The following is a 72,089-nucleotide window of genomic DNA, read 5'->3' as shown; positions in this document are numbered from 1 at the left end:
CTTCCGAGTTAAAAAAACAAATCATAGATCAAACGCGCAAATTACCCTAAACCATAGGGACCCTTCGTGTAATTTACTCTAAATTTTAAAAAATGTAAAAAGCGAAACCCCGAGGGTTGAACGAGTAATTTACTCCAAATTGACAAAGGAACGTGTAAGAAGTCGTGAATAAACAACCCATTCAACCTCCTCTTTCCTCTCTCCCTCTGAAAATTCGGGATATTGAGAGAGGACACCGCTTCAATCCATCTCTCACAAGATACAATCAGAACCAATTTTCCTTCAGAAGTTAACTAAATTATGGATCAGATTATGGGCAAGTTCGGAAGCTACTGGTTCAGTAACAAAGCCAACAAAGAACTCAATTCTGTCGGCGATGACATCAACGTAAGTCTTCATCTCTTTGTTTAATTGTTAATCCTAAAGTTAAATTTCAATTTCATGATATGATCTGTGCAAAATGTGAAGTATGTTTGAAGATATCTGTCAATTGGTCAAATTTGTTGGCTTTAGGTTAAAGTTTCGTTTCGAACTTGGGTTTGCTGTTAGATGTTGACTGCGATGCATAATTGTGTATAAATATAATTATAGGTTTTGATTTTCCACGCTTAAAAGATAGATCTCTGATGATTTAAGTATCATTTTTGTAAATTTACTCACTTTAGATTTATTGAAAGCATATACTCCCTTTGGGTTAGGAAAAAGTACAGACTTTATGGCGTTTGAGGATTGTGTTTTTAGTTTAGTATCACTAACTACATTGAAGGTTATTGCAATGGCAATCGTTGTTGAAGTTATGAAGAAATCCATAGCAATTTTGGCTTTTGAGAGAAAATTAGATTCTGAAATTAAAATTCCCAAGATTTTTTCTATTAAGTCGATCTTTATACATTAAGTCATATATACCTTCTTGTCCCATTATGTCTATTAAATAAAAAAGAAAAAGATTATATTTTGATATGATTGTGGGAGTAAAGGTATGTAATTGAAAAAAATGGTTAACTACAGGTTTATTATCTTTTTTTAACCTGTTTTTGATATGATTTGTATTTTTTTTTTGGCTGTAAATTTAAATACTTGATTCTTGCTTCTCTTTCTGTTTTTAGAGCTTGCAAAGCAGTATTTCAGGGGGAGCTACCTGGTTTGTCAACAAAATGAAAGGTTTGTATCTTGACATAAAAGACATAAATGCCCTCGTCATAACAAATAGCCTTTAAAATGAATGTCCAGAATACCCTTTAAAGGAATCTTATAGACCATATTAAACTCTCTATTAAGCTTTTTTTTCATCAAGTTAAATAAGTGATCTATGGACAAATGTTTCTTTTTTTGACCGATTGAGTAAACGGCCGATTTTACCATTTTGACAGTAAATGACCATTTTACCCTTCTGGCAGTAAGTTAATCTAAAATGGTCATTGTACCCTTTTATAACCAGGGATTGGATTACCATTTTACTCTTCTAACATTAGATGACTAAAATGGCCATTTTACCCTTTTATAACCAGGGATTACCATTTTACCCTTCTAACAATAAATGACCATTTTACCCTTCGAACATTAGATGACCATTTTACCGTTCTGACAGTAATCACTATTTTACAATTCGGACATCATACGACCATTTTACAATTCTAACACTAAATGGACCATTCTCCCTTTTGAAAGTGAATGACCATTTTACCCTTCTGACAATTGATGACCATTTTGCCCTTACATTTAACGACTATCTAGTAAATGACCATTTTATCCTTTTGAAAGCAAATAACCATTTTACCCTTCTGTAACTAAATGACCGTTTTACCCTTCCAAACAATAAACAATCATTTACCATTCTCACTCTAAATGACCATTCTACCCTTCACTAACATCAAACAACCACTTTCAGGAAAAATGCAAAAACCACTAACCGACCTCCTCAAAGAACACGATCTACCCGTAGGCATCTTCCCACGCGACGCCACAAACTACGAGTTCGACGAACAAACAAAAAAACTAACCGTCTTCATCCCCGCCATCTGTGAAGTCGGCTACCGTGACTCATCCGTGTTGCGGTTCTCAACAACTGTGACCGGTTACCTTGAGAAAGGAAAGTTTACAGACATCGAAGGACTCAAAACAAAAGTCATGATTTGGGTCAAAGTCACTTGCATTGCTTCCGAAGGATCCAAGCTCCATTTCACAGCCGGGTTGAAGAAGACCCGAACTCGATCCGGTTATGAGGTTCATCGTGATGGGATTACGGTTGAGAAGTTTTGAGATGTGTTTTAGTTGGTTTTGAGTTATGGAAAATGTGGGTGGATGATGTGTATGTGTATATGGTTTTGAATTTGTTGTGGATTTGTTTAAGTTTTTGGTTGTTTGGTTTTGGTTTTATGGTGGATAGAGAATAATTTATAAAGAAAATATTGTGTTTCATTAGATTATGTAGAATGTAGATAAGTCATTTTAAAGCAACCTTATTATATATTATGTGAGAGATGTGAAATCAAGTAGACACTCCGAAGGAAGTATTGATTATGTCCAACATTAGTAACATATTTTCCAACATCTCCTATGATTTTCCTTAGTCAATTTCACACCCATCGATTAGCAAACACAACATTCTTTGTCCATTTCCAATGCATAAAGAACATATGTAATGTAAAGGTCATTTGTGATTAGCTTGTAACTCCTTTATTTAGTAATTGTTCAAATTTGAGAGGGTAATAGTGATATTTTATAAAATAAAAGGGTTGAAAGTGTCATTCTATAAAGTAAAGGGTGGACATTGCCAACATACGAAAGTATAGGAACCAAATAAGTCTATAAGAAAGTTTTGCGGCCAAAAATAAGAAAGTTTTAGCCGTATGAAACCACAAAAATATACTAAATATATACTATAGTTGTGTTTTTTTGAAAAAAAAAAAAGGGAATAACTTTCAATTTCAAAATCAAATTTAATGCATCAAAGTTCAAAGACGTGTACTTTTCAAGTACAAAATTAATTTCCAACCAATAAAAGTTGTATGACCTACTTTAACATTTTCTAAAGATCTTTTACATATATACAATATCTCCTTCTACATTCTTTTGAATAAATATTGTATTTGTTTTAAGGTTAATGAGTAATTTGTAAAAAAAAATGATTTTTTTACCAATTTATCTTAGGTAATATTTCATATTGCCACCAAAAAGTTACTAGTATATACATCAATACATGCATAATTGATAAAAGATATATTTTCAGGAGCCCTAGGGGAGTAGAAAAAGTGTGCAACGTACAGGGTTCCGAAGAAAATAAGGCCTGAAATTTAGCCAAATTATTATTTAATTGTTCATTTTTATTTAAGTATTTCATATAGTTTATCCGGTAAGGCGCCTATCATTTTTGTCTTAGATATCACCACCCATGTTCGAGTCCTTTTGTTGTATTTTTTCGAAGGCATATATCTTTTTTATTATTTGGCTTGAGTACTCCGTGTGCTTCCACTAGATTTTAATTATCTTTTTGTGTTTCCATTAAATGCTCGTTTTTTCTTTTGAAAAGTTCTTTGCATACTCTACAAAATAATATTTGAAAGAGTAAATTACAACTTTCTTCCATGTGGGATGTCAAATGTTATGGTTTTGGTCTAGATTATTGATTTATTGCACAAATGGTCCTTAAATCTTTGCTTATTGTATGTTAGGTCCGTGAATCATTAAATCTATATGCTAAATAACTATTTGCCGTTATCTTCTCCATTTTTATCTCCTTTAATCTACAACAAATAGTTAAAGTGACACACTTGTTTGTATCTTTTTCAGGTTTTCGTCAATACATGCTAGAGATTGCGTATTGTTTTATTTCTTCTGAAGACATGATTGTCGACATCTACCTTCTCTATCTTATATCGATAAAATTACATGAGTTTGCTCTTGTTGCTTTGATCTTCAACAAATAGTTAAACCAAACAAATAAACATTCATCTTCATATAAAAATGGCATTTTAATAAATATTTAAATTTATTTAATCGATTTAATATATTATAAAATTAGTGGTGTGAAAGCATACAAATTTAGGTTTGATTCCTTACGAATATGACATGGAGCTGATCTTTCCATACCTTCCACCAGATTACAGATAAGGCGTGAGGCCACCACACGCCAGTACCTACACTTTAATCTCAACCGTCCACGTGTCTCACCTTTCAACGGCTCATAAAAACCCGTATCCTATTTGTTCTCTCGTGAACCCTTGGCTCCTCCTTTTAAATTTCAACCTTCAGCTTCAGTCTCTCATCTCATCAAAAACACACACATTTTCACCTTTTGATTCGTCAACAATGTCGATGAACACAGCCATTTCATCATCATCTAGGGTTCTGCTGAAGAAACCAGATGTAGATCTGGATTCGGTACCCAAAAACACGATTGGCTCAGTGAAAATTCCGTGTTTTTCATCGTCGCCATCCTCTGTTTTGAGCTTGATGTCAAAGGTAAGAAGAGGAGCCGTTCATTGTGCTTCGATGGTGGAGGAGAAGACTCCGGTGTTGAGTAGTGGGGTGCTGTTTCAGCCGTTTGAAGAAGTGAAGAAGGAGGAGTTCCTAGTCCCGATATCTCCTCAGACCTCACTTGCACGTCAAAACTATTTCGATGATTGTGAAGCTGCCATCAACGAGCAAATCAAGTGAGCTTTATAATTATATTCGTTAATTTGTGCTTTTTTCTCGATGTTCTTCGCTGTCAGACTGTATAATCGTGTCGTGTGGTCCATATCTGCTTATATCTATGATTCTGTGCGTAAAGTGAAATTCTTCATACCTTTTGTGATGATTGTTATTGAATATTATGCTTCATTGGTGACTATAAGTCATATACATTTGATGCGTGAGGAAAAAACGAATAACTGAATGAAAATGATGATTAATTAACTAGGATCAATGTTACAAAGGTATTAATGGTCAAATAGTTGATCTAAGTTATGTTTCTGATGAGGATCTACAGATATTATGGATGAAAGGATGAAAGAAGCAGAATAATGTTTATAATCATTTAATTTTCATGACATTAAATCATAAATGGTAGGTAGTGCTTATTATTTCCATCAAAATCCAACCAAATGGATAAGAAAATGATTCACTATAACGAATTAAAAGATTTAAAAATCAAAACTTGCATAGTTGATAGTCCTTGTTGTTACAGAAGCAATCAACAATCATCTATACAGGTCACAATCATCTAACTCTTTACTTCTTAATGCTGCAGTGTTGAATACAATGTCTCCTACGTCTACCACGCTCTGTATGCATACTTTGATCGAGACAATGTAGCCATGAAAGGCTTTGCCAAGTACAAAACAAACCACATAAACTCAAATCCCCATTAATCTTTTCATACAAATCTTTACACACTTATAAACTTTGATTCATTTCTCTCTAGATTCTTCAAGGAATCAAGTGATGAAGAAAGAGAACATGCAGAAAAGTTAATGAAATATCAGGTTATTCTCCCACACGCACATTCTCATGTCATCTTTTTCACATTTTTCTTAAAATCTTTTTTTCATGTGTAGAATATGCGTGGTGGAAGAGTAAAGTTGCATACCATAGTTGGGCCCCCTTCAGAGTTTGAGCATGAAGAAAAGGGAGATGCTTTATATGGTAATTAATTAACCAAATATTAACTCAATTAATTAATTATCACTTGTTAAACTTAAATATATATTTAATCCATATTTTGATTTTATTCTTTTGATCTTGATTAGCAATGGAGTTAGCATTGTCCTTAGAGAAACTAGTCAATGAAAAACTTCTTTCTTTGCATTCGGTATGTTATTCAAAAGTCTTTTTCTTTATTATTAAATGCAAAAAAAATAATAATATAATTTCAATGATTTGTTTATTTTTATTTTTAATCTTTGAAATAAAAGGTGGCCGATACAAACAATGATCCACAACTGGCAGATTTTATTGAGAGTGAATTTCTAGCAGAACAGGTGAAGATTTTCATAAATATTTATTTGTTTATTTATTTATTTATTTATATATTTGAAAATTGTGTTAATTAGAATTGTTTTGTGATATAGGTTGAAGCAATAAAGAAGATTTCAGACTATGTGTCTCAATTAAGAAGAGTTGGAAAAGGGCATGGTAATATTTGAATATAAAATTGTGGCTTTTAATTTATGTGATGATATTAATGTTATGAAATTTAATTGAATATGCAGGGGTGTGGCATTTTAATCAGATGCTTCTTGAGGAGGGTGTTTGATTTGTACCTTTAGCATAATAAGTTGTACTTGGTGGGTATTTTACATGTGTTGTTTTGTGTGGTTTTATTTTGTTAGTAACAATGCATGTGGTTGTAGTAGTTATGGAAGTTTTTATTTTTAATATGAGTTAGAATATGTATGCACTATAAGTAAGGTTTTATGTTGAAGTTTCAACGTATTGTTTTTAGTTATTTCAAAAATAATCAAATAAATAAATAAATAAAGGCATGGTAGTCATTTCAGGTTAAAGGATCAGAACCACAATGGTAGTCAACAACTTTATTCAACTGATTATTACATATTAGTTAATTCAAACCGATGAGATCATGCAACTTACAACCAATATGGTTTAAGCTCTTTCAACCTATGAGGCTTGCAAGATTCTACTATTAACACTGTTACACCCCATAAAACAAACTTACTTCAACATATACATGTTATTCATACTACCTTTAACGAGCAATAAAGCATGTAACAAAAATTAACATATTATCGACATATTATAGCATAAGACTACCAATTCTTTAAACATCACAATCGTATGCAATTACAACTAACACATAACATGCATAACACCATATCAGCAGATTCCAAGGCATACCCATACACAAGATGCAAACACGTATTTACAAATAGTTATCACAAGCATTTAGAAATTCTAGCATAATCCTAATTTTCATTTACAATCCACTTATGAGATGTAGTTTTCGATTATACACTAAAGTTATGAAAATTATCTACTCACTCCCAAAAACTAGTTTGTCATATATATCAAATTCATCAAAGTGAAAGCATCATAGAAAATAACCCATAATATGACAATAGCACAAAGCATACGGTAGCATCAAAAATATCATATCATCATCAAGCACAAGTAATGACAAGGTCATCCTAATGTGAATCAAATCACCATTTACGAATTGCACATTTCAGTTATGCACATTAGTCACCTTTTAGCCTTGATGAGACTCTCCTTTTATTCCAAGTCTTGAACTTACTTGAAGTTCTCAATGATTCACCTAAAAACCACACATAACAAGCAATTAACAAACAAAGTATATGTTTCAAAAATACAACTTTAATACTAGACTCTATTTCCTACAACTTTGTTCTTGTGGTCATTTTGTCTAATTCGGACCAGAATGGCCTCTACAGGCCTCGCAAGACAGATGAACGAATTTGTTTTTAGTGGCATTTTTTCTATGCCACTAAATGTCATTTTATTTGTAGTGTCAAGACAATAATCACAAATAAGGCACACATAAGTGTCCACATCAACACTCCTTTTAAATAATGTAAGGGAAATATTAATTTAGCCTTACAAAATTTTCTCTTTTATTTTTAAAGTTCTATTAAAAAATTTTGTTTTTGTACTCTATGGAAATTAAGTATATGTTTACTTGTTAAGTTGTTAAGTTAGTCCTTTACCTATGATAATAAACTTGTATTGTCATGTTTTAACTGGTTGATGATGTGGACATTATAAGTTATTTATGCAAATACATAATGACACCCCACAAGAGGGACTGTCGCCCCGACAAAAGTTTAGATTCTACATGTATATTTTCTGCAACACCCTGTGGATACATTATGATATTGTACACTTGCTTCATCCTCTGAAATCCATTAATCAATTTTTATTTCTTCCACTTTTTCCACCACCATCGTCTGCCGCTTCTTTCTCTACGCCCACGTTGTTGATGGCTCAATCTTTTACACTAGTCTTCTAAAACCAACCACCATTTTCACATCTTCAACCTCCCCTTCATGCACCATCATCTTCATCCTTACCCTTTGTATTATCTCTCTTTCTACACACTCCATCACCACAGCCAACAAACACCTCCTTTGTCACCATCCATCACTGCCTACCATCTACCACTTATCTCCACTTTCCTTAACTTTGCCTCTAATTACACTATTTCTAACTATCTACACCACCTTACCCTTCACCCCCATCTTGTTGGTACCTCACCCTCATATGTCACCGCCGATTACGTCAGAAACTTTGAATCCCTGTGTCTCCAAACCCATATCACCAACTCTTAGGCATTGTTCATTGACTTCTGCTTTTCAAAACTTCGAATCAAATCAGGTTTATTTCTTTTTACCTCCAAAACCCTTAAATTATTCAATTTGGAACCTAATTTTCAAATAATTTGTTGGATTAAATGTTTAACATTGGTTGTGAAAATAGGTTCCGTGTTATGGAATCAAATTCTACCGGGGTTTTGTGATTTGGGGATGGAAACCAAGATGAGTGTTTTGAATTTGAGCTCGGGTCCTCAAATATTGACTACTCATTTGTTTCAATTGATCAAAAATTTATTTGGGACACCAACATTTCCAATGGAGCTCTATCGACTTTATTTCAAAAAAAACAAAACAAAACAAGTGCCCATAAGAGAAATTTGAGTGCTAAACACCATTGTTGACAACAGTGATGATGGAGTTGTTGGCATGGGAAGAAATTTAAGTGATGTGGAATTATAAACGTCGATAAAGAAAAACTTGGACTTTTGAAAGTCAAATGACACAACAAAGAGTTAACCGGTTTACTCCTTCAGATTCTTCAAATTGGCCTTTTAAACCTACAGAACCTACGTTGTTCCCTCATAAAACAAGAAAAATAATTAAAGGACATTAAAACAATTTGAAATACTTTCTTATACAATAGTGACATTCTCCCATAATATAACATTAGTCGGTAATCGATCTAGAAAAATCCTCCAGACCAAAATATTGAGTTTTGACGAGAACCAATCTGATTCCAACTCATATTTCCCTATGCCACTACCGTCATTTCAACATCAATGAATGTCCAAATCGAGGCCGCTATGTGACAACCTGGCACATCCAACTCGTTAGTATATATGCTCTTATTCGATCGATCAAAATACAATGATCAAGGAGAATCTTGAGTGTTGGACCTAAAGCAAAACATAAACATAGCAACTAAAGCAATTAAAAGAAAACCATCAAGATCTAACCATGGATCTATGTTTATCACATTACTACAACAATTCTAAGCTCCATGGATCTATGTTTATCACATCACTACAACAATTCTAAGCTCCAAGTGATGTTTGTGTTTTAACTTTACATCTTTTATTTATATCCTTGACAAGTGGTTCAGGATGCATCATGAAACGGCTTTAACCAACTATTGCTATCCATCAAGTACATTTGTTAATCACCGTCAGCTAACTTTTTATAGCTTGAGTTTGTAGAGATTTTTCAACAACTTTTTTCACCTGAAAAAGTCGAGAAAATAAAAAAATATTTTTTTTCAAAACCAAGTTTTTTCAGTCTTGCAGTTCTTTTCCTTGTTCAAATATGAGATGTAAAAAAAGTTTTGTTTTATGCATCAAAAGATTCAAAAAGCATACAAGTCAAAACCAAAAAACACAAAGTCTTCAACTTGTAATCAAATTAACCCAACAAACAAAACCCAAACATTCAAAATTGTACCAAAATCAAAAACATAACCACCTCTAAAATCCAACAACTACCATATAAGTCTCAACAAAACCAACAATCAACAACACAAAAATCAAGCAACTTGGGCAGCTTGGGCAGCCTGCCTCTTCCTAGCCTCCTCAATAATAGTCAACTTAATCCCCTTGCCCTTGGGCAGCGACACCCACGGCTTTGTCCCCTTTCCAAGAGTAAACACATTCCCTAAACGGGTCGCAAACTCATGACCCGTTGAATCCTGGATATGAACAGTCTCAAAACTTCCCTTATGTTTTTCCCTGTTCTTCAAAATCCCAACACGCCCTGTGTTCCTGCCACCTGTCACCATCACAACATTCCCAACATCAAATTTGATGAAATCCACAATCTTGTTGGTGTCCAAGTCAAGCTTGATGGTGTCATTTGCTTTGATGAGTGGGTCCGGGTAGCGAATTGTTCTCCCATCATATGTGTTGATGTATGGAATGCCTTTTGACCCGAATTGAACTGATCTAACCTTGCACAATTTGAACTACAACAACAAAAAATAAAACTTTAATTAATTGTTTTAAAAAAAGTATGAAAATAGTCATATATTAATATGAACTAACCTTGGCTTCCTCATCTCTCACTGAGTGGAGTCTGAATCTACCCTTGGTGTCATATAGAAGACGGAAGTTTTCATTGGTTTTGGGGATTGAGACAACATCTGATGAGAAAACAAAGGGTGAGATCGATGAATTGGAGAAGCTACAGGAGGGTAATATGGACATTTTGTGTACTTACCCATGAAACCAGCAGGGTAAGTCTTGTCAGTTCTGACTTTGTTGTCAACAAGAACATGGCGTTGCATGAGAATGGATTGGACCTCACGGTATGTCAAAGCGTATTTCAATCTGTTCCTCAGAATGAGGATCAATGGGAGACATTCCCTTGATTTGTGAGGTCCTGATGATGGCTTAGGAGCCTGGGTTGAAGAAGAATTAAAATAACATGTTATCAATCGAGAAGAGGGAAGAAAAAAAGAAAAGAATCAGATATAGAAACTGTTCATGAGTGTACTTACAAAAGCGCCACCGAGTTTATCAAGCATCCAATGCTTGGGGGCATTGAGCCTCTTCATGTGTTTCTTCAATCCTCGAGCCTTCGATGCAGAAAAAAAACACCATTAAACATGCTACATAAGTCAACATAATCACGGCTATATTGCGAAAACTATAGCCTCATTTCGATTGATGTAGGGTTTACAAAAAGTCAGGTGAACCAGAAATTCATATGTTAGAAACTAAATTTGTGTATTATACTGCTAATTTAAACAAGATCGAAACAACAGACACTGGATTTGACTGATTCTTCTAACATCCTAGATAGATATACAAATGTTTCAGGGTAAATAGTTCAATGACTAAAACAATAAAACGTGAGTGATGTAGTCTGAAGATCATCGCAAAAGCTTTAATGGCGAGAAACGTGGAAGAAAAACCGATATCAAATAAATCGAACATCGCGAGCAGCTCGCAAACTTCTATGAATTACTAATGGATAAAATTTCAATAAGAAGGAAAGAAATTGCACCATGGCTGCGGCGTGTGGTGTAGGAGATAGGAATCTCCGGTATAGATGTACGGCGAAACTGCGGCGGTGCTCTGCACTTACTGCTCCACTCTCTCCTTCAACTCTGCCGGTAAACCCTAGTTGATCGGCTTATATCACTTGTAAACCTATTTGGTTTACTGGGCTTGTAAATGGGTCGGGCCGTTTTAGAAACCCAAATATTACCAAACCACGGGCCGGATAAAAAATCCAACTCGATTTATTCGAAAGACCAATCTTTTTAGGCAAGAAGTATGTGATCCGGTAGAAAAGGTTTAAGATCGTTTTTGAATCACATTTTCAAATAATGCCCCTTTTTTAATATTTACAAAACTTCATAAATGGTTCACTCGGTTTTATAATATCTGAAATTTAGTTTTTAAATCCAAAAAACCTCATAAATGGTCTATATGGTTTCAAAACTTTTAATAAATTGTCATTTTAGCTAACACCGTCAACTTTTGGTTGTTAATAGAAAGAGATTTCCGTCATTCATAAAATAGAGACCATTTATGAAGTTTTTTGTTATTTAAAAAAATAATAAAAGAAATTATAATTATTTAATATATAAAAGGTATCTCTCTCTCTCATATGAAATCATCGCATATAAGAACAATGTTTGACAGAAAAAGTCAAAATTGGACTTCGATTGCAATAGAGAGGAGAAAGGGCAACCACCCTTTAGATCGAGAACAAGGAAGGCATTGTTTAAAACATATGATAATGTCTTTCTAGATAGACCCTATAACTTATCCATGGATTATATTACTACTTACATCCAATCATTTTTGCTACTTACGGACCCTATTAGAAGTTTTCAAAGAGGATAGTCGTCTCATAACTCCTCGGTGCTAAAAACACTCGATTCCCTCCATCCAGTCAGAAACGAAGAAATCAATCGCTTTTTAAGATTTTTATCAGAGAAAGCCAAAGTTGGGAATCGGTAGAACTTGAAGGGGGGGGGGGGGGGGGGGGCTTATAAAGATAGCGAACAATATTATATCACGAATGCTTATGAGCAAGAGGTGTTCAGGTGAAAATGACGATACAAAAGACATAAAGAACATAGTTATCGATATAGGCGAACTCATGTTTACATTTAAATTTCAGATTATATATGGTTCCTTAAGAATATAGATGTACAAGGAATTGGAAAAAGGTCAAAGGAAATTCGTGGAAGATTTGATGAAATGATAGAAAATATCATGCAGAAGCGTGAAGAGGCAAGAAATAAGAGTTACGAGAAGGCAGAAGTTAAGGACTTGCTTGACCTTTTACTCGACATGTCATTAGATGAGAGCATGGAGATAAAGTTGAGCATATACAACATTAAAGCCTTCATTCTGGTAATTAACATTAGTATATCATATTTCAACCTTTGTTATATCTATATTTGCATATACTAACATATATGTGTTTAATTTCATGATATATTTAGTGCATGAACACGCTTTTGCCATTACTACCGAGTGGGCTTTGGCATAACTCGTAAACCATCCCCACATAATGAAAAAAGTTGGTGACGAAATTGAGAAAGTTATGGGAAAAGATAGACTATTACAAACATATTCAAACATTTACATTGATGAATTACAAACATTTTCATCAAACTTATACAAACATTGACACTAAATACTTATGAACTCACCAACTTAAATGTTGATCAACTCTTTCAAAATAACTTGTATTCTCAGGTCACCGGTAGACAGGTACCGATGACCAGGTTTTGAGAAGACGGAGCATCTTCAAGACTCGTTTTTTATTTTGATTATTCATTTTTGGTGTCTTACTACTATTAAAGAACACACTTATATGAAATTATACTATTAATGCAATTAATGATGTTGTTGCTTATTTACTACTTTGCATTGTTGTGATACTGTACATGACGTCCTACACCCCATAACGTTTCCGCCGTTTGGGTGTTTTAATCATATGGCATTCAAGAATCAAGTGTTAGGAAGTATCTTCTAGTGTTTAATGTGCAACAATCAAGCCTTAAACCCCATTATGAGGTGTTTATGGCCAAACTTCATGAGTTTGGGCCGTAAACTCATCATTGGTCGTGAACTCATGCTATATGCATGAGTTTTCATCATTTCCTTCATTTCAAGTCAAAGAACTTCCATTCTCTCTCAAGTATCATCAAGTTCATCTTGATCTTCCAAAAATGTAAGAATTTTTTCCTTTGATTAGTTGTTACAACACTTTATCTAGTAAGGATAATTGATTTCATCCATGAAATCACTCTATTTTGATAGATCTTCAAGTGTTCTTCATTTCACCAAGAACACACACTAGTTTTTTGGACCTTAATCACCCTTACGTTGATAGATCTTCAAGTGTTCTTCATTTCACCAAGAACACACACTAGTGTTTTGGACCTTAATCACCCTTACAAACTTTTATATTGTAAGTAATCTTTCCTTAGCATGTTATATGATTTAATCACTTAGTTTACACCTTGAAAACAACATGAAATTAAGATCAAAAGAGAGTTTACGGCCAAGGCAATCTCCTTGGGCCGTAAACCCTAATTAAGGGTGCAAATGAGCCCTAATCTCTTACTAAGCCTTAGAACCAAGTCTAGAACACTTCATTGTGACTTGTAAGACCTTAAAACACACATAAGTACAAATTACCATGAGTTTACGACCATAACTCATTGGGTCGTAAAACCCATGGGTCGTGAACTCATGGGGATGTTTACACTTGGGCCGTAAACTCCAAAGTAAGGCCCTACACCCTTTATATGCAACCCTATGTGGTTTAACACTTCAAACACAAGTGTTTACTAGTCCCTAAGGTTGTTTCATTTCATGACTAGATGTTATAAACACTAATTAGATGCATATATGTGTCATTATATGCTAAATATGATCCGTGTGTGCTCAAGTCTTCACTTGACACTTAGCATCCTATACCGATCTTTCATTCACATCACTCATTATCATGTGAGTTCATACCCCTTAACTTATTTTTTAAATGATTTTAAATGCTTTTATGGGGGGGGGGGGGGGGGAATACAAGTAGAAAACATGTTAGTTATATAATCAATCACATGTGATTTATAACTATGTTTCAAACAAAGGATTTCATATACTTCAAACTGTGTTTTAAACAAACGATTTCTTATACTTTAAAACTGTATTATCAATCAAACTGCTTAAATCATTTTATAAACTGACATCAAGTCATTAATATTTATTGTTAAACTCTTTAAAATGTATTACAAAACCTATTTTAAACTTATATATTGTCAAAATCATGTCTATATATGTATAGTTATACATATAGTGTAAGGACTTAGGATTGCTAACTCGCTTTATTTCCTTTTCCTTGTTTGGATGTGGACTTAGGGTATCGGTTATTTGTCCGAAGGTCGTCTAAATATTAGATATATATTATGTATACATGTGTAGATATAAAAGTATTATCAGTCAGTTTAGTACCTTTGGGTAGCAAAGGTATACCTTCATTCATTTAAACTACAGAAATTACTAGTAAACTATAATAGGTATAGTTTAGGAGAATACTATCATATACGAATACTATAACAGAGAATACTAGACAGAGAATACTATACAAAGGATATTATACAAAAAATATTATACATAGAATACTATTGTTGTAAGAAGTATACTATAACAAGATTCAGAGATAACATAATGTGAGATACTACTTCATGACACATCGACCATTTCGTTATGTCACGTTTTGTAACCAGAATCTCATGGAGGGAGAGCGTGAGTTTGCGTATAGATTTATACTGGATTGACTATCCTACACCTTTGTTGTTTGCTACAGTGGTATTTGCAAGTCTACGGGTGCCAAATGTCATTTTTTCCGACGTCTTTCATCGTCGTGTTATAGTTAGTTTAGTATGGTAACAATCTTATCACATTTTGCCTTAATTAAACCATTGGTTTTAAGGTAGTTATTACTTTAGTAGTTGATACAAATAATATTGCAGTACACATACATTTCCCCATTATATTCAAATTGTGATATTCTCACATAAAGCGTAATATAAAATTATAATTTGGTAATGATAGTCATATTTAGGAAAAGCATCCACTTTTATAGAGAAACAAACACATGAAACAGTCGGGTCTTGGTAGAAGACTTCTTTTTATACTAGTAGAAAATATAGGATTTTCTAGGAGTTTTCAAACATTTACATTGATGAATTACAAACATTTTCATCAAACTTATACAAACATTGACACTAAATACTTTTGAACTCACCAACTTAAATGCTGATCAACTCTTTCAAAATAACTTGTATTCTTAGGTCACCAGTAGACAGGTACCGATGACCAGGTTTTGAGAAGACGGAGCATCTTCAAGACTCGTCTTTTATTTTGATTATTCATTTTTGGTGTCTTACTACTATTAAAGAACACACTTGTATGAAATTATACTATTAATGCAATGGATGATGTTGTTGCTTATTTACTACTTTGCATTGTTGTGATACTATACATGACATCCTCCACCCCAGAACGTTTCCGCCGTTCTTAGTTTTGGGGTGTGACATATTGGTATCAAAGCATTGTTTATAGTGAATCGGGTATATCAACCCATAAAAGATATACAAACTATAAACACAACAGGATTAAAATACTCTGACCAAGAGTTTATACTTTTAAATAATAAAATATTTAACTAAGTATACATACCTGCATTCATACTAAAACCAGAGTCACTAGAACAGAACAAAAGTATTACGATTGTTGAACATCACAGGTAGGCTTGGGGATGAATGGTCAGTTCTAGGAATGACATAGCCTGATCAACTATGTCAGTCTGAGAAGTGATTAATATATGCCCAAAAATGGTTGTGATGTGGCAACAAGTCTATAATCTTACCAACACTACTACAATGAGAACATTAGTACAAAACATAAACTTAAAATACTATAGGAGTATTTTGTGTTACTATAATTATTTATTTGAGAACTAAAAAGGTCTTTACTAGTAGGTCAATAGTTGCTAAGTGGATACACTAAGGTTATATAAGACTAAGGTGTCATAGACTTAGAATTTGTGATCTTTGCTTTACTTTTTGTTCCTTGTTTGGTTGTGGATTTGGAGTGAGGGTTACTTATTTGAAGGTATATCATGTTTTGATTTCATATAACCGGTATGCACTATGCAAGTATTGAAGTAACTTGTAAGGATCATATTATAATTATCTTAAGTAGTACGACTATTTATATAAGATTCTTATACCCCTTTTCTCGCGTATGTATCATGGTTGGATTCCATTCTCATGGCGATCCATGCTTCCTAAACCAAGGCAATGTTGCATGGCTTGAAGAAGAGCCAAAAGATGACCATCCAATCCCTTTGGATGATCACCTTGCATAATGCTTTTCAGATGGTTTTGACTCCGAACCAGAAGTCAACAACCTACCTCAAGAGGTTCAAGTCCCAAATCTCAACCCCTGACCTTCGTTTCTAGGTACCACACCCTTGTAGGCGACAAACTTAAATTGTTAGAGTGACGAACATGGTCAAACTTTGTGACATCCCCTAATTTCTCGGCCAGAAAAGACCGATTTAATTTATGCTTTTTAAAATAAAATCAAAGAAACATTTTTAAAAGATGTTGCGGAATTTGTTCCCAAAACAAAACATGATAAAAATTTATCAAAACCTTCTTTAAGAAATGTATAGTTTCATTTCATATCAAAACCTCGGGATATCATGTTCCGATACAGATAAAAAGCATAAACAAGACATTATAAGCCTTTCAATAGTTATTTACAACTACTGGCCTATAATCCAAAAATCCCTCATCGTCCTCCGACTATGCTCGGGGTCCACTACCTGTAACATAAAAAGCTGAGTGGGTCAGGCTTGGGAGCCTGGTGAGCATATAGGGTTTTCAACCCACAATAATAATAAACTCACTAAGTTCATCATTTAATAATAACCTTGATTACCCGTTCCTGTTATCATCACTTTACGTCCCTAAACACTTATCACAAGGGACCTAACCTAAAGAATATCATCGGGATGGACACTACTGCTAAGGGGTTTCCTCAGCCATACATGTCCTAAAGGCAACCATGAGGGGGATGGAGTACAGCGAATGAACACTCTTAGTTCATTAACACCTACAGGTTGCGGGCCTGCTAATGTTTCCCATTTGACTGTCTAGAAAGTTCGTGGTCGTCATCCAAACTCCGCTAGATGACTGGATCTCAAAACACATCGAGGCCTCTCATTACTTTTATTTTATCACACATCACTATCTACCCATGTTTTACCCAACATATTTGTAGATAAAAATACATATACAGTTTAAAACTTGTATAAAACACCAATTCAACAGTCACCTCAGTTAAACAATTAATATAATTACACGTAGCACATATTTCATATAAAATACTTCACATATAGGTGTAAGATGAATGTGACTATACACTCACTTGATTTGATGATAACCGGACAGCAATTCGTTGCTTAAAACGATCGTTTCTAATAAAACCGGAAGTTTTATTGAGAAACCGGGCTCTGCAAAGGTCGGGCTTCGAAACCGAAAAGATAAATTTTTCGGGCTTCTCGGGCACTTCGTGGAGTATTCCGGGGCTTATAATTGATATCGGGGCTTTGGGGGATGTTAAGATGAAAGAAATATGAGATTTAGGGTGAAAAGTGGCAAATTTCCAAAGTTACCCGGGAGGTCTCGCACCCTTCTATTTATAGGGGCGAGGCTTCTGATCGGACGGTCAGGAGGGAAGACACGCATCGCAGATCCGGAGGCTCATAAGGGGGTGGCTCGCACATGGTCTGCGCATGCGAAGGGCTCGCTGTCAGTCTGTGGTTGGACCGAGGTCTAGGTCTGAAGTAGGGTGGGTACGTGGCAGCTTACGAGGGCTCGGTCTCGTGCAAGAAGGTACATGTCGCACCGCCATTGGACCACTTCAGATAAGGTCAGGTGCTCGGATGACTCAGCAGCTCGAATGACTCAACAACATTTTTGGACACGTGGCACGTTTTGAGCGAGGGTGACGTAGCCGAAGTCCACGTATGCGAGATTTCTCGGTTTTTGTGCAAAAACTTCTAAAATCCATAACTTTCGCATACGAGCTCCGTTTTTGACGTTCTTTATATGCACGCGTAGGTAAAATTACGCACTACAACTTTCGTTTAGACTTCGTCGGCTAATTTTGATTTTAATTTTTATATTATTATTTTTAACAAACCGGGACAGGAAATCCGTTAAAAATTCATAATTTCTTCATCCGACGTCCGTTTTCGTCAGACTTTTTACCGTTGTGCTACTAATGATGAAACCTTCGATTCTCGTTTAGGTTGTGTCGGTTAAAAATCACTCAATCTAAAATTCGAGTTTTTAGCCGTCTACTACTAAGCTGAAACTTCGAAAAATCATAACTTTCTCATACAAAGTCAGATTTGGGCGTTCTTTTTATCGAACTTCTCGGTTTAACGAATAATACGACTTTCGTTTAGATCACTAAGGATAAAAAGTAGTTTATCGAAAACTCACTTTTTATGACATTCAGCACCGTGTCGGTTTTGTCGCGAAACTTCGACAAGTCATAACTTCTTCGTTATAACTCGGATTTTGGTATTCTTTATATCCCCGAAATCCTTGTTTCGATCACTACAACTTTATGTAAAGATATAGGGCTTATCTCACACTTTAATTTTGGCGCTTATTTTTATTCTTAATTAATTAAACCCTAATAATTAAGCATAAAACACATAATTCACATAATATTCACATAATTCCTTTTCATTTCTTCAAAATGATTTACAAGAGTTAACCTAAACTATCACCTCAATATAAATGCCTAGGCTAGAAACACGAGTGTTACAATTCTCTCCCCTTAGGATGATTCCATCCCCGGAATCATATATCACCAAACAAATGCGGGTAGCAACTCATCATGTCACTCTCCGTTCCCCAAGTGAGATTTGGCCCATTCGTATGTTTCCAACGCACAAGAACTAAATCGACCATCTTGCGTCGCAACTTCTTAGTCTTATGGTCAAGGATTGCCTCAGGTTCTTCAATCAGAGTCTTGTTTTCATCCAACCTTAACTCAGAAATCAAAATTATGTCGGGCACATCTCCCATGAACTTTCTCAAATAACACACATGAAAGGTGTATGAATACCCTCCAGTTCTTCCGGTAATTCTTGCTTGTAAGCTTGATTCCCGATCTTCTGAAGAACTTTGAAAAGTCCAATAAACCTTGGACTCAACTTTCCCCTTTTTCCAAATCTTATAAGTCACTTCCACGGCGAGGCTTTAAGTAAAACCGAATCTCCAACTTCAAAGGTTATCGGTTGTCTTTTCTTGTCAGCATAAGTCTTTTGTCGATCTTGAGCAACTAACATTCTTTCCCTTATCACTTTTAACTATTTAGCAGTCTGATGGACTATTTCAGGTCCCATAAATTGCTTTTCCCCAGCTTCCAACCAACATGATGGCGTTCGACACTTTTCTCCATACAAAGTGTGATAATGTGTCATCTTAATGCTTGAGTGGAAACTATTATTATAGGAAAATTCTACTAGAGGTAAGTGTTCATCCCAGTTACCTTGGAATTCTAGGGTACATGCTCTCAGCATATCCTCTAATGTTTGAATCGTTCATTCGCTCTGACCATCGGTTTGCGGATGGTAAGATATACTCAAACACAACTTGGTACCCAATTCCTCTTGTAAACTCCTCCAAAATCTTGAGGTAAAACGGTTGTCACGATCGGATACAATTGTTAACGGAACACCGTGAAGCCTCACAATTTCCTTCACGTAAGAATTCGCAAGTTTATTCATAGACCATTTCTCGTTGGCAGCTATGAAATGCGCACTCTTAGTGAAGCGATCAACGACCACCCAAATCATGTCGTGACCGTTCCTTGTTTTGGGCAGTTTAGTCACAAAATCCATGGCGATGTCTTCCCATTTACCCATGGGTACGGGTAAAGGTTCTAAACTCCCATACGGTTTCTGATATTGTGTCTTAACCCTAGCACAGGTTACACACTCGGCCACATACTTAGCAACATCGAGCTTCATTGTCGGCCACCAATAATAGGGCTTTAGATCCCTATACATTTTTGTACTGCCGGGATGAATCAAGTACATGGTCTTGTGAGCTTCTTCCATCAGAAGATCTCTTACTCCGCCCATCTTAGGTACCCAAATCCTATCTTGGAATACCTTCAACCCTTGGTTGTTTGTACCGAATACTAACATTTTGCCCAAACGTTCTTCCTTTCGGTCATTTTTCTCTAAAGCTTCCTCTTGAGCTTTCTTTATACTTTCCACAATTGTCGAGACGACTTCAATTCTCAACGCTCTTGGCCTTTTCTTTTCAAGGTTTACCTTCCGACTGAGAGCATCAGCAACAACATTTGCTTTACCAGGGTGGTAAAGTATCTCACAGTCGTAGTCCTTGAGTAACACTAGCCAACGTTGTTGCATCATGTTCAATTCCTTCTAATTAAAGAGATATTGGAGACTCTTATGATCAGTGAAAATTTTACACTTTGTGCCATAAAGATAATGCCTCCATATCTTTAGGGCGAATACTACCGCTGCCAACTCCAAATCGTGAGTGGGGTAGTTCTTTTCATGTTCCTTCAATTGCCTCGATGCATACGTGATCACTTTATCCCTTTGGGTCAGAACACAACCTAACCCAACTCCAGATGCATTGCTATAAACCGTGAAGTCATCAACTCCTTCAGGCAACGAAAGAATCAGTGCTTCACACAATCTCTTCTTCAACTTCTCAAAGGCTTCCTTATGCTTCTCATTCCAAGCATAAGTATCTCCTTTGTGGGTCAAAGCTGTTAATGGAGTAGCAATCGAAGAAAAGGCTTGGATAAACCTTCGGTAATATCCAGCTAATCCTAAAAAGCTTCGAATCTCCGTAGGGCTTTTTGGTTGTTCCCACTTCATCATAACTTCAATCTTTGCTGGGTCAACCATTATTCCTTCTTGGTTAACCACGTGACCTAAAAACTGGACTTCTTGAATCCAAAATTCACATTTGGAGAACTTTGCATACAACTTCTCCTTTTTCAGGACTTCTAGCACTTCACGCAGATGCTTTTCATGCTCCTGTTTGCTTTTCGAATAAATCAATATGTCGTCTATGAACACTATCATGGATTTATCTAGGAATGGTTTACAAACCCATTCATCAAATCCATGAAAGCTGTTGGGGCATTGGTTAGTCCGAACGACATAACCAAAAATTCATAGTGTCCATATCTTGTTCTAAACGCAGTCTTTTCGATATCCTGCTCTCTCACCTTTAGTTGATGGTATCCAGACCTAAGATCGATCTTCGAGAAATAGCTCGAACCATGTAACTGGTCGAACAGGTCATCGATCCTTGGCAACGGGTACTTGTTCTTTATCGTCACTTTGTTCAACTCTCTGTAATCGATGCACATTCTCATGCTCCCGTCTTTCTTCTTTACAAATAACACAGGGGCTCCCCAGGGCGATGAACTAGGTCGAATGAAACCTTTGTCCAATAACTCTTGAAGTTGTGTCATAAGTTCTTTCATCTCTATTGGTGCTAATCGATACAGTGCTTTTGCTATCGGTGTCGTTCCTGGTAACAAGTCGATACGAAATTCTACTTATCGATCACGGGGCAATCCGGGAAGATCTTTGGGAAAGACTTCCGGATAATCACACACCACCGGAATATTCTGCACCTCCTCCTTTTCCATCTTAGCATCGATCACGAACTCTATATATGATGTACATCCCTTGGCCAAACACTTTCTGGCTTTCATTAGGGAAATGATTCCAAAATTTACTCTGCGTTTGTCTCCATACACCATAAACGACTCTTTCCCTGGCGGGTTTACTTTTACTATCTTCTTTCCACACAATATTCCGGCATCATTGGCACTAAGCCAATCTATTCCTAAAACTATGTCGAATCCATTTAACTCGATAGGCAATAATTCCTCGTGGAACTTATTCTCATCCAAGTCAATGAGGATGTTTTTCATACGATGGCTAACAGGTACAAACTTGCCACTAGCAATCTCGACTATTATAGCAGTAACTAGTCTATCTATAGGCAAAGCTAGTTTTCTACCAAATTCATGCGAAATAAAGGAGTAATTGGCTCCAGAATCAAACAAAATTTGGGCAGCCAATTCGTTTACGAGAAAGGTACCTGAAGCGACATTGACTTCTTCTTTTGCAGCTTCAAGTGTCATCTGAAAGGCTCTCGCCTTCGGCTTTTGTGGTAGATTGGGCTTTGCTGCATCCTTCCTCTTTGGACAGTCTTTAAGAACATGCCCTACTTCATGGCACTCAAAACATACCCTCTTGTCGGACGGACACACGTTGACATAATGCCCAGTCTTTCCATATTTGAAGCAAGTCACCTCCTCACTACATTTCCCAGAGTGCTTTTTCTTGCACTTCTCACACCATTTCACTTCACCTCCTCCTCCTCCAAACTTCTTGGACTTAGAAAATTTGCTTTTCTTGTTGGAACCTGAAGTTCCTTCAAATTTTCTCTTTTCACCAACTTCTGCCCTCTCCAGACCTTTCTCTCTGATCTGAACCTCAACATTCTTAGCAGCCCAGATGGCGGCTTTCAAAGTGGTTGCTTGCTTAACCATCGGACCAAAGTCGGCTGGTAATCCGAGGGCAAACTTGTTGACCTTAGAGAGTTCAGTTGGAACTAGATGAGGAACAAGCTTCATATTTTCCATAAAACTAGCAACGTATTCAGTAACACTCATCTTTCCCTTCTTTAAATTCTGGAACTCATTGTTGATTTCCAGAAGATCCTGCTCAGAGTAGTACTGCAATTTCAGTTGTACCACAAAATCTTCCCAAGACATCTTACTAGCTTCTCCTATAACACCCAAGGTTTTGAAAGCCAAGAAAGTAAAGGAAACCCTAAATTTAGGAGGGAATCGGCGAGTCCAAGGAGGAACTCGACGAGTCCGAACAGGATCCGAGTCGAGGAGTAAGTAACCAACTCGGCGAGTCGGCCAAGGCGACTCGACGAGTAGGGTCTGTGCGAGGAAAACCCTAAATCCGGGGCTTGGAGCCTATTTAATCGCCTCATTCTTATTCCTAGTGCTCCTTTACTGTCTCTCACACCCAGAACGCCGCACCCTAAGCCTCCATTGTGATCATTCATGCTTTTGGCCATTTTTTAGTGATTTAAAGGAAGAAGAAGAAGTGGGAATCTTTGAAGCATCAAGGAGTGACCTTGGATCCAAAGTTTGGGGATCATTTCATAGCATTTGAAGGTATTAAGTCGTTTCTCTCCTCCAGATCTTCCTTGGTTATGAGTTTTGGGGCTTTTAAGCCATGTTTCAGATCAATCTCGAGCTTGAGGTCCAGATCTGAGGTTGCTACATCAGATCCATGCTTGTTTTGGTTTAGAATCCCGTAAAGTATCAGTCATTGAGTGGATTATGGAGCCTCTTGGTCTTAAACCTTAGTTTATGGTGCATTTTTCCTAGATCTCCTTCTCTACACGTAAAGTTTGCAACTTTACGTGAGGAGTAGGCTTGGGAAGGGTAGATCTACGGTTTGGAGTCCCTGCATGACTCGAAAGTCCTCTGCATGTATGTGGAACCGAATGGACTCGGCGAGTCCTTCGAGTGGACTCGGCGAGTAGCTTGAAGATGAGGAAGAACTCGACGAGTGGGATGAACAGCTCGTCGAGTCGGATGAAGATGGGCATGAACTCGGCGAGTTGGATGAACAACTCGGCGAGTTGGTTGGAGATTGCCTTGTGCTCGGCGAGTCTGTTCTTGGACTCGACGAGTCAGGTCGCGTGGTCCCAAACCCTTCGAGTTAAGACTCGAGTCAGCGAGTCGAGCCAGGACTCAGTGAGTTGGTCAGGTCAGGATTCGGGAATCAGTGGACTCGGCGAGTCAGGGGCTGACTCGGCGAGTCAAGTCGCGATTGGAAGGACTTTGAGCATAAGAACTCGGCGAGTCAGTAAGTGGACTCGGCGAGTAGGGTTGACCTGGAAGGTTGACTTTGACCAGGACTTTGTCTTGGACCAGAGTTGACTTGGTTGACTGCCGGGGGTCAGTTAGACTAAGTGTTTCATTGATATTGATAGCTCAGGAAGCAAGTAGAGCAGGAGTTCAGTGAGTGGTCGGGCAGCAGCTAGTGGGATCATCAGCAAGATCAGCCAGTGCAGGTGAGTTTCCCTTTGTATGAATGGGTCTACGGCCACAATGCCGGCCCATGTGGATATGAGTAGAAGACCGGGGGGTTAGCCCTAGACACAGTATGCTAGTATGATATTCGGGACGAGGTCCAGTGATAGCGGGCGGGTGCCCAAGAAATGGTTTATGTGATAGTTTATACTTGTTGTCTGTGTGATACTTATATATGCCTGGTAGGGAGGTGAGTGTGGGCGAGGTCCCGTACCTCACGAATAGCAGAGTGTGGATGGTGTTCCACATCTCATTAGCAGCTGATCAGGGGCGAGGCCCAAGTTAGGAAAGGGTGAGGGTGGGCTAGGCCCGTATCTCATTATCGGTAAGAGTATGGACAGGGTTCCATGACTCATCAGTAGCAGGATAAGGGCGAGGCCCAGGATAGGCGAGGCCTTTGAATAGGATCCGTTAGCAGGAGTTTACCTTATGTGTCGTGATATGATTATGTGCTATTATGTGTTAGTGGGCGAGGCCCTGTGGCGGGCGGGGCCTAAGTAAAACAGATCTGTATCCGAGCGGGGCTCGAAGCCAGGTGGGGCCTGGAGCGGCGGGGCCGTTGTGGCAGGCGAGGCCCGAGGTAGGGGGCGAGGCCCAAGATAGCGGGCGTGGCCCAGTATGTGCAGTATGTGGTTGCGCATGGTATGTGGTAGGGTGGGGAACTCACTAAGCTTCATGCTTACCGTTTTCAGTTTTGGTTTCAGGTACTTCCGGTAGCGGATGATGGAGCTCGGGATGATCGCATGGCACACACCATAGTTAGGCAGCCTGGGAACGTTTAATCTGATAACGAACATGTATTTTGGAAACTAATACTTTGTTTATATTTTGGAAATGATGAATTTGCTTAAAGTAATATTTATTTAAAAGAAATTTTTAGTCTTGAATTTTGGTATGTTACAAGTTGGTATCAGAGCCTTGGTTTGAGGGATTCAGGCATACTCTCGGGTGTGCCTGAACTCAAACCGAGGGGTCGGATAAAAGTTTTCAAAAATGAAAAGACAGTTTTGTAAAAAGGAATTTTGAGAACGAAAAACAATTTTAGAAAAGCAAAAATGATTCAGAAAGAAAAGAACTTTGAAAAGAAAAAAGGGGGTGTGGTGCATGCAATCAGCCAAGCTCAAGTAAGTACCCCAAAATACCCATACAAGTCTATGTTATGATTATCAGTTAGTAGAACAGTATGCTAGAATAGGACTAAGGATCTAGGGATGATGCCTTATGTGCCTGTTATTTGTGCTTTTGAGCTGCATGATAGTGTTGATTAGACAGTAGTAGGATAACCTGTTTAGGTTATGCCTGAGTTTATGAGTTTGTGTTGCATGCTAGTTCAGATTCTTGCTATGTGGATACGATTGTTTGAGTATGTTATGGTTAGATTTTCCCTTGTCCGAATGTTGCTTGCTTTGTGCATTGTGGGATTCTGAGTGATGGGAGTTAGCCATTAGGTGGATACGACACGCCACATGTGATCAGGGTTGAATAATCTCAGAGTGTTGGACTTGGTCCTATTGCGCAGCTCTTGTTTGAGTCCAACCGTTGTAGGAACGAGTCTTTTACTTGAAGGATTATCTGAGCCTCATCGCATGTGATGGTATCCAGGTGATGGCTAATTGGCATCACAAGGGGACCTTCAGTAGCTGAGGACTGGTTTGAGTTAAGTCAAAGGTTTTCCTAGGGTAAGCCTAGGATGAGATAGTGTTGGGAGCAGTAGTAGTGGTTAAGGGACCTGGTGGAGTCAAAGCAATTCCTGAAGAAAGTACGGATAGATGTGGAAGGTAGTATGGGCCCGTACTACTGAAAGCAGAGGATCCGTACTCGATTCGGGAAAGGCCGAGACAAGACCGGGGACCTGGTAGGGTGTGTTTGGTCTCGCATCAGTGATGAGTATTCTGATAGTGGTTGTATTATATGTTTCAGCATGGTGACATTGCGAGAGAGACCAGCGGGCGGATCAGGCGCCGGAGAGGGATCAGGCTCGGGTTCAGGGGCCGAGCAGCTCGAGGAGCGGATGAGAGAGTTGATATCAGCTGAGGTTACGCGCAGTATTCTAGCTCAGACTCCTGTGATCTTTGGCACGGTCAAGGAGGGTATACTGGAGATCTTGGATGAGAGGCTGGGAGCCTTCCGTACCGAGATGATGGCTTTGTTGGGGGCGCGTACCTTGACATTTCGAGAGTTCAGGGCCTGCGGGGCACCAGATTATCATGGGGCTAGGGACCCCATTGCTAGCAGCAGATGGTTGGCTGATGTTGCCAACGCTTTTCGTACAAGCAAGTGTCCCGAGGGGGACAAGGTTAGACTCGCCTCCTGTCTTCTGAAGGACAGAGCGAGGGATTGGTGGGAAGAGATCGGTCATGCCCTGGGAGATGATGCCGCGTTGGACGCGATGACTTGGAGTGATTTCTCGGCCAGGTTTAGAGCGGAGTTATCACCGACTATTGAGGTGCAGCAGCTGGCGCGAGAGTTTCAGGATTTAACGCAGACTACTGAGACTGTGGCAGAGATTACTGCCAAGTTCAGGGAGAGGGCTCTTCTTGTACCGCAGTATGTCGCGGATGAGGAGATGAAGAAGGCCCGATACCATGAGATGTTGAGAGCTGAATCAGGGAGTTCGTAAGCAGGTCCGGCTGTAAGACGCTGGAAGATATGATTTCTCAGGCTAGAGAGAGGGAAATTGATCTGGAGCAGATCCGGAAGAGGAAGTCGGATGAGGTTCAGGTAGCTACAGGTTCGGGCAAAAGGCCCAAGGGATCGGATTCGAGATCGAGGGACTATCAGGACCGCAGTCAGTGCGGGAAGTGTGGCAGGACGCACGGGGGCGCGTGCAGGAGTGGTAGCGGTGGTGAGTCTATCTGTTTGAAGTGCGGTCGGACCGGTCATTTCAGTAGGGATTGTACTGCTACCACCGCACAGGGATCCGATTTGTTATGTTTTCATTGCCATCAGCGGGGCCACAAGAAGGCCCAGTGTCCCAGTTTGTTTTCGACAGGACGGGTGATGGCACCCGCCCCTGCAACCTTGAGGATCACGGATGGTCGTCAGGGCCGGGTGGAGGCACCTGCAGCAGGGAGCAGGGCTTTTCAGATGACGACCTTGGAGACACGAGCGACGCCGGACGTTGCAGGTATGCAATTTCCATTTTCAGTTCTTTTATTTTGTGCATGATTATGTTGTTATGGTCCTACATCATTATCGGTATGAGTATTTTGTTTTGAGTGGTTGATTGTGATCGAGTTATATGCCATCTGCATACCTTGGATATTTGTATGGTAGTAGGGGATGTGCTCTATTGAAGAAGGTTTCGAAGGATGCAGTAACTGTAGCATGCTTGGAAGGGATTTGGTGCGTCTTGTTAGTTCGGAGTGGTACAGTGATAGAGATGGATTGGTGAAATCCCTAGCTATGGCTGGCTTGGGTTCCTTAGTAGATGGATTATGGAATGGTAGCAAAGATCATGATCTCTTTTGAGTATTTAGAAGCAAGGGGTAAGCAAGATCGAAGTGGGGGAGAATCCTCCGAGTGTGCCCAGGGAGGAGCACGCAGACCCAAATTGAGTACATGACCTCCGAGGAGGAAAAGAAGTAGTTCAGCGTTTGATGGATTAAGGATTCAGGATTGGGAGTTTGAGAAACTCTTCGGCAGCTAGCGCATGCGATGATGATGGTTAGTACGTGGATGGGAATTCAGGTCGAGTATCGCTTGAAGGACTCGCGAGAGTCCGAATAAGGATCTTGAGAAGCTAGTGGCACATGGGTGCCTTCGTATTAGCAGTCAGTAGTGGAAGTGTTGTAAGACTATAGGGCAGCTGTAGCATTCACTAGCGGTCAGCAATGGAGGGTGATGTAAGACTACGGGTAAGCTGTAGTATTCCTTAATAGATTCGTTAGCGGAGTTGGGGCGAGGCCCTTATCTCCTAGTGATCAGATAGGGATCAGGAATGGGTAGTGGATGCGAATGATAGGGAGTTGTCTGTTTAGCCCTAGAAAGGTGAGACCTTGGGAGAGGCCGCTCCAGGATATAGTGGGTGGGACCCGTGGGCGAGGCCCATATGAGATTAGCAGTATAGGTGAGACCTGAGAGCGGGATTGCTCAGTATTAGGGTTGGGTGAGACCCGTGGACGAGGCCCAAGAGTTTTAGCAGCACAGGTGGGACCTGGTAAGGACCTTAGTGTCGAGATAAGGGATCGAGGATCCCAGGATCGTGGCGCCGGAATGGCACGATAGATTGAGCAGTGCTAGGTGGTTGAAGTTCTTTCGAAAGTTGCTGAGAGCGACTAAGGGTTGTGTTGGGTCAGCAATCGGTGGGAGTCGGTAAACCAGATATTGATAGGCTGGGTAGGGACCGGGGTGGTCTCAGTTCATCCGGAAGTCGGAAGAAGAACATCAGAATTGCCAAGCAGTGGCAGTGCGAGTATGCAACGTTTGGTTGAATTCAGTTGGTTGATCGAGAGGTGCTCGGCACCAAGTTTTGGCAGAGAGGAGTGTAAGTGGTTATTGGCAGTGATGACCCGTGCGGGCAGTAGCGGGAGTGATGAAGTTGGCGAAGGTTAGGACCTTCTCAGCGGCAGAGGAAATAGTTAGTTTGGAGCGTTGCCTTGGGAAGGCAAGGAGCCGCGCAAGGAAAGAGGGGGGTGAATCCCTATGGGTTCAGTGCAGTATTCATAGAGTGCCAGAAGGATTGTCGTTTGAGTAAGCAGTGCTTCCAGGATGTTCAGGGTCGGGGTTGACCCAAGATTATTATCCGTAGGGGGTGGTGTTAGTCGGAATGACCAAGCTGAAGGCCAGCGAAAGTAGGCAGCGGGTGTTGGATTAATTGGTGGGATATTGGAGGCAGATCGCAGGCGGTGGGCCATGGTAAACTTCGAGGATGAAGTTTAGTTTAAGTGGGGGAGAGTTGTAACACCCAAGGTTTTGAAAGCCAAGAAAGTAAAGGAAACCCTAAGTTTGGGGATCATTTCATAGCATTTGAAGGTATTAAGTCGTTTCTCTCCTCCAGATCTTCCTTGGTTATGAGTTTTGGGGCTTTTAAGCCATGTTTCAGATCAATCTCGAGCTTGAGGTCCAGATCTGAGGTTGCTACATCAGATCTAGGGGTGTTCACGGGGCGGTTCGGTTCGGATAGTAATAAAATTAAAAACCGTGGCCACGGGGCGGGTACCTCATGTGCACTAACCGAAACCGAACCGAATTTGTCAAAAAATCGAATCGAACCGAACCGTGTGAAGGCGGGTAACCACGGTTCGGTTCACGGATACCCGCTAAATAAAAAAAATCAATTTAAATCAAAACTACAAACTCTATTTCGGCCGATTTCTTTTTAAAAATTATTAACTCACTAAGTCAGAAAGAAAATACTAGTATTAAATTCAAATACCATATATTATAATTTATATAATAACTATACTAATAAAATTAATAAAAAAATGAATATATAACTGTGAAATTGGAAATTGTCAATTGAATTTTGTTTGCGCCATTCGTCTTACCATTAGGATCTTTCGAAAACAAGATTAATATTATTTATATATATATATATATATATATATATATATATATATATATATATATATATATATATATATATAAAATGACGGTTCGGTTCGGGTATCTGCGAATACCTATATATCCAAACCGAAACCGACCCGTAGAGAGTCGGTTTTTACGGTTTCGGTTTTTTTTTTGTTACGGTTTTTTTCGGTTTCGGATTGGCCGGATCGGATCGGTTTTTCGGTTTTGCGGGTTTTTTGCACACCCCTAATCAGATCCATGCTTGTTTTGGTTTAGAATCCCGTAAAGTATCAGTCATTGAGTGGATTATGGAGCCTCTTGGTCATAAACCTTAGTTTATGGTGCATTTTTTCTAGATCTCCTTCTCTACACGTAAAGTTTGCAACTTTACGTGAGGAGTAGGCTTGGGAAGGGTAGATCTACGGTTTGGAGTCCCTGCATGACTCGAAAGTCCTCTGCATGTATGTGGAACCGAATGGACTCGGCGAGTCCTTCGAGTGGACTCGGCGAGTAGCTTGAAGATGAGGAAGAACTCGACGAGTGGGATGAACAGCTCGTCGAGTCGGATGAAGATGGGCATGAACTCGGCGAGTTGGATGAACAACTCGGCGAGTTGGTTGGAGATTGCCTTGTGCTCGGCGAGTCTGTTCTTGGACTCGACGAGTCAGGTCGCGTGGTCCCAAACCCTTCGAGTTAAGACTCGAGTCAGCGAGTCGAGCCAGGACTCAGTGAGTTGGTCAGGTCAGGATTCGGGAATCAGTGGACTCGGCGAGTCAGGGGCTGACTCGGCGAGTCAAGTCGCGATTGGAAGGACTTTGAGCATAAGAACTCGGCGAGTCAGTAAGTGGACTCGGCGAGTAGGGTTGACCTGGAAGGTTGACTTTGACCAGGACTTTGTCTTGGACCAGAGTTGACTTGGTTGACTGCCGGGGGTCAGTTAGACTAAGTGTTTCATTGATATTGATAGCTCAGGAAGCAAGTAGAGCAGGAGTTCAGTGAGTGGTCGGGCAGCAGCTAGTGGGATCATCAGCAAGATCAGCCAGTGCAGGTGAGTTTCCCTTTGTATGAATGGGTCTACGACCACAATGTCGGCCCATGTGGATATGAGTAGAAGACCGGGGGGTTAGCCCTAGGCACAGTATGCTAGTATGATATTCGGGACGAGGTCCAGTGATAGCGGGCGGGTGCCCAAGAAATGGTTTATGTGATAGTTTATACTTGTTGTCTGTGTGATATTTATATATGCCTGGTAGGGAGGTGAGTGTGGGCGAGGTCCCGTACCTCACCAATAGAAGAGTGTGGATGGTGTTCCACATCTCATTAGCAGCTGATCAGAGGCGAGGCCCAAGTTAGGAAAGGGTGAGGGTGGGCTAGGCCCGTATCTTATTATCGGTAGGAGTATGGACGGGGTTCCATGACTCATCAGTAGCAGGATAAGGGCGAGGCCCTGTGGCAGGCGGGGCCTAAGTAAAATAGATCTGTATCCGAGCCGGGCTCAAAGCCAGGCGGGGCCTGGAGCGGCGGGGCTGTTGTGGCGGGCGAGGCCCGAGGTAGGGGGCGAGGCCCAAGATAGCGGGCGTGGCCCAGTATGTGCAGTATGTGGTTGCGCATGGTATGTGGTAGGGTGGGGAACTCACTAAGCTTCGTGCTTACGGTTTTCAGTTTTGGTTTCAGGTACTTCCGGTAGCGGATGATGGAGCTCGGGATGATCGCATGGCACACACCATAGTTAGGCAGCCTGGGAACGTTTACTCTGATAACGAACATGTATTTCGGAAACTGATACTTTGTTTATATTTTGGAAATGATGAATTTGCTTAAAGTAATATTTATTTAAAAGAAATTTTTAGTCTTGAATTTTGGGATGTTACATCTCCCTTGGGCATCGAATCAACTAGTAACTTTCACCAGCTCAACACACCAGAATTTAACAAAGGAATTGCAAGTGCGGTCTTTTGTTTGTTGCTGCACTCACAACTTTCAAACATCGTCTCCATTTCGGAGATCCAATTCACGACTTCCACCGGTGTCGGACTTCCAGATTGACACGGTGGTTTAGATGCCATGAAATCTTTGTATTTGCATCCGCATCCATCAACTCCTCCATCCTGGTTGTTTTGTCTAACTATCGGTGGGTTGGTTTGACCAAGAGTCCCACTGTAGTTCCCTCCTACTGATCACCCTACATTCAATACGGACTGTTCAACAGGCATCGTAGTCTCTTCCCTATGTTGTTGTAGCAATCGCCTTGTCTCCTCTATATGGCGATCTAACATCATCTGCATCATTGCTTATACCCCAGCATAAACAAGACATTATAAGCCTTTCAACAGTTATTTACAACTACTGGCCTATAATCCAAAAATCCCTCATCGTCCTCCGACTATGCTCAGGGTCCACTACCTGTAACATAAAAAGCTGAGTGGGTCAGGCTTGGGAGCCTGGTGAGCATATAGGGTTTTCAACCCACAATAATAATAAACTTACTAAGTTCATCAATTAATAATAACTCTGATTACCCGTTCCCGTTATCCTCACTTTACGTCCTTAAACACTTATCACAAGGGACCTAGCTTAAAGAATATCATCGGGATGGACACTACTGCTAAGGGGTTTCCTCAGCCATACATGTCCTAAAGGAAACCATGAGGGGGATGGAGTACAGCGAATGAACACTCTTAGTTCATTAACATCTACAGGTTGCGGGCTTGCTAATGTTTCCCACTGGATTGTCTAGAAAGTCCGTGGTCGTCATCCAAAGTCCGCTAGATGATTGGATCTCAAAATACATCGAGGCCTCTCATTACTTTTATTTTATCACACATCACTATCTACCCATGTTTTACCCAACATATTTGTAGATAAAAATACATATACGATTTAAAACTTGTATAAAACGTCAATTCAACAGTCACCTCATGGGTAGATAGTGATGTGTGATAAAATCTCATTACTTTATATGTTTTACCCAACACGTGGCATGTTTTGAGCGAGGGTGATGTGGCCGAAGTCCACGTATGCGAGATTTCTCGGTTTTTGTGCAAAAACTTCTAAAATCCATAACTTTCGCATACGAGCTCCGTTTTTTGACGTTCTTTATATGCACGCGTAGGTAAAATTACGCTCTACAACTTTCGTTTAGACTTCGTCGGCTAATTTTGACTTTAATTTTTTATATTATTATTTTTAACAAACCGGGACAGGAAATCCGTTAAAAATTCATAACTTCTTCATCCGACGTCCGTTTTCGTCAGACTTTTTACCGTTGTGCTACTAATGATGAGACCTTCGATTCTCATTTAGGTTGTGTCGGCTAAAAATCACTCAATCTAAAATTCGAGTTTTTAGCCGTCTACTACTAAGCTGAAACTTCGAAAAATCATAACTTCCTCATACAAAGTCAGATTTGGGCGTTCTTTTTATCGAACTTTTCGGTTTAACGAATACTACGACTTTCGTTTAGATCACTAAGGATAAAAAGTAGTTTATCAAAAACTCACTTTTTACGACATTCAGTACCGTGCCGGTTTTGTCGCGAAACTTCGACAGGTCATAACTTCTTCGTTATAACTCGGATTTTGGTATTCTTTATATCCCTGAAATCCTTGTTTCGACCACTACAACTTTATGTAAAGATATAGGGCTTATATCACACTTTAATTTTGACGCTTATTTTTATTCTTAATTAATTAAACCCTAATAATTAAGCATAAAACACAAAATTCACATAATATTCACATAATTCCTTTTCAATTCTTCAAAATGAGTTACAAGGGTTAACCTAGACTATCACCTCAATATAAATGCCTACGCTAGAAACACGAGTGTTACAATTCTCTCCCCCTTAGGATGATTCCGTCCCCGGAATCATATATCACCAAACAACAGCTCAAAGGGTGGCATACCAATGCTCGAATGATGGTTGTTGTTGTAGGAAAACTCTGCCAAGGGCAAATACGTGTCCCAACTCCCCCCGAAGTCCAACACACATGTCCGGAGCATGTCCTCGAGCGTCTGAATCGTCCGCTCACTCTGTCCGTCAGTCTGGGGGTGATATGCGGTACTAAAATGCAGCCTAGTACCCAACTCCTCGTGAAACTTCTTCTGGAATCTGGAAGTGAAACGCACATCTCGGTCTGAAACAATCGAAATCGGCACTCCATGCCGTGATACCACTTCCCTCACATACATCTCAGCTAATTTCTCTGCGAAAGAACTCTCACTGATAGCAAGGAAGTGAGCGCTCTTTGTCAACCTGTCCACAATCACCCAAATTGCATCGACTCCCCTAGCAGTCCTTAGCAATTTGGTGATAAAATCCATGGTAATCTGTTCCCACTTCCATTCAGGAACCTCCAACGGCTGCAACTTACCATGCGGTCTCTGGTGCTCGGCCTTAACCCTACGGCAGGTTAAGCATCTCTCAACAAACCACGCAACATCCCTTTTCATACAGGGCCACCAATACTCTCTCCTCAGGTCTAAATACATCTTAGTGGCCCCAGGATTGATCGAGAATTTCGACCGATGAGCCTCTTCCATCAAAATGGTACGCGTCCCTCCCATAAACGGTACGCATATACACCCCTGAAATGTCATAAGCCCCCGGCCATCGGTAACGAACTCCGATGTCAATCCAACAACTCGCTCTCTCTTCTGGTTCTCCGATCTCACGGCCTCAGCCTGTGCTCCACGAATGGTGTCCAACACCGGAGCCATCACAGTCAATTGCAAACATACATCTCACAATGGGGCGCTCTCCGCCCTGTGACTCAGGGCATCGGCTACCACATTAGCCTTGCCCGGATGGTACAGGATCTCACAATCATAATCCTTGACCACATCCAACCACCTCTTCTGCTGCATATTTAGGTTAGGCTGACCCATCAAATACTTCAGGCTCTTATGGTCCGTGTATCTCGTACACCGAACCCCATACAGATAGTGACGCCAAATTTTGAGGGCGAACACCACTTCCCCCAACTCTAGATCATGGGTGGGATACCTCGTCTCATGAGGCTTCAGCTGCCTCGATGCGTATGCTATCACATGCCCTCTCTGCATCAGCACCACTCCCAAACCCAAGATCGACGCATCACAGTATACCACAAAGTCCTCCATCCCCTCTGGGAGGGCTAACACCGGGGCTTCACATAACCTTTGGCGAAACGTCTCAAAGGAGGCCTGCTGCTTGGGGCCCCATAAAAAAGCGACACCCTTCCGGGTCAACCTGGTGAGTGGCACCGCGATCTTAGAGAAATCCCTGATAAATCTCCGATAATAACCTGCCAACCCTAAGAAACTCCTGATCTCGGAGGGTGACCTCGACAACTCCCAAGTCATCGATGCCTCCACTTTGGTCGGGTCGACCAATATCCCTTTCTGGTTAACGAGATGCCCTATGAACTGGACCTCTGTAACAGTCCGGATTCCCAGGTATTATTCATTCTTATATTTTTGGTATTTTGTGAGGAGACTCTAGGAGTTGGAGCTCAAACTCGCCGAGTAGGATCGCGGTTTTGGAAGCGGGTTCGCGTCTGGATTCGGCGAGCCCAAGGAGTGGACTCGGCGAGTCCACGTTGTTTAATGAAACCCTAATTCCCCAGGGTTTGGAGCCTATTTAAGGGCACTTATAGCCTCCCATTGCGGCTACCAGTCCCTTGAGAGAACCCTAAGAGAGCTAATTTATTTTGGGAGAGAGGAAGTCACTTTTGGGCCCTTGTATTCCTTGTTTAGCAAGAAAAAGGTGACAAGAGCAAGGAGGAGGTGAGATTCCAGCAGATCCAGAGTCCTGAGGCTTCATTTTGAGGTAATGGTTTAAATCTCCTTCAGTTTTAGGGTTGATCTTTAGAGTTAGGGTTTTATAACCCCTTTTGAGAGTGATTATGTGAAGCAAATGGTCCCTCTTCGAGTTTGTGCCTTGGATCTGGACTCAAAGAGGTCCAAAGACCTTAACCCTTGGATCTTTTTGGGGTATTACGGAGTCATTGGACCTAGGTGGTTATTTTTGGGACCAAATCTCCTTTTGATGCCTTGTGGGGGTTATACAAGCATCAAGTTTCAAACTTTACGTGACATTCATGCTTGGGAATGCTAGATCTATTGTTTAGGAAAGCAGATCTGACCTCAGAAGGTCAATAGAGTTTGTGCATGGCATGAACTCGACGAGTTGTTCTTGAGACTCGGCGAGTAGGGTTGGGTTTTCACGAAAAGTGTTCAGCGAGTAGACTCGCCGGGTTGGGGGATGACCCAGTGAGTCAGGGAGAGTCTGTATGGGGCTGAGTCAAGCCGGAACTCGCCGAGTTGTTCTTGAGACTCGGCGAGTTGAGTCGTGGTTTCCCCGCGATTCACGCCAGGTAGAACTCGTCGAGTTAGGGAAGTACTCGACGTGTCAAGAGAGGATCCGAGGGAGTCAGTGAATGCGTATAGACTCGCCGAGTCGCTTTGGTGCACTCGCCGAGTCCGGTCAAAGTTGACCGTTGACCAGAGTTGACCAGTGCTGACTTGATAGGGTTAGTCAACCTTAGTAGTGAAAGTGTTAATTAGAGATATATTGTATTATAGGAGGATTATAGCTCGGGGGATCGAGCACGAGTGATTTCAGGGATTTGCAAGTTATCGAGATACACGAGGTGAGTCTTCTCACTATACTTTACCTTGAGTGGGTAACTAGAGTTATGTGATACAGTGTTGTATGCTATATATGTGTTATGTGTTGCACTGAATTATTCTATGTGATTTATGTTGTGCATGTTTACAGAGTTAGAACCTGAGGATTCACAGAGTTTGGGTGCACGGACCCACAGAGTTATAGCCTCGAGTGGCTAATATGTGTTATATGTGGTATTTTGGGGAACTCACTAAGCTTTGTGCTTATGGTGTTTGGTGTTATTTGTTTCAGGTACTAGTGACGACCGTGGGAAGGCGCCGGCTTGATTAGTACACACGCACGGGATTTTATGTTATGAGATCTTGGGATTTTTGTATGACATGGATTGAATTTCGAACATGGGTGTTTTTACGAATATTAAATGAATTATGTTTTTAATAAAATGCGAAAATTTGTTTTGAAATTCACGGTGTTACAACCTCTCGCAACCAGAAATCACACTTGGAGAATTTGGCATAAAGCTTCTCCGATCTCAGAACTCCGAGGACCTCCCTCAAATGCTCCTCATGCTGCTCTCTAGATCTCGAATATACCAAAATGTCGTCGATGAATACAATCACCGACCGATCCAGCACCGACCTGCACACTCGGTTCATGAGATCCATGAACACTGTCGGGGCATTGGTGAGCCCGAAAGGCATCACCACAAACTCATAATGCCCATAACACGTCCTGAATGTTGTCTTCTGGATGTCCTCATCTCGCACCCTCACTTGATGATATCCAGACCTCAAATAGATCTTGGAGAACCAAGATGCTCCCTGCAACTGATTGAACAAATCATCGATCCTCGGCAACGGGTAACGGTTCTTGACCGTCAACTTGTTCAACTCCCGATAATCAATGCACATCCGGTGTGAACCATCCTTCTTCTTGACAAAAAGGATAGGTGCTCCCTACGGCGAGCTGCTCGGCCGAATAAATCCCTTTCCCAGTAGCTCCTGAAGCTGCGAGGACAACTCTTGCATCTCTGGAGGTGCAAGGCGATAAGGCACCTTGGCGATAGGCGCGGCCCCCAGAACCAAATCGATACTGAACTCCACTTGCCTCATGGGAGGCACACCCGGAAACTCCTCTGGAAACACATACGGGAACTCACGCACTATCGGAACCTCCTCAACTGACCTCGGCCTCTCTGAATCAACCCGCGTATCCATCACATACGCCATAAAGCCCTTACAACCCTGCTGTAGACACTGCCTCACCCTAGCGGCCGAACAAAACGCTGACCCAGAACGTGTACCCTCATCGTACACCGAAAGAACTCCCCCACTAGGGTCTCGTATGGTCACCAGCTGCCGCTCGCAGTCGATAACCGCACCAAATCTGCTCAACCAGTCCATGCCCACAATGACACAGACATCACCCATCGCAATAGGAACCAAATCAATTGGGAACTCAACACCGAAAATCTCGAATATGCACCCACAGATCACCTCCATGGTATATATCACCCTCTCGTCAGCTATGGAAACTCTCAGAGGCCGACTCATCGCCTCACGGCTAATACTGATATGCTGACTAAAAGCCAAAGATACAAAAGACTGACTCGCACCCGAGTCAAATAACACCAAGGAAGGTACATAATTCACAAGAAAAGTACCTACGCATGACATAATATAAGCATAATATCTTAAAATAAAATAAATACACGAAAGAATACATACCAGCCACGACATCGGGCGCTGCGCGGACCTCCTCCGCGGTTAACTGAAAGGCTCTCCCTCGTGCCCTCGGCGCCTCGGCCTTCACTGGCCGACTCTCGGTAGCTCTGATGGCGGCAGGGGCAGATCCCTGAGGTGCTCCCTGAGCTGATCCTCGCAACTGCGGACACTCTGCCTTCCAGTGTCCGGTCTGGTTGCAGTGAAAACACACTGCAAACCCCTTGGGGCAGTCCTTGGCCATATGCCCCTCCTTGCCACACTTGTAGCAAGATCCAGCTCTACAAACTCCATCGTGACCCTTGCTGCACTTCCCGCAAGTGCGGACCTTCTGGCTCCCTGCTTTGGGATCAGCGGGCTTGGCCCGCTTGGCTGCCGGCTGAGACTATGTCGGTCGTCGATCCCTCCTCTGAGACTCTGCCTCCTCCCTCGCCTGAGTCTCTAGCTCGATCTCCCTCTTCCGTGCATTTGCCTGAAGCTCGGCAAATGTCCGGTACGAGGAGTTCACCACGAACTCCCGAATATCCCTCTGCAAAATGCTCAAATAACGGCTCATACGTGCCTGCTCAGATGACACGTGCTCAGGGCAGAACATCGCCCTCTCATGAAACATCCTGGTGATAACCGTATCAGACTATGTACCTTGCTTGAGGGTCAAAAACTCCTGTGCCAACCGATCCCGTTCCACCGAAGGGACGTACTCATCACGAAACATGGTGGTGAACCTCTCCCAGGTCACCGCAGCAAGCTCTGCTGTAGAATAGTGTGCTGTCGTGAACTTCCACCAGTCCTTCGCCCCCAGGCGAAGTGGTTCAGGGCAAATCGAACCCTCAAGTGCTCCGGGCACGAGCATGTGTAGAAACAACCCTCAATATCAGACACCCATCTCATCGCCGCAATCGGATCCTGCATCCCATCAAACTTTGGTGGCTTCGTGTTGCTGAACTCTCGGAACAGCAACGAATCACCACCCTGCGGCCTCGCAGCAGCAACAGCTGCGGTAGCCGCTGCAACAGCAGCCTCAGAAAGAGCAGCATAACGCTCGTCAAAAGTCTTAATAAAAGTGGTCTTAATAAACCCGAACATCTCTGGTATCTCTGCCCTAATGGCCGCAACCACCTCCTCATGGATGATCCGACGGATCTCCTCATCACTAGCCCCACTGCTCTCTGGCGTAAGATGCGTCCTCACCATGATCTACCTCTGAAATACAACATACGATATATTAGAAATTCACTCGAGTATACTCGCACTCGATACTCGTCCCTCCTTGATCCCTGGCATCTCAAAGATTCTTACTTGGTTTGTACACCGACCCGGTGTTTTCAGTAGTACGGGCCCAATACTACTGTCCGCACCGTATCAGTATACACCCCAAGTCCTCCTCTTCGGATCCCAAATCTCAAGTACTCTACTATACATAATCCGTTCTCTAACAGATCTATCATAAGCTCCTCGCTGCTACCTATTCACTCTCAAGCATCACATAGCAGCTCACCTCTCCCTAGGCTAAGGCATCACAATCAGGGCACTCAAGTCCTAATAGGAGTACCTAGCCCACTCTAGCATAAGAATACATCATATCAATATCATAACATATAATATAAGGGTATCTTGGGAAATCACTGTTCAGGCGCTGACTGATCGTACACACGACTTTGCTCTGCGTTTTCCAAAAATCTTTTACTCTTTTTGAAAATATTTCTCAAATCCTCAGTTTGAATTCAAATACGCCCGAAGGTGTACTCGAATCCCTCAAACCAAGACTCTGATACCAACTTGTAACACCGTAAATTTTCCAAAACAATTTTTTGCATTTATAAAAACATAATTCATTTGTAAACCATAAAAAAATCATTGTTTGAAACTCAGTGTATAGCATATAACAATATCCCAAAATCTCGTATCATAAAATCCCGTGTGTGTACTGATCAAGCCGGCGCCTTCCCGCGATCCTCACTAGTACCTGAAAACACATAACACAAAACACCGTAAGCACAAAGCTTAGTGAGTTCCCCAAAATACCACATATAACACATATTAGCCACTCGAGGCTATAACTCTGTGGGTCCGTGCACCCAAACTCTGTGAACCCTCAGGTTCTAACTCTGATAAACATGCACAACATAAATCACATAGAAGAATGCAGTGCAACACATAACATATATACATAGCATATAAACACTGCATCACATAACTCTATTTACCTACTCAAGGTAATGTATAGTGAGAAGACTCACCTCGCGTATCTCAACAACTCGTAAATCCCTGAAATCACTAGTGCTCGATCTCCCGAGCTATAGTCCTCCTATAACACAATACATCTCTAATTAACATTTTCCCAACTAAGGTTGACTAACCTTATCAAGTCAACATCGGTCAACTCTGGTCAACGATCAACTCAACTCGCCGAGTCTGACGTGGACTCGCCGAGTCTCTACGGGGACCCGATTCCTCTGAGTCCCTTCCGACTCACCGAGTCACTCACCCGACTCGGTTACTCAACCCCTGGTTCGAAATCACTGAACAACCCACACCAACTCGTCGAGTCTGGCAATGGACTCGGCGAGTGCGTTCCATGCACAACCCCAAACGACCTTCTGAGGTCAGATCTGTTCCACTAACTCATAGATCCAGTCCTTCCAAGCTTATTTATCACGTAAAGTTCATGTCTTGGCGCTCATAACACACCTAATGACTCATAAATGGTGTTTTGACCTCAAGCACAAAGATCCCAAACCAAAACCTCCATGGATTCATAAAAAGCTTGGACAAAGGGACACTCTGGACCTCCAAGGGTCCAAATCCACAACCTAACTCGCTTAAGGGACCAAGGGAGCACTAGATCTAGCCACAAAAGGGCTCAATAAGCCCTAAATCAACATGAACATCACCTTAACAGAAAAGGGATTGAAAATAGTACCTCAAACATGATGTTCTGGACCTTAGATCTTCAGGAAGTGGATCCTCTTGCTTCCTCTTGGCTAAAACTCCCCTTCCCTTGCTAAACAACACCTCCAATGGTTGATAATGGCTCATTCTCTCACTCCACACGCTCAATATGCACTAGGGTTTCGCTCTGGGGGCTGGTGAGCACAAATGACGGCTATAAGGCCCTTTAAATAGGCCCCAAACCCGATAAATTAGGGTTTCATTAAACAGCGCTAACTCGCCGAGTTCACCATTGCGACTCGTCGAGTTAGGTCATGAATCCGGATGAGAAATCGCGTCTCTACTCGGCGAGTCTGCGCACCAACTCGCCGAGTTCTTCCTCAAAACTCAAAATAAAAAGAATAAATATAATACCTGAAATTTTCGGATGTTACAGTTAAGCATCTCCAGCATGCTAGGAGCATAGGGTTGAAGGATGATATTAGTTGTAGTAGTTAGATAATTTTGAAATTTGTAAAAAAATATAATTGACATTTGATGATGAATAAAAGTTGTGTTTATTTATGAGTAAAGTGTTGCTATCCATTGTCAATTGTTACTATTATTTCTTTTGCATATTTTGACTTCCAGAATATTTATGTTGTGTTACATAATGACTTGAGTGAGTAAGGAAGTAGGACCTTTTTACCCCGGCTGTGAGTTATTACTGACCCCTCTCTGTCTCTCCCCCGCGCTGTGAATGAAGTGAGTAATTCGTTGGTGCTTGCCCTTCATTAAGTAGTTCGGATGGCTGGATAAATGCTATGCTCTGCCACGCTTGCCTGACCACGAGAAGCCTTAGGGTAAAATAATCTTGAACAACAATTTGAGAGCATCTTTGGAATTGAAAAAAGGGGCTAACCTGACTTTCACTTTCATAAAAAGAGAAAACTGGACTTGCACTTTAAGAAACGGAATTGCGATGATCCAGAAGTTAGAATCTCGCATAACCACCTGTCTCCGTCTCCCGTAGTTCCCCCCAAAACATCCGTTTGCCTACTTCTACTCTGGCCGGGGGTAACAGTCTTTTTGAGAACCAAGTGGCCCTATTCAAATTATCCACAGTCAATCATATGTTGGAAGTAGATATGAAGTAAGACTGTCATGAGTTGGTTGTAGAGGTCTAAGATGTTGGACATGGCCTCAACACTCATGAGTGCTCATAAGTTCTGGGTATTGGATTCAACCCACGCTCGCTGGCATCACTTCATGGAATTTATCTCGAGTGATCGCGAGACGGTAATATCATAGAAGTCTTCAAACCTAGAGATATGACTTGTTAACTATGAGTTAGTTATGCATTGAATGTGCGCAACCACATTGGTAACTCGATGTTATAAAACGTGCGTTTGTGTGTAATTTAACAAGTAGTAGAACAAGCATATGAGTCGAAGTTTATCTGTTCCTTCTTGGATTAGAAGTTGATATCTGGGCCCCTTGATGATTTTGTTTTGACCTACGTACCGGGCCCGGTCAGAACTCAGTTGATGTGTTCAATTAAGTTCTATGTCAAACAAATCGGAAATCGGGAAACAAACTGCTGGACAATAAGCAAGACCGTGTTCCATGTGTTTGTCCGGCTGATATCTAGAACAGAGGATTATATGATCCCTTATCTGAAATGGCGTACCATCATCTTCTCAGTTCCGAGAAACCTTGAAAAGAGCTACGATTGCCGATCGGTTCTTGAAGTCATACTTGCAGTTATAGTTATTAGACTTATCCAAGTGGGAGACTGTTGGATAAGGTGTCTAAGTCCATAACTATTTCTGGTATTTACTTGACCCGACCCGGCATGGTCCATTTGGGTTGCATGGCACCATGCAATTGGATAGACTAAATGAGAGAAATAACACTTGTGGTTTATTAATATATTATAAGTTCTAATATATTAATAATATTATTTAATTAGTTTAATCACGAATTAATTTAGAATTAATTAAGTGATCAAAAAGATATCTAATTAAATATATGGGTTGATTATGTAAATCATCCATATCTTGTATAGTGGGCTAAGAGGCTCCATGGATAATCAAGTTGGGTTAAACCCATTGGATGGTCCATGGAGGCTCCATGGGAGTTACAAACCCATGGGTCATGGAAATGAAGAGTCATGACACATCAGGGTTTACATGGTGTAACCCTAGATGTGTCAACACTATATAAAGTCCATGTCTCTCCCAAAATCGGCTACACATGCATACTTGAGGGCTAGAGCCGATTTTTAGAGTGTTATACTTTCTCTCCAAGTTTACTTCATAGCATTTGGTGTTGTGTGAAGCATTTAAGGCATCACACTTGGGGTGCTAGGCTCACAAGGTTTCAAGGATCAAAATCAACAACAAGGTATGTAGTTCTATCTATTATTCAAGTTAAAATTGTTCCCCATGTATGCTAGATAGGATCATAGCCTTGGAAATCAACTTTGCATGATAATCAGACAAACATAGATCCAAGGTTATTAGGGTTGCATGTACACTTAGGAAGTGTTAGAATGCTCAAAACCCAACAGCTACAAGTTGCTCCAAATGCTCCAAATACTCCAAATGAGTTCCAAGAGCTTCATTGAACTCAAATGCTCGACGAGAATGCCCAAAATGCTTAAGTTACATATAACAAGTTCCCTTGGTGGTAGTCCATCAAGGCGGCTTAACGACTATCGATTCATTAGGTTTTTTCCATCAAACGAATTTAAAAGAGGATACACCATTTTCCTTCCATATACAGTTATATAAACTTTAGGCATGAAAAATAATTAACGAAACAATGAAAGTATGTAAACCTAGTTGATTTCACAGTCGTTATCTCATGACCACATGGTATACCAAGGTATTAGAATTTTCTACATGTACAAGTCATATCTTGTAGATTGACAACACCATCCTTTAATATGCTGATAACATGTCCATATCATTCAAAATATTAGACTTCATTACATTACAATGCACATTATAGAAGCACTACATTTACTAGTTATCATGATCAATATTATCAACGCATTAAACAATGAATCATAATTACACGGTGAAACATAGCCAAACTCTTTTCGAAATCATACATTCTACATGCTTCACATGTCTCCAAGAATATACCTTCCACTACTTGATTTTTTCTAGTCTTAAATCACGAATTCATAATTAGTTTTCGGTAATAAATTTCCAATGTCAACAGAATTGGCCATATTAGATATGACAACTAGTTTCCTAACCTCCACAAGACATTCCTTCAACCTCGTTAAAAACCAGGACCACAATTCCACACTCAATGTTATGCTCACTATGTAGGTTAGGGTATGAATTTGGTGGTTTCAATCCATGGAAACTACTAAGAACATGTTAGGGTATGAATTTGGTGGTTTCCATCCATGGAAACTACTAAGAACATGTTGTATAAGTAGTTCCCTTTAAGGGGGCACCAACTATTAAGATTAATGGTTGTATACAATTTTAGAAGTATATATATATCTACATATTAATACACCACCAATCACAACAAGATTGATTATATTGGAGCTACAAACAAACCAATGTTTTATAAAAAATGAATCCTACCACATAACTTAGGACGCCAGAGAAGAACTCAAAACGGTCAGAGTCATCTTTTTAATATAACTAATTATTATGAGATTGATTTTTATTTATTTATTTATTTTTAAAGATTATAACAATAGAGGTGGACATTAACAAAACTCTCTTTTTTGGATTCAGTTAGATAACCTAATTTTAGATGAAAATAAACTATATCCATGATGGTAAAGATAAGCATGTCCAAACCTTAACCAACGGATATGCATGTAAGAAGTTTTGAAATCTGAAATGAAAGTATGAAATATGAGCCTGGAATGTAAGTCCTAAACACTTTAAGTCCAATTTGTTTTAGAAAAAAAATACATCCATAATGTACTTTCTAAATAGTTATTTTGAAATGTCAGTCTCAAACACTTTAAGCCCAATTTATGTTAGAAAAATATATACCCATAGTATACTTTCTAAGTAGTTATTTTGAAATATCATAATCCTAAACATTTTAAGTTACAAATCTTTTCGAAAAACATATTTGCTGATATAATTATAATGTAATCCCATGACATTTTAGATTTGGTGGTCATATTTACAAACAACATAAACTTTGATCCTTTCCCTTAATTTACAATATCATGTATCTTTAAACCATGATTAAACAATCAATGTTATTTCATAAGTAATAATAATTATTTATATAACCCAATGTTACAAGTTACAACCATTTCTAAAGATAACCAAACAAGAGTTTGTCTTATTCTTGGCCCATTCTAGGCTTATACCCAAAGCCAGGCGTCAGGTCCTTTGGTGTAGGTTATCAAAATGCCACCTCTTCCCCTAAAATGAACCCCCACGCCATTGTCACTATCATCTCGACATTAACACAATTCATCAAACCCTAGAATCGAAAAGGAAACCCAGCCCCCATAGCTTTCTTCACAGTTCACCTCCTCAAAGATCTCATCGGTAATAAATCAAATTATTCTTTGCTTTATACTCTTCGTATGCGACCTTCTAATCTCTTTCTGTACGCATTCTCTATATTATATATCACAAAAATTCCTCTACGCATAGTTTGTTGTTGTATATTTACGATTCTTTTAGTCGACGAGAATTGATTTTTCCATTTCGCGTGTTTTTCTGGTCCTAGTTTCGAAATGGTTTCAAACAGTTCGTCGCAGTTCACGTACGTATATCGATTGTTTAAGTGAAATCGTTATGGTTGGGGTTTAATCGTTGATTCAATCATTCATCGGCAATAGCTTTTCCGAACATAATAACATTAGTTAATACTCGTTGATGTGTGCTTTGGTTATTTTTTAGTAATTTAGATATGTTTTCAAGGTTTTTATCTCTGTTTTCTCTGTTTATATTGATGCATGGTTCAATTTGCCTTTCCCTAACGAAAAATGAAATTATATGAACTAGATTAAAAGATACGAACCTCTTAATCTATCTAGATTCGTGTGTGTGTTGAGAAGTCACTTATTTCGTTCTTCTGCTGATTAAAATTGTTTTCACACAGTTCACCATCGGACTTTATGCTTCCTGGAAAGAGATCAGCTGGAGGAGAGGTAGTAGTGGATGAATCATTGATCAAGAGAACTAAGATTGACAGCTTGATCTCGTCTGCCGCCACCACCACTGCTGCAGCCACCACAAGCACCGGGACTTCTTCAACTGCTGTCACCATGGGAGGAGGAAACAACCCTAATGGTACCACCAATGGTAAAATGCCCATTGGTGGTGACTCAAATCAAACAGATATTGATGAAGATCTTCATAGCAGACAGCTTGCAGTTTATGGTCGGGAGACTATGAGGCGGCTATTTGCATCCAACATTCTAGTCTCTGGGATGCAGGGCCTTGGAGCTGAAGTTGGTGAGTCTAATATACATGTTCATGTGTGTTTGCTGAGTTAATATGACATATTTATGCAACTATTTGGATGAGAGCTTATATAAATACTTGATAACCCTTTTATCATCATTGATAGTTAAATAAATGAATGCTTGAAGGGAAGTAAGAATGCCTTGTCTATTGCTTCTTGTATTTATGCCCTGATTTGTACTTTGCAGCCAAGAATCTTATTCTTGCTGGTGTCAAGTCCGTGACATTGCATGATGAGGGAAATGTTGAGCTGTGGGATTTATCAGGCAGTTTCATTTTTACTGAAAATGATGTGGGAAAGAACAGAGCTCTTGCTTCCATCCAGAAAATGCAAGAACTTAACAATGCTGTTGCTATCTCTACTTTAACAACTGAATTAACTACAGATCAGCTATCTCAGTTTCAGGTACTCATTGTTTTTAGTTCCCTCTGATTTCATTTCTATATTGTTTACTTTTGTTTGCTTCTAATCATGAATGCCACAAGTTAATACCATTGTATACAAGGATATTATCCAATTTACCATATTCTAAAAGTTTATATAACTTTGCAATTCTTATTACAGGCTGTAGTCTTCACTGACATCAGTTTATCAAAAGCAATCGAATTTGATAACTTCTGCCATAAACACAACCCTCCAATTGCGTTCATAAAATCCGAAGTCAGGGGTCTTTTTGGAAGTGTCTTTTGCGATTTCGGCCCTAAATTCACAGTGTCTGATGTAGATGGAGAGGACCCACACACAGGCATCATAGCATCTATAAGTAATGACAATCCAGCCCTCATCACAAGTGTTGATGACGAACGTCTCGAGTTCCAAGATGGGGACTTAGTCGTCTTTTCCGAAGTCGATGGGATGTCCGAATTAAACGATGGAAAGCCCCGAAAAGTCATAAATGCAAAACCGTATTCGTTTAGCATTGAAGAAGATACAACAAATTATGGAGCTTATAAGAAGGGCGGAATTGTCACTCAATTAAAACAACCGAAAGTTTTGAAGTTTAAGCCTTTGGAAGAAGCAATTAAAGATCCTGGGGAGTTTCTTCTTAGTGATTTTTCGAAATTTGATCGGCCTCCGTTTTTGCATTTGTTGTTTCGGGGTCTGGATAAGTTTGTTTCCGATTTTGGAAGGTATCCAGGGGCAGGATCGGAAGAAGATGCGCGAAAAATGATTAATTTGGTTAATCAAATGAATGAAGAATTGAAAGATGGAAAGATTGATGAAATTGATGAGAAAATTGTTAGGAGTTTTGCGTTTGGTGCATGTGCTGTTTTAAATCCCATGGCTGCTATGTTTGGAGGTATTGTTGGACAGGAGGTTGTGAAGGCTTGTTCAGGGAAATTTCATCCACTACTTCAGGTTAGTTTTTAGGGTTAATCTCATAAAAGACCTTTATCTTTTGTGTTTTTTCTGGATTATACCTCAACTTTACTTTTTTTCCTGAAAAAGACCTTAAATTTTTTCTGATCTGGTCCTTTTAGTCATTTTTTAAGAAAAAAGCTGTAAAATGTGAAGGTTTTTTCGGGAAAAACTAAAAAAGTTGTGGATTTATTTGGAACCAGTTAGAAGGTTAAGGTTTTTTTTTTTTTTTTTTTTTTTTCTGAAAAAAAACAAAGTTGAGGGTTTTCGAGAAAAACTAAAAAAGTTGTGGATTTATTTGGAAACAGTAAAAAAGGTTGAGAGTTTTTTTTTTGGAAAAAAAGATAGTTGAGTTTTTTTTTTTTTTTTTTTTTTTTTTCCGAGAAAAATGAAAAAAGTTGAGGACTTATTTGTAAACAGTTAGAAGGTTGAGGATTTTTTTCGGAAAAAAAGACAAAGCTGAGGGTTTTTGTTATCAGAAAAAAAGTCAGTTCAGGGTTTTTTTTTGGAAAAAATGAAAAAATACAAGGTCTTTTTCAGAAAAAAATAAAGATGGGGGTTTAATCCGGAAAAAACAAAAAAATATTATTTTATAAGAATAACCATAGTTTATTTATTTATTTATCATATTGTTGTTTTTGTCTTTGTTTGTTACATTGGACTGGAGAAGGGCAAAATGGTCAGAAACTGAAATATATATTTTTTAATTTTTTTTGTTTACAGTTTTTCTATTTCGACTCCCTGGAGTCACTTCCCGTTGAACCCTTAGACCCCAACGACTTAAAACCCTTAAACACGCGATACGATGCTCAAATCTCAGTCTTCGGATCCAAACTCCAAAAAAAACTGGAAGAAGCCAAAGTCTTCATAGTGGGGTCCGGTGCCCTCGGGTGCGAATTCCTAAAAAACCTGGCCTTAATGGGCGTCTCATGTGGCCAATCCGGAAAACTCACAATCACAGACGATGACGTCATCGAAAAAAGCAACCTCAGCCGTCAATTCCTCTTCCGCGACTGGAACATCGGTCAAGCAAAGTCAACCGTAGCCGCCACAGCGGCCACCTTAATAAACCCAAACCTCAAAATCGAAGCCCTCCAAAACCGGGCCAGCCCCGACACCGAAAATGTCTTCAACGACACTTTCTGGGAAAACCTAAGTGTGGTGGTGAACGCGCTTGATAATGTAACTGCTCGGCTTTATATCGATCAGAGGTGTTTGTATTTTCAGAAACCGCTTCTGGAATCGGGGACTTTGGGGGCGAAGTGTAACACGCAGATGGTGGTCCCGCATTTGACTGAGAACTACGGGGCGTCGCGGGACCCGCCGGAGAAACAGGCGCCGATGTGTACGGTGCATTCGTTTCCGCATAATATTGACCATTGTTTGACTTGGGCGAGGTCGGAGTTTGAGGGGTTGTTGGAGAAGACGCCTGCGGAGGCGAATGCGTATTTGGGGAATCCCGGGGAGTATACTGCTGGGATGGAGAAAGCAGGGGATGCTCAGGCGAGGGATAATTTGGAACGGGTTCTTGAATGTTTGGAGAAGGAGAGATGTGAGTCGTTTGTGGATTGCATCACGTGGGCCCGCTTAAAGTATTCTTCTCTTCTCTTCTATACTCCTTCTTTATATATATATATATATATATATATATATATATATATATATATATATATATATATATATATATATATATATATATAAAAGTAGCGGAAAAGAATTTTTTTATGAAAAGGGTGGTTTGTGAAAGAAATATTTTTGTTTGGGTTAATCTCATAAAAGGCCTTATGTTTTTTTTTTTCATAAAAAAGACCTTATATTTTTTACTTTTTTCTGAAAAAGCCCTCGACTTTGTCTTTTTTTTTCCTAGCTTCTATATGTTTTCAAATAATTTTTCTAGTTTTTTAATTTTTCCTGAAAAAATTCTCACATTTTACAACTTTTTTTTGGAGAAAAATGACTAAAAGGGCCAGATCGGAAAAAATAAAAGAATGCAAGGTCTATTTCATGAAAAAAATAAAGTCGAGGTTTAATCCGGAAAAAAACACAACTATAAGGTCTTCTTTTGTTCAAAGCTGTTTAAATCAGGGTCCCCCTCTAGTTTTTTTATTTTACATTTTTTAGTCAACAAATTTTTTTTTTTTTAAATTTTGCGAAAGCTGAAAATGACTATTTTTTTTCCCGCCAGATGCCATCTCATTTTGGCAAATAGTTTTCTGCCAAAAACTAACCTTTTCCCATGAAATTGCTTCATTAGTGATCTGCTCTAGAAAACTTTCATTGTTTTTTTAGCAAAATGACATCATTTTCGTGATTTTTTATCCGTAAAATTCTGCTTCATCGGTTTTCCTCACCAGAAAATTTGTTATACTTTTTTTCCGCCGTTTTACTTTTTTGCCATTGTTTTCCCCGCAAAAAAAGTACCAAAAAATCAAATTTCATAAAAAGTGGTTTTTCAAAATCCAATTGCAAAACGAGTCATATTGTGTTAATAGACAAGTCTTATTTCATGGTTACTTTTTATGATTAACCCTTACATATAATATATTAATTAAGTAGAGAATTCAGGTAAAAATACCACCTGATTTAACTTTTTTCGCATCCAGGTTTGAAGACTACTTTGCTAACCGCGTGAAACAGCTAACATTCACATTCCCTGAAGATGCGGTCAACAGCAGCGGGTCTCTATTCTGGTCCGCCCCAAAACGTTTCCCCCGCCCTCTCGACTTCTCAGTCAACGACCAAAGCCACCTCAACTTCGTAATAGCCGGTTCCATTCTCCGGGCGGAATCATACGGGATTCCGATTCCGGATTGGGTCAAATCCCCCACCAAATGCGCTGAAGCCGTCAGCAAAGTCATCGTCCCTGATTTCGAAGCCAAAAAAGACGTCAAAATCGTAACCGACGAAAAAGCCACCAGCATGTCCACCGCTTCCATCGATGACTCAGCTGTCATAACTGACTTAATCAAGAAACTTAAAGCCTGCCATCAGAAGCTTCCAGAAGGTTTCCGAATGAACCCCATTCAGTTCGAAAAGGTTCAGTTATCATTCCTTGATTCCAATTCCTTCGACAGATTCAATTCTAATTATTATTTTTTTAAAAATTTGTAGGATGATGACACGAATTACCACATGGATTTAATCGCGGGACTTGCGAACATGCGAGCGCGAAACTACAGCATCCCGGAAGTCGATAAACTGAAAGCGAAATTCATCGCCGGAAGAATCATCCCCGCCATAGCCACCGCCACCGCCATGGCCACCGGATTTGTCTGTCTGGAGCTTTACAAAGTCCTCTCCGGGAACCACAAAGTGGAGTCCTACCGCAACACTTTCGCCAACCTGGCACTCCCGCTGTTTTCCATGGCGGAACCGGTCCCACCGAAAGTTATCAAACATCAGGATCTGACGTGGACTGTGTGGGACAGGTGGATCCTACGTGACAACCCGACTTTGCGTGAGCTTCTTCAGTGGCTTAAGAATAAAGGTTTGAATGCTTATAGTATTTCGTATGGGAGTTGCTTGTTGTTTAACAGTATGTTCCCGAGGCATAAGGATCGGATGGATAAGAAGATGGTGAATTTGGCTAAGGAGGTGGCGAAGGCGGATTTGCCGAGTTATAGGAAGCATTTTGATGTGGTGGTGGCTTGTGAGGATGATGAGGATAATGATGTTGATATTCCTCAGATTTCCATTTATTTCAGGTAGAGTGTCTTTGTCTGTCTGTCTTGTTGGTTTTTGGTTTTTAGTAACTGGTTGGTTGGTTGGTTGGTTGGATGGATATGATGGTACTTATAAACTAGTAAAACCGAGGGGTGTTATTGTAAGATTTGTCTTTTCTTTGGGACGTGGTTCGATTTCCGATTTATCATGCTTTCTTTTTTGTTTTTAGATTTTTGGGTGTTTGTGTTCTTTGTTTGCTCCGTTTGTTTGTTAGTTGTTACTGACATATGACAGGTTGTTATGTGTTTGCGTTAGGCGTCCAAGATGAAAGTTGCAATTTTTTGTTAAACATAAATATATGGAATGTGGTGGGAGAGGGAGTTGCTCTTGATCTTGTGTATTTGCAAATGACAAAAACACCTTTCAATTTTTAGGTTAATTCTTGATTTTGCTCCCTAGACAACTCCCAACTACATTACTAGTCTTGTAACTTCGAAGGTGTAGAGAGTCCAACATGTGTTGGGGTGTTTTGTGGGAGGTACCTGTGGTACCACCATAGGGAACACCAGAATCGTGGTGGGAGGGTTGGAAGTGAAAGATGTGAGTTTTAAGAAATTGTGGAGAAAATGAATGGAGTGAAACCATAAAGAGATTTTTTCCCCAATGAAAGCAGGAAGCCATTAAACACATTTGCTTAAAAAATGAAAATTTGCTGAGTTATGCGGAGAGGCGCAGAGTGCTTCTTTAGGGGCCATTGGACTGAAGGTATTTTTAGGGCTTTGAGGCTATTTAAGGTGTATTAACTCCAAGGGTTTGTCATTTCTCAACCTCTATAACCTCTACCTCTTGAATGACCCATATGAAACTTGGGTTTTGAGATCATCTTCTCTCTTAAAAACTGTTTTTGGTGTTCATTTGGTGATCTTTGGTGCTCTGGAGTGAAGTAAACAAGAAAGATTGATCATGGGAGATTTGATCTGAAGTATTCAACCTTCTTACCACTTTTAGACTCTTATAAGTCAAAAATTCAAGCTCTATAGGTTTTCATCTTTAGATCTACGTATATTTGGTGTTTTTGTCAAATTTTGATGAAGTTATGGTCCCTTTATGACTTGATCTATGGAGTTTGGATAACTCCATGAACTTAGAGTCATGTTTGCTTCAGATCTATTTTTTGGGGTGAGATTTGAGTTCTTGCATGCTATCTTTTGCTCCAAGCATGAAGAAAGATGCATTCTTGGACATTTCTTGACTTACGTTTTTAGATCTAGTATGTTTGGAGTGTTTGAATTGTAACAACCCGTACTTTTCATAATCATTTCACATTAAGATTCTGGAAAAATTATAGAGTTTACATGCATGATACTAAAAACTAGAGTTTCAAAAATCTTTTAAAAGTATTACCAGAAACAACGAGTGCTACCAATTCATATATTAACCATAACTAAAACAAACAAGGATAAACATGAAACGAAATTTTAGTCCGATGTCCCTGATGCTTCTAAGTTCTCACACTCTATGGTTTGTTATCTGAACTTGTAAAACACATGGAAACAATATCTGTTAGACTATAAGTTTGGTGAGTTATACATAACATAAAATACAACATAATCATAAAACATGTATATGACTTGTCACATGAGTAACCAAGCAACTACACATACCGGATGACAAACAACCGATCATTATCATCTTTGTTTCCATACAAGACTCTAATCACAATCTTTCCTAAGGATCCCTTAATCTAACTTTTTGCATGCACGAACACACACATCATAAAACATAACACACGTTATTTATAATAATACAATCTAACAACGATGTAATCGGTAATTACATCCATACATTCACATGCATGCACATGTTCTATATCATATAATCATACTCTAAAAGAGAAGTATAACTCACTTTTGTTATGGAATAGCAACCTACTTCTAACTTCTCCAAAGCTTCTCTTGAGAGGCTCCAATTCCTTCCTTGCCATAACCTATGACATTTACATACATTAAGCTTCTTACAAATGTATTAGTTCATTAAGGCATTACTAGTGATTCTAGCCAAAAGTCCATATTTTGACAAAAACAGTTAATCTAACTAGATTATAACATATGAACACCTTCTTCATCATTCCCATTTCTAGGGTTTCAAACCCTATAACAAATAAGGGAATTTAACCATTATAACTTCATACAAGCCATGGATTAAGATTTTAAATACCTAATCATACATTAATATCAAGTTCACTTGAAGAAATCTAGACTAATAGCCACAAACTTGAACTCCACCATTAAAGCTACGAAAAACTTGAAAATGGAGAAAACAACTTCCATAAGAATTTGAGATGCACTTACCTAGTCCAAAGCAAGTTAAATCAACCCTTGAAGCCTTCTTAATCACAAGATCGAGGGGGGGGGGGGGGGAGATGGGGAGCTCTAGAGAAAATGGGGATCGATTATGAACAAATGAGCCTGAAGTCTAAAATTTATCACTGCTTGAAATCGCAGCGTGACGAAGGTCTCACCGCACCGCAGTGGGTTAAATGAACCCGCATTCTCCGTTTTTGCCACGACGTAGAAACCATTCTCCATGGAAACCTATTTTTCCCTCCACGCCGTGGCACCATACACCACGCCGCGGAGCCAACATACGTTGCCTACGACTTATGATGGAGAAAACACGAAATCACCGCCTCGCTCACCGCATCGTGGCAAGCGTCTCATTGCGTCGTGTGAGGCTGGAAAAAACTTTCCTTTCCTTTTTCAATGCCTTTCAATCATAAACTTGCATTTATTAATTCCATTCCATTCTAAATGAAAATATCACATTCTTATAGCTTCAAAACACAAGATAAATGCATATAACATATCCCAAAAGATTTCATAAGTCTAATTATCATCAAAAGGACCAAATACCCTTAACACCAAAATAACAATCTACATCATATTATCCCAAAAACCTTGGTTATTACATGGCTAGATAAAGATGGAAACTTTATCTATTAGGACATCATTTAGGCCAAGATCTGAGAGTTGGAAGCTTGGACTTAATGGATTAAGTCGTTTGGAATTTTGATTTTGGCCTAGGCGTAACACACTTTCGTAAAAATCTGATCCGAGTATATTTTCGAACAAAAGCCCGACTATTTTGTCCTGTTGTGGGAGCGAAGCACCTAGGAGGAGGCGTGACATACCTGTTGACCTGGGGGTTGACTTTTGACCAGTTTGACTTCTGGTCAAATTGAGGGGTTTTGAGCTATAGACTAAGGTTTAGTCTCTGTTTGGTTAGGTGGTTCGTGTAGCTGATTCATTGGGCTTCGAGTAGTGGATTTAAGCTCTTTGACCAAGTGAGTTTTCTTACTGTATTACTTATGTCATAGTTGCTATGATTGCACTACATGTCACCTGTATTGCTAGAAACTTGATTATTGTTGTATGTTTATATGTTGTATTTGAGTCACTTTGGACTCGGGGTTGATACAGACTTATTGGGTTGAAACATACCCGTTGCTATTATATATGTTTAGCGTTGCTGTGCTGTATGTGGTATTTTGGAGAACTCACCAAGCTTTGTGCTTATAGTTATGGATTAAATGTTTTTCAAGTACTTATCAATTCGTGGGAAGGCGAAGGTGGGACTATACACACATCATCAGATTTATGATTCGAGATTCGACATTGCTTTTCTTTATAACTTTGATTTTTGAATTATGGTTTATGAAATAAATAATTTTGCCATTAATATATCTTTATGAAAATGGGTGTTTTTTCTATATTGAATGAAAAATTTATTCTGAAAATTGGGATGTTACACTAAGTTTCGCACATGAACATAATTTATGTCACACACGAACCATTCTTTGTGAAAGTCCCCAAAGATTCCCCCAAAAGTCCATCAATGATCGCTGGACAAAAAAAGGGTGATCAACCAACATCGAATCATCATCCGTGCTATATAGGGTGATAATATTGTCATCCATAGAGTTGTACCAAAGGAGGGGATGCACGTAACTAGGGCCCCCTCCTCATATGGAACTAGGGAGAGCTCAACCAAATCGAAAGGTTGATATGTCATTGCATAGCCATCAAGTGTACTAATTGGGTATGATAAGCTAACCAAGGAGCCTCTATGATGCTAGGTAAAGGTGCTTCATAACATGCATTACCTTCCTGTATGGTACTCTGCTGCATGGGTCCATCAACATATCCTAAGAATAAGTAATGGGTTAGTAATTGTTAAATGGTCAAGATTGTAGTAGAAAATTGATATTATAAATGTACCTAGACATCATGGGCGAACCCTACTATATGGGTGCACAAACATCACCCTGCAATAAATAGAAAATGGTTATACATTGTTAAATGATCAACAATATAGTAAACATATAATATAAATAATATACCTTTCACCATATGAGGAACCCGTAATGCCATATCCTATGTGCCATCATGCTATCAAGGTGTACCAAAAACAACCACCAAGAAAAATGCCCCATCATTCTTCCCAGCTGCGCCTGTATGTTAGGGTCTGTATGTATCCCTAATGTGCCCTTGATACATGATCTACATATACGTTTTACTTCTATAGTACCAAAAGAGATTAAGAAAAATATCTTACGTTCCTTAAGTTCCTTATGAAACTTCCTTATGATTTGGTCCTTATCTGCTTCTTCTATTTGCCATGGTGTAATATATGCTGGTCCACTATGTGATAGTAGTTGTGTCCATCTACTTATATGGTGGTGAATAGGAGGTGGCATCTCTAGGGATGGTGAGAGAGAAAGTGTCATGACAAGTGGTGGCAGAGGTAAACCATCACTCTTAATCTAGACCGAGCTACACGACCACCACTTAACACGCTACTCCTCCGGAGTTGGCTACAACGTATCTATGGGTTTATTATTCTCCTATTAAAATACCAAACTAACACTTAATGACATATATGGGATATATTCGTATAATATAGTTAAAATGCTAATTGTAAAAAAATAATCATACATGCCGAACATCAATGGCCGCCATGCAACAAGACTGTTGTAACCATCTAAGCTTAGGACATGCAATGTCCTAAGGGATGCCATTTGGTCTTTGTGTACCAAATGTATGATAAAATGTAAATATCTCCCCCCCTACACACACACACACACACACATATATATATATATATATATATATATATATATATATATATATATATATATAATTAACATATCACAATATTAGCAAACACAATTATGCTAAAATTAATATTACTTCGAGAGCATATAAAAACCCATGTAGGGTGTACGTCAAATTATGAGGTACTTTTTCTTTCACTTGGACGAGAAAAATATGCTCCTAAAATTTTGTATATACCATAAACAACTAATTGTACAATATATGCCAAACAATCCTACCCCATGGGTACATGTGGCAAAAAAACAAATCCATTAATTACTGTTGTGATGCAAAGTGGTAATCTAGGGTTGGTCTAGTGGGATTACCCAGTGCGATCGAGCCTTGGAATACAAGAGACAAACTCATTATCCGTACTCCGGGAGGAGATACCAGGAGGACGCTCCGACGATCAAGTCAATATTTTAGGGAGATATTGTATGAGTATCATCCTTCAGAGAGAACTTACCTTTGAAAGTGTGGTTATCAGACTTATATAGTAAGACTTGAGAGATGACTCCTCCTTTAGGAGACATGAGCGCCAGTCCGAATACGGGACAATGATGTTCATTGGTGGATACATCATATATTTCCTTCCATGGATTGTGATTGGTTTAGTGGGTATGTTGCTAATGGTGCATGCATCACTAATGTTTTTAGCTAATACCGCTTTGTTGCTAGGCAACTTTCCCGCCGTAAGCCGACCAAGAGTGGGTATTGGAAAGCTGCACCGATGGGCGTTGCTTTCCAGGATGGCATGTGATAGATTCCACCCAATCTCTAATCATGTGTTCCGAGGCGTCGCCGCCTAGCGTATTTTTGCATGGCCTGGTGGGTCGCTATCATGATGATGTGCTTCAATAGAGTTTTGATGAAGGGAATGTTGGATTAGTGTCTAAGTCCATAACTATTTTGGTATGTACTTGACCCGATGGTGCATGGTCCTTTTGGGTTGCCTTCACCAAAGCAACTTGATAGGATGAATTATGGAGAGAGAGGATTAATTATGATTTATTAATATATTATGAGAACAATATATTAAAGGAGAAATCATATTGTTTAATTAATATTAGTCAATAATTAAATAAGAATTAATTTTGTGTCTAAAAGACATTAATTAAATAAAGGGGACTAGAACTGTCAATTGTGTGATAGTCGAATATTGGGCTAATGGACTCCATAGAGGATGGAGTGGACGAATTCTATGAGGAAACCCATTAGAAATCGTCCAAGGCCTCTAAGGAGGGAGTCCATGGGCTGCTTAGGGCCTAAGCAATCAAATTAGGGTTTCCTTATTAGATAACCCTAATAGCGTCACATATTTAAGGACCCCTAGGGCACCAAAAACATGGATAACTGATTCCTTAGGGTTTCTAGCCGTTTTTGGGTGTCTCTCCTCTTCTCCTTCTTCGTCCTCTTGCTCTTGGTGTTTGTGAGCCATTAGAGGAGTGACATTTGTGACTCTAAGCTTTCTGAAGGCATTACAAGGAGGATTTGAGATTGTTATTGCTACATAACAATCAAGGTAAGATCTAAACCCTATTCTTATGTTAATATCGATTATCACATGCTAGATCTAGGGTTTAAAGTCTTGGATGAACGCATGTACAATAGAGAAACCTAAATCCAAGCATTAGGGTTTGCATGAGCACATAGGATGTTCTTATAGCCAAAACCCATCAGTGGTATCAGAGCCATGATTGGTTTCTATTGTATGTGATGCAATGCTTGTTTATCTGCTGAATACCATTTCATCAGACATCGAATAGAAGAAGGACTCCTCATGGCAAAGAGGGTATCATCGGATGAGAACCCAACAGATCCCCTCATGAAGGGTAGGGTTAAGCATCTCCAACATGCGAGGCGTATAGGGTTGAAGGATGATATTAGTTTTAGAAATTAGATAGCGTTGAAATGTGTAAAGTGTAACTGACATTTGATGATGAATAAAAGTTGTTGTTTATTTATAAGTAAAGTGTTGCTATCTTTTGTCAATCGTTTACTATCATTTCATTTTGCATGTTTTGACTTCCAGAATAATTATGTTATCGTATATCATATTATTCAAACTCTCCACAGTCGGTCATATGTTGGAAGTAGATATGAATCACGACTGTCATGAGTTAGCTTGTAAATGTCTAAGATGTTGGACACAACAAAGTGTTGCTACAACACTCATGAGTGCTCATAAGTTCTGAGTATTGGATTCAACCCACGCTCACTTGTATCACTTCATGGAATTTATCTCGAGTGATCGTGAGACGGTAATATCATATAAGTCTTCAAACCTAGAGATATGAGTTGTTTCCTATGAGTTGGTTGTGCATTGATTGTACGAAAACACATTGGTAACTCGATGTTATAAAACGTGTCTTTGTGTATAATTCAACAAGTAGTAGAACAAGCATATGAGTCGAATTTTATCTGTTCCTTCTTGGATTAGAAGCGATATCTGGGCCCCTTGATGATTTTGTGTTGACCCATGTACCGGGCCTGGTCAGAACTAAGTTGATGTGTTCAATTGAGTTCTATGTCAAACAAATCGGAAATCGGGAAACAAACTGCTGGACAATAAGTAAGACATTGTTCCATGTATTTGTCCGGCTGATATTTAGAACAGAGGATTATATGATCACTTATCTTAAATGGCGTATCCTCATCATATCAGTTCCGCGAGACCTTAAAAGAGCTACGATTGCTGATCGGTTCCTGAAGTCATTCTTGCAGTTATAGTTATTAGACTTATCCAAGTGGGAGACTGTTGGATTAGGTGTCTAAGTTCATAACTATTTCTGGAATGTACTTGACCCGGTTGGCATGGTCTATTTGGGTTGCATGGCATTGCAACACTTGGATAGACTAAATGAGAGAAATGACACTTAAGGTTTATTAATATATTATAAGTTCTAGTATATTAATAATATTATTTAATTAGTATTGATCAAAAAATTAATTTGAAATTAATTAAGTGATCAAAAAGAGACTAATTAAATATATGGGGTTGATTGTGTAAATCATCTATTCTTGTATAGTGGGCTAATGATCAATGGTTTATATGAATTGGGTTAAACCCATAAGGTGCTCCATGGATAGTCCATGGAGGTTACAAACCCATGGATCTGTTGGATTAGTGTCTAAGTCCATAACTATTTTGGTGTGTACTTGACCCGATGGTGCATGGTCCTTTTGGGTTGCTTTCACCAAAGCAACTTGATTGGAGAAATAAATAGAGAGAGAGGTTATTATGATTTATTAATATGTTATAAGAATAATATATTAAAGGATAAATCATATTTGTTTAATTAATATTGGTCAATAATTAATTAAGAATTAATTTTGTGATCAAATGTAATTAATTAAACTAGAGGGGCTGAATTGTAATTATGTGATAGTTACAAAATAGGGTAAGGATTATCCTAAGGATAGGTTGGACGAATTTGAGGTGATAAGGCCTTAGAATTCGACCATGATAAGGATTCAAGGCTTATCTTATGGGTTGCTTGGTGGGCAAGCAACTAGATAAGGATAAGGACTGAAATCCTATCTCTACACCTATATATAAACACCCCTTTGGCCCATAATTCATCCAGACCTTCCCAAGGAATCTTAGGGACGGATTCTTATACCTCTCCTCTCTCTTTATACCTTCTCCATTTGCTCTTGGTGTTTGTGAACCATTAGAGGAGTGACACTTGTGACTCTAAGCCTTCCAAAGTCAATACAAGGAGATTTGGGATTGTTATTGCTACATAACAATCAAGGTAAGATTATAAACCTATTCTTATGTTAATATGATTACTTATATGCTAGAATTAGGGTTTTATTATGTGTTCATAATGTTGTGTATCTAATAGTGAAAACATAGATCCAATGCTAGGGTTGCATGTACACATAGGATTGTTTGTATAAAACCCATCAGGATCATGGAATATTGAAAGCCATGCACATTAGGGCTTACATGGAGTAACCCTACTTGTGTCACAACTATATAAAGACCCATGGCAAGAAAAATTGGCACACTAAGAAAAGAATAAGAGGGCTAGCCGATTTTGAGTGATAAGTGTCTTCTCTCAAGGTTATTCCAAGTGTTGCGGTGTTGTGTGAGACATTTGAGGCATCACACTTGAGGTGCTATGATCACAAGGTTCTCAAGGAATCCAAGCTACAAGAAAGGTATGTTTTTCTTACTAGCTTTATGATTCAAGTACCAATGCTATGTTAGATAGTTGAAGAATCTTGGAAAATCAAATTTGCATGTATCTTAGTAAAACGTAGATCCAAGGTTTCTAGGGTTGCATGTACACCATAGGAGTGTTAGAATGCTCAAAATGCTTCACAAGAAAGAACAAGAGAGAGAGAGAGGAGGAGGCTACAAAAATGTCTAGGGTTCTCTTGGAACTCTTGGTCATGTATTTGGGAGTTAATGGGGTCCTTTTATTGTTGAGGCTTTTAGGATTTTGAACATGGGAACCCTAATTCCCTTTGCTTAGGCCCTAAGCAACATATGGACTCCCATTGAACAAGCTTTGGACGAAATCTTTATGGACTCTCATTGAGATTTCATCCACCTTATACCAATAAGGTCCATGAGCCCAAACTATAAATATTACTGATTTACATAATCAGTCCCCGTTAATTTAATCAGTCTCTTTTGACCACCAAATTAATTCCAAATTAATTTCTGATCAGTACTAATTAAATAATATGATTTCTCAATTAATATATTATTCTTATAATATATTAATAAATCATAATTAATCATCTTTCTCCATAATTCATCCTATCAGTTGCTATGGTGAAGGCGACCCAAAAAGACCATGCTCATAATCAAATCAAGTACATACCAAAAATAGTTATTGGCTTAGACACCTAATCCAACATATCTAAAAATATTGAGAATTAGAGAAGAGAAAGGATGTCTGATGATAATATTGAGCAAAACACTAGACTTGAAACACGAAACAGAATCATCCCTGATGCCATATAGAGGATTGGAGAAGAGAAATGACGTTTGATGATAAACATATCTAAAAATTAGGGTTGAAACCTGTAGGATTACCTTCAGCAAATCGACTAAATAGGGAAACTGACAAAAAAATGGAATGAATTACCTTCATAATTAGCATTTATTCAAGATTTTCGGTGATCCCTCCTTGATTTCTCTTTCCCTGAAGTTCATTGTAACATAATCTACACTCTGTTACAATGAATAATATAACCATTTGAGAAAAAACTTGAGTAAAGGTAAACAAATTAGGAATTAAACCTGGTGTGGATCTTCTGGCTGTTCTTTGATCCTGAGAATTTTGGTATGGATCTACCTCTTCGTCATCTTCAGGAATCAGACTACGGAGGTAATGCACGAAACAACGACTGAATCATCGAATAACCCCCAAACATCCGGTCCTGAACTCGACAAAATTGACCTAAATTCATCCAAACCTATTATCTATTCTCTACAACCACACACACACACATCTCCAACAACTTGGCACTTGACCCGAACCCAAATGAAACTGATCGTCACCTATGACTTCATGTATTAAAAGGACACATAAATCAAACATAATAAAAAATCATCAAGGTAAACAAATCCCTTATTTTAGCTCTCTAATACCCTGAAGCTTCCGATCGCTAAAGAAGAACATAGATAAAGAGAGAAACCTCACCGGTTAATGCAATTTAATTGTTGATTTGGAGATTGTTTCCTGATTTGTTGCTATGTAATTGCTGATTCTTTGGAATGTTAGGTTTTTAGAATTAATGATTTCTTGATATAAATCACGTAGTTGATTTGAATTTCAAAAGAGAAGAAGTGGAGTTAATATGACATGCGATTATATAGTAGCACTTTCTTGATATAAATCACATAGTTGATTTGAATTTCAAAAGAGAAGAAGTGGAGTTAATATGACATGCAATTATATAGTAGCACAATGGTAGAATTAGAATTTTAGTTTGATAATATGAGCGGGAAAAAAAGCTGGAGGAGAGCTGAGAAAATGCCTCGTGGTGAAGATGTACTGTTTTATTAGAATTGGGGATATATATATATATATATATATATATATATATATATATATATATATATATATATATATATATATATATATATATATATATATATATATATATATATATATATATATATATATATTGGTTAAACATGGGCCATACTATACAACATCTATCCTTGCACCAACATTGTATTCATAAACATAATCTTTTTATATTAAGAAAGGTGATAGTTTTTGAGTGGTTTATCTCATTGCGTACGGAAAAAGGATAACTGGATTCAAAGAATTACTGAATGGGTCTCCAGGTTCCTTAGAAAAATGAATTTGGTTGTGTTAGAATACCAAAGATTAATCCGTCACTCCAAAATCCAAAAACAAGCAACCAAAAGTCTAAAATCATTGAAAATAAAGGGTACCAACTTCTCAAGGTCTGTTAGTATCTTCCCGTTGGATTTTAATAACATTATCTAATATAAACACATTAGATGCATCATCCAACTGGATTGCAATAATTAATAGATAAGATTATGAAGGATTTTGTAGATAAGATATGTTTGCTGTTATATTCATTCTTAATTAACATTCAGGACAAAAATATCAAATACGAATATACCCAAATGACTGCAATTGCCTTTGTTGTGTTTTCTAGCTTGGATAGGACATCCTTAAACATCAAAGATGAGTTGGGTTGGAACTTCTTTTATTAGAACTCTCTAATGGTTCAAAGCAGCTCTTATGGGTTGGAAAGTTAAGCTCTTCCCCTTTATGTTGGAAATAATCAATGATCTATAAGAAAATATAATATTGTAAGCATACAAGATGGGTGTCTTTTGATCCTCGTTTAATCTCTAATTTACTTGTAATCATGTTTATAATATACCTTTGCTTCACAAATTTATTAGAGCTGAAATTTATGCTTCTTTTACATAATCAAATGATCAATCTATACAGTTATATCCAATGAAGTTCCAGGAGTACTTAGCTAAATTATTCACAAGAGAAATGTTTTCTCTTTCCTTTATCTTTTATATCTCCAACAAGAAACTCTTACCAATGGAGTTCCTCTCCATTCCAAGACCATTTCATTCCCATTTTTTCCTTCAACCCTAATATTATATGAACTCTGACTTTCCTTTACCATTTCTTTAGCTTCAATCACACTCTCTTTGCTCAGCCTCCACCCCATTAACCCAAGATTTTCTTTAAATTCACTTTCTTCCCTGATATTCTCCCACTTTTGATGCCAAGAGAGAGATGAAACATATGGTGCAACGAAAAGCGACTCCATGGCTATTCTTGCTTCTGTAAGGTTCTCTGGGAAGTTTTGTTCCATTGACTCATAGAGCGCATGATAATGCGTTAAGTATTTATCGAAGAATGAACTGTAATTGCCACAATATTTTGTTCTTTCAACATCTTCTCCATCACCAAAGATTATAATTCCTTCCCTCATCAATAATACTTGTTTTGCCACCCTTTGAAACTCCATCACTTCACATCTATTCCTTGTCCTTCCCATGTGTGGTAGTCCAACCATACAATTGAAGGCCAAGAATTCATACTCTTGTGATCCTTCAATCTCTTTCATCAAATCCTCAATCGTCACCTCTTGGACCTTTAACTTTAACTTGGAAGCACTTGCACAATTTAGAAGCCGAATTTTTGTCTCCTCAAAACTGTGACTTTGCTCTTTAGTTCTAATGGATGTCAACTTAGTGTCTTTTCCTAGCTTTCCAATAGCCTCGAACATTGCACACCACTGAACACCCTCACCCATGTCAAAATCTATGATGTGTATCTTCCGTGAATTGCTCATGATTGCTTCAAGAATAGCTGAATTGGCTACAAAATGAGAAAATCTCCCGTAGGGGAAAATTTCGTAGAAAGCTTTAAATGCTACATTGAAATTCTTCATTGACTCGTGTTTTATGTAGTCACCTTGTGTTCCTGAATGAAAAAGGTTGAATGCAACACGTTCCATGGATCCACCAAGTGGGCTAGCTTTCTCGTTTATGCATCCAATAATCACGTTTGCTAGTTCTCTTTGTCTCATCTCCATAGCTTCTCCATAAGCATTGAGTAGATGATAAAGGCTTGTTTCACCTTCAACTTCCATGTCATCGGGTGGCATTAACATCATTGTGGTGTCACTGGATTTTATAAATGGACTACCACAGACACCTACGTTGTCCATGGAAGTACCTTCTGAGGAAATATTGTCCATTTCTTCACTTTCACCCCACCATTTCAATACATCTTCAAGTTCATTGCCTGAAATACCTTCAATCCCTAGGACATGTTGCGAAATATTCTCAATAGGAACCAATACTTGCATATCGTCATCCAAATTAGATAAAGTGCTAAAGTTGCAAGAGGACATGGTCTGAAAGTACGATTCTGAGGAGATCATGGAGTCCTCTGGGGAGGTGATAGAGGAGTAGAAGTCATGTATATCACAAGGAGAAGAAGCCATTTTCGGACTATATAATCCAGCTTGATGAAAGTCATGTTCAAGAAATGATTGAAGCTCTTCTGGCTGCATCGTTTTCTTGATAATATTTAATTAAGTGTGCGTCTCTGATTTTGAAGATGGGGTGGAACTCCTTTGTGGGTATAACATATATAAAGATTGATGATGTGAATATCGACAACTTGAAAGATAATGATTCCTGTTTGTCTCAAAGAAAATATATAATCAATTTGTAAATTTCACTCTCATTCATAATTTTTCTTATTTCACTACTGGTTAAACCTCTCGACCATTAGAGGTGTTGATATTTTAGAGTTATTAAAGGCCAAATGTAGTGATATTAAACATATAAAACAAGAGTTATACCAATTTCAGCTGCTTTTATCTTCTTCTGTTTTTCCATTAAGGTTCCCGATTGAAAACCTCTTCTTTTCTTGGAAGTTTCTTGGAAGTAGGTGAGCTGTATACTTCAGATATAATTTAATCAAGAATCTCATTAGTTTTATATGGATGTCTATTCATGTAAATTTCTTATTCACGATACAAATTCAACTTCAGAGTATACCTTGAAATTTCCGGTCGAATCGGGTCCACTCGTTTGAGAGAGACCTAAATGTTGGAATTACAGTCTTCCTTAACCCTTGTGTATTGTGATATCATGGTTTGTAGTTTACTGCACTTAAAAATATGTAAAATAAATGCATATAAATATGTTAATATATTTTATTTATTTATGGTTTTATACTTCTATTTTAGACTTCCGGAGGGTATTTGAGAGTCACTTTTGAAATTGTTGGCTTATTAATTTATAGCGGTATCAAAACAAAGTTTTTAAAAAGTGTTTGAAAACTTTTGATAAGTTAGTGTTAATTTATAAAATGACTTATCTAGGAGTGGAACCATTATAAGCAATTTTTGAGAAAGTCCCCATCCAAACGCTAGATTTAGCGTATACCGGTATGAAATCAATAATAAATTAAAAATCTCTTTAAATAAACTTTGCCACTTCTCTTGGTAGTGTTATCGAACAGATGAATAAAGATCTATCACCTTTTAAGAAATTTGGTATAATATGTGATGATTATTTAAGAAATTTGGTAGTGACCTTCCGAGTAAAAAAAATAAGTTAAAGACGAAACGTACAAATTACTCTAAACCATAAGAACCATTCGTGTAATTTACTCTAGATAAAACCATTTTTTTTAGATTGAGGGTGTGGTCACATTTTACCTTTCTTTTTTTATGTGATACCGGATGCTATCTCATTTCCTATCACTCTCACTTACTCTTCAAAACCAAGGAAATGATCATATTATTTTACCTCATTTTTTTGTTGAAATAAAATTACTATAATTTAATAAATAAATGCAATTATTAAAAAATAGTTAATAAACACAAAACTAATAAAATAGAAGTATTTTATTAGTTAATAAATAAAATTACCTAATCAAAATAAGAAAACATAACGACAATCTAAAAATAATCAAAATACTAAATAACTCCGAATCCTCGACGAAGAAATTCAAATCTTCATCTAAATCGTCAAACAAATTATCGCTCGATGACGATGAGAGTGTGCTCGAATAAATTTGTGAGAGAAAATACTTAAAATGTTGTGAGAGTTGAGGTTAAAATCGTTAATATTTATAGAGTGGTAAAAAAAAGTTCTATTAATTTGTTTTTTTGACCATTGGTATAAAAATGATTCTATTGAAAATGTAGCCCGAGAGAGAGAGAGAGAGAGAGAGAGAGAGAGAGAGAGAGAGAGAGAGAGAGAGAGAGAGAGAGAGAGAGAGAGAGAGAGAGATGTGCATTATTTTACCGCACCCAGGATGTGGTGTTCCTGGTGTGCTAAAATGCCAATGTTATCACTATCGCGCACTGTGATGCATGTATACCTTGTAGTCTAAGTGGTTCATTTTAGGAATTAAATATTTTATGTGGAGGTAATGCCATTACTTGTTAATTTTTTAACACTTTGAAAAAAGTTATATGATTGATAACATTGTATAAGAAAATATTTGAAAATGTATTGAAACCTAAAATTAGGCATAGTGGTACAAGTAGTTTTGTCCAAATCTTGTAAGCTTGGGATGAAACAACTTGAAGGCATCAAGGGAAAACTATTTTGAGTTGATTTTCCAAACGACTTGAACTAATTATTGCGGGGCCAAGACGAAAAAACTTGGAGCTTTTAGGGGCAACACAGATGGATCTGATAACTTGAACTTAACCTCACAAGCCCTAGTTAAAATAGTTTTGACCCCTTGGCCGGTTAAAACATCATTACTTTTGGTTCTTTTAAGTCGTTTTGTAAGTGTTTATGCTTTTTTGCTCATTAGTTATTATCAATAATAAGTCATCCTTGAAAAGTGACACAAAATTGGACTCCTTTGTACTATTTTAGTAACATAATGATTGTTCGTGATTTAAGTATATGTAACGTCTCATTTTTCAAACCAAATTATCATTTTTAAATTAGAATCCCTTGATTATTAAGAATACTTTTTCCATTTGTAGAAGAAGATGATAATAATTGTTTATTAGCGACAGTTGAAGCAGATGTCGAAAAATCAGAATGTTTTGACAATTCTGGAATTTGATTATCTTGAACATTTATCTTAGCATCCGCAGCCCTGTCAGGAATACCAAAAATTAAATCATAATCAAAATCACATAAATCTAGACTTTCAGATGCATCTTGTGATTCATTAAGAATTGGTTTTTGTTCGAAACATTTGTCAACTTGTTTGACATAATAATCATCGAATGTGAGATTGAAAGTTTCTTCAATTTTTCTTGTTCGTCTATTGAACACTCTATATGCAACCGAATTCTGAGAATATCCCAAGAAAATTCCTCCGTTAGCTTTAGACTGAAATTTTGAAAGATTATCTTTGAGATTCATGATAAAACACCTGCAACCAAAACATGAAAGAATTTGATATTAGGTTTTCGGTTATTGATAATTTCATAAGGAGTGATGTTGAATCGTCGATGAATAAAAGATCCGTTCTGAGTAAAACATGCAATTGAGACAGCTTCAGCCCATAGATATTAAGGAAGGTTCACATAAATGAGCATTGTTTGTGCAGCTTCGCAAAGAGATCGATTTCGCCTTTCAACAACACCATTTTTCTGCGGTGTGTAGGGTGACAAAAAATTATGTGATATTCTTTTGTCAACTAAAAATGAATCAAGAACATTGTTCTTAAATTCGGAATCATGATCACTCTTGATTTTTCGAACTTTCTTCTTTAAGCTTGTTTCCATATTTTTGATAAAATCAATCATTATTTAAGCAACTTCGGATTTCAACTTGACAAAATAAACCCAAGTAAATCAAGAAAAATCATCAACAATAACTAGAATGTACCGTTTCTTGTTGAGAGTTTTAACTGTCGATAGTCCACATAAATCAATGTGATGTAATTCAAATGGTTCGACGATTTTCGAATCGATGGTAATTGGATTACCTTGTTTATGTTGCTTCCATTTTTCACAAGCTGCACACAAAGTATCATTATCAAACTTTAAAACAAGTAAACCGCTTACCAGACCTTGAACCACCAATTTGTTCAAATTTCGAAAATTCAGATGTGAAAGCCTTCGATGCCAAAGTCAGCTAATATCAGATGAAGCTTTCAAAAGTAAGCACGCAGAGGGCTTGCCAATAATAGGATGGATGTCTAGGGTAACACATGACACCTTTTCTTTTGGATTTGAGCAAAACTTCTTTTGTATTGACATTCAAAATTATGCTACCTTCTTCATTAAACACCACTTGATTGCCAGTGCCTATAACAAGTTGTGAAACAATTATCAAGTTATGTTGAAGACCTTCGACATATGCCACTGTATTAACAGTAAACTTGCCATTCGCGACTTTGCCATATCCTTTCACCTGACACTTGTGATTGTTTCCAAACTTAACCACTCCTGCATTATATAAACTTCGATAATCATGCAAATTCTCCTTCTTTCTAGTCATGTGACGAGAACAACCATTATCAATGTAACATTTATCATCATATTGCTCGCCACGCCAAACCTATAATTAATGAAAGAATTTAGGTACCCAAGGCTATTTGGGTCCTTGGAAATTAGTTTTAAAAATAGAGTGACATGAAGAACCTAAAACCCAATCACAAACTTTGGATTTGAAAGTATTAATTAAGTCCACATCATTAGGTAAAGGAACACAAACATAAGATTTTGAAGGCTTAGTATTGCCACTGACTTTCGCCTTTTTCTTCTCAGTTTGTTTTTCAACTATCTTATCTTTCGAACTGGTTTCCAAGCTTTCACAAAAATATTAGATTCTTTTGAAGACATACTTCCATTTGAAGAATTATTTAGATACTTCTCATAAGCTTCTTAAATTTGTTGTTGTAAAAAAGTTTTGTGATTGAAACAACTTTCCTTTTCCTTCAAGCCAATGGTCTATGTTCTTCACATTAGATGAACCATTAGTGTATGAAACTTTCGAATTTTGCCTCCCAGAAGGATTTGGAAAATTTGGTCGTTGTGGAGTGAAATCAATATATGATTTAGGACGAAATTTTCAGATTTTTTATTTTTAACATTGGTTTCAACCTCTGAGTTTTGAGAAAAATCGATTTTGTAAATTCTTTGAATGATTTGGGAGACGAGTGTGTTGATAGTATTGATTTTGAGAAAATCTTTGTTTTGGATAATGAGGAAATCGATTTGTGGAATGTTGATTTTGAACTTGTGTGAATGAATGATTGAAAATTTTCGAAAAATTTGTAGTTGTTTGAGGTTTAGATTTTGAAAATGTAGTTTGTGGAATGGATTCAAACAATGGTTTTTTTTTTTTTTTTTTTTTTTTTTTTTTTTTTTTTTTTAAATTGAGCGGGATTTTTCTGATTGCCTGAATTTGTTGAAAATGTAGTCTTAACTGATTTAGACTTTGTCTTTTTAGATATTTTCTTTTTCAAACCTTTTTGTTGTATTCGAGACTCAATAGTTTGCCATAAAATTTTCTTTCGTGCTTGTCTCTTTGAAATTTCATTATCTTTCGAAAACTTGTCAATTTTGTCTTTAAATTCTTGTGAATTGATTTTAACAACTTTTTCAACATCCAAATTAGCTTGTTTTTGGATTTCTTTTGAAACCTTTTGTTTTTCCATCCATTTTCTTTGAGGTTTTTGTCTTTGAAAAGTGTAGGTGTTTTTCGTGAGATTATTTTCGATAATACATTGATTTGCAAAGAATCCTTGATCAGATGTATGTTTATTATCTTCTTCAACCAATTTGTTAAATTCTGGTTTGATGTTATCGACATTTCCTGTTGTCACAAATACTTGATTTGGAAAGACAACATCATTTGTGCATTTGAAGTTAGGATACACCACTGAATTAGTTTCGAGATAATGAGCACCTTTTTCAGTCATCACTTTGTCAAATTTTTCCATATCTGCATACACCTGATCAACAACAACTCATGGAATTTCTATTTCTTTTGAACATATGTTTGTTGATGTTGGTTTTTGCGAAACTTCATCATTATTTTCGTCATCACTGCTATCAGTTTGACTATCTCTGACACTTACATGATCGAAATCACAAACTTAGGAAGTTAAGGGTTTGTCAGTGTCAATCATTACCAACAAATCATTACACTTTTCTTTTCCTTTAGACTTAGATGTGACATTAATGATAGACAACTGGGAATAATCAACATCCTCAATATCACTAATTTCACTAATATTATCAGAATTATCTTCGATATCAGCAAAATTAGATTGATAATCAGATGTCGAATTCTCAGTTCTTTTTAAAATTTTAATTTGTTTAGTTTTGGTCAAGGTATCATTTACAATATCAACTAATTTATTTGCGTCAAGATATTCATCAATTTTCACAATTCCATAAGCATATCTATCTTCAGGAATTCTATCAAATTCTGCAATGGTTTTCTCATAATCATAAAAAATGTTATCAACCTTCTCTCTTTCATAAGCTAGAAAAGGTAATAACTTCCTATGTTGTTCCTTGCTTATATCAGAAGAATGATGCAAAGCAGTTAGTTTGGCATAAAGTCTTTTAACAGAATTATAGAATATGTTTCTTTGCGCTAATAACAATTTTACATCACTACTTAATGAATCCCTATCACACATCATATTTGTAATTTGTAACTCTAGATATTCAACTTTTAGTTTCTTGGAATCTAACTGCTTCTTAACTTCTAGTAACTGAGAAGTCGAATTCTTAGCTTCGTTACTAGCAGAGATAACCAAAGTATCAAAATAAGCAACAATATCATCAAAAGCAATTAGTTTAGAATCATAAGCATTTAAAGGAATATTGAAAGGTTGAAGAATTGAACGTACCTTTGTTGTTATTGGTGATTTGTCTCCTCCTTTGGTCATAAAACAACGACAAGTCACCACCTCGTCATCTTCCTCCTCAAACTTCGCATACATTGCTCCATGCATAGAATTACACATTTCTTCATCATCAGAACCCAATGACCAAATTTGGTATGTTCCTTCATCATTATTCTCACCTCTCACCACAAGAGAAATTCCTTTTGCTTTTTCCTGAACTTCCTCCAAACGCTCAAGATAGTATGCTTCATCTTTCACCTTGTTTTTATTTTCTTCCTTCTTTCTAAGTATACAGTCACTTGCCATGTGGTTTGCACCATGACAATAGTGACAGTCGATTCTGGAGTCTCCTTTAAGCTTCTTCTCAACTTTCAACAATTCTTCTTT

General features: G+C 38.5%; 5 protein-coding genes across 6 annotated transcripts; 3 read left to right on the top strand and 2 right to left on the bottom strand.

Moving 5' to 3' along the window:
- The first annotated feature begins 170 nt into the window (after positions 1–170).
- Positions 171–2,421, top strand: LOC111908575 (uncharacterized protein At5g01610). Its single transcript, XM_023904390.3, has 3 exons — positions 171–387; positions 1,107–1,161; positions 1,889–2,421. Exons 1-3 carry the CDS (start codon positions 301–303, stop codon positions 2,257–2,259), a joined length of 513 nt encoding a protein of 170 aa, XP_023760158.1. The 5' UTR covers positions 171–300; the 3' UTR covers positions 2,260–2,421.
- A 1,820-nt stretch (positions 2,422–4,241) lies between these two features.
- Positions 4,242–6,410, top strand: LOC111908574 (ferritin, chloroplastic). The gene is made up of 8 exons (XM_023904389.3): positions 4,242–4,652; positions 5,231–5,314; positions 5,405–5,465; positions 5,538–5,625; positions 5,730–5,791; positions 5,895–5,960; positions 6,051–6,114; positions 6,192–6,410. Exons 1-8 carry the CDS (start codon positions 4,309–4,311, stop codon positions 6,233–6,235), a joined length of 813 nt encoding a protein of 270 aa, XP_023760157.1. The 5' UTR covers positions 4,242–4,308; the 3' UTR covers positions 6,236–6,410.
- A 3,230-nt stretch (positions 6,411–9,640) lies between these two features.
- LOC111908576 (40S ribosomal protein S4-1) lies at positions 9,641–11,423 on the bottom strand. The gene is made up of 5 exons (XM_023904391.2): positions 11,268–11,423; positions 10,759–10,836; positions 10,479–10,659; positions 10,304–10,401; positions 9,641–10,224 (listed from the first exon to the last, which is right to left on the bottom strand). Exons 1-5 carry the CDS (start codon positions 11,268–11,270, stop codon positions 9,790–9,792), a joined length of 795 nt encoding a protein of 264 aa, XP_023760159.1. The 5' UTR covers positions 11,271–11,423; the 3' UTR covers positions 9,641–9,789.
- Positions 11,424–45,591: 34,168 nt separating this feature from the next.
- LOC111908577 (ubiquitin-activating enzyme E1 1) lies at positions 45,592–51,937 on the top strand. 2 transcript variants are annotated; one of them, XM_023904393.3, is made up of 7 exons: positions 45,592–45,762; positions 46,322–46,677; positions 46,875–47,092; positions 47,252–48,046; positions 48,770–49,638; positions 50,650–51,082; positions 51,158–51,937. In XM_023904393.3, exons 2-7 carry the CDS (start codon positions 46,338–46,340, stop codon positions 51,752–51,754), a joined length of 3,252 nt encoding a protein of 1,083 aa, XP_023760161.1. In that variant the 5' UTR covers positions 45,592–45,762; positions 46,322–46,337; the 3' UTR covers positions 51,755–51,937. The 2 variants fall into 2 exon arrangements, with proteins under 2 accessions (XP_023760161.1, XP_023760160.1); XM_023904392.3 differs by lacking the exon at positions 45,592–45,762 and adding an exon at positions 45,845–45,982.
- An 11,957-nt stretch (positions 51,938–63,894) lies between these two features.
- On the bottom strand, positions 63,895–65,418 carry LOC111908565 (protein NODULATION SIGNALING PATHWAY 2). The gene has a single exon (XM_023904383.1). The coding sequence runs from the start codon at positions 65,416–65,418 to the stop codon at positions 63,895–63,897; it is 1,524 nt and encodes a 507-aa protein (XP_023760151.1).
- Positions 65,419–72,089: the final 6,671 nt, after the last annotated feature.

The sequence above is a fragment of the Lactuca sativa genome, chromosome 8 (assembly GCF_002870075.4).
Source record: "Lactuca sativa cultivar Salinas chromosome 8, Lsat_Salinas_v11, whole genome shotgun sequence".
Taxonomy (NCBI): domain Eukaryota; kingdom Viridiplantae; phylum Streptophyta; class Magnoliopsida; order Asterales; family Asteraceae; genus Lactuca; species Lactuca sativa.
This window is presented reverse-complemented; position numbering and strand designations above follow the sequence as displayed.

Coding starts and splice junctions, on each gene's coding strand:
- LOC111908575 (XM_023904390.3), top strand. CDS start 301: ATGGATCAGATTATGGGCAAGTTCGGAAGCTACTGGTTCAGTAACAAA. Junction 388..1,106: donor CTGTCGGCGATGACATCAAC/GTAAGTCTTCAT, acceptor TTCTGTTTTTAG/AGCTTGCAAAGCAGTATTTC. Junction 1,162..1,888: donor GTTTGTCAACAAAATGAAAG/GTTTGTATCTTG, acceptor AACCACTTTCAG/GAAAAATGCAAAAACCACTA.
- LOC111908574 (XM_023904389.3), top strand. CDS start 4,309: ATGTCGATGAACACAGCCATTTCATCATCATCTAGGGTTCTGCTGAAG. Junction 5,315..5,404: donor GCCATGAAAGGCTTTGCCAA/GTACAAAACAAA, acceptor ATTTCTCTCTAG/ATTCTTCAAGGAATCAAGTG. Junction 6,115..6,191: donor AAGAGTTGGAAAAGGGCATG/GTAATATTTGAA, acceptor TTGAATATGCAG/GGGTGTGGCATTTTAATCAG.
- LOC111908576 (XM_023904391.2), bottom strand. Junction 10,660..10,758: donor ATAAACTCGGTGGCGCTTTT/GTAAGTACACTC, acceptor TCTTCAACCCAG/GCTCCTAAGCCATCATCAGG. Junction 10,225..10,303: donor TGAGAGATGAGGAAGCCAAG/GTTAGTTCATAT, acceptor TTGTTGTTGTAG/TTCAAATTGTGCAAGGTTAG.
- LOC111908577 (XM_023904392.3), top strand. CDS start 45,954: ATGGTTTCAAACAGTTCGTCGCAGTTCAC. Junction 46,678..46,874: donor GGGCCTTGGAGCTGAAGTTG/GTGAGTCTAATA, acceptor TGTACTTTGCAG/CCAAGAATCTTATTCTTGCT. Junction 51,083..51,157: donor ACCCCATTCAGTTCGAAAAG/GTTCAGTTATCA, acceptor AAAAATTTGTAG/GATGATGACACGAATTACCA.
- LOC111908565 (XM_023904383.1), bottom strand. CDS start 65,418: ATGCAGCCAGAAGAGCTTCAATCATTTCTTGAACATGACTTTCATCAA.